Source organism: Anser cygnoides, chromosome 2, assembly GCF_040182565.1.
Source record: "Anser cygnoides isolate HZ-2024a breed goose chromosome 2, Taihu_goose_T2T_genome, whole genome shotgun sequence".
NCBI classification, from domain to species: Eukaryota; Metazoa; Chordata; class Aves; order Anseriformes; family Anatidae; genus Anser; species Anser cygnoides.
Window position 1 is genome coordinate 145,811,918 of NC_089874.1, and position 60,948 is coordinate 145,872,865.

General features: G+C 36.1%; 1 long non-coding RNA gene across 1 annotated transcript; it reads left to right on the forward strand.

Moving 5' to 3' along the window:
* The first annotated feature begins 31,020 nt into the window (after positions 1-31,020).
* Positions 31,021-44,955, forward strand: LOC106035268 (uncharacterized). The gene is made up of 3 exons (XR_001206667.3): positions 31,021-31,226; positions 42,749-42,814; positions 43,995-44,955. It is a non-coding gene; the product is annotated as an uncharacterized lncRNA (long non-coding RNA).
* Positions 44,956-60,948: the final 15,993 nt, after the last annotated feature.

The following is a 60,948-nucleotide window of genomic DNA, read 5'->3' on the forward strand; positions in this document are numbered from 1 at the left end:
TTAGTGGTGTCATCAAAGCTTTGGTATAACCTCTGGGTAAAATAACTTACTGAGATTGCCAGTCACGACGCAGAAATAATTAGTACAGATGTAAACACATATAAACCAGCCATGGAGAGCCACGTCTCAGTTCCAACATGTACTGCATCTTTCAGAGTAGTGTTCTGAGCAAAATCATCAGCTGTTAAAAATCTCCTGACTAGTGAGAGACTATGCTGCAATTGCAGAGAAGAGGATTTGTCTCACTGCAGTCTTTCGGGGGGGGGGGGGGGGGGGGGGGGAAACAGAGACTGAGGTGTGTGAGAAAGCAATACATGAAAGGTGGGGAGGCAGACTGTGGGATTTTTACTACCACCATGCTCTAAAGAAGACAGTCATTGGTAGTGTGGAGGAAACCTTCATAGCTATAAAGAAAGAACACTGTGACTACTGAAATTTCTGGATAACTCAAGTGAATGCAACAGAATTTTTATTTTAGTGATTTACTGAAGAGGAACAAAAAAATAACATAATTAAATTATATCCAAACAAATGGAATCTGTGTGCTTGTCAGTTAGCATATCTTGGTGAATTTGGAGAAGAAAGACCAAGTGATATTCTAAACTCCATTAATTAAGGTGTTAAAAAGGAGTAGTATTCCTCTAAAAATAAACCGACATTGGATGGTAAAACAAAAAATGTTGTTTTCTTACGACATCATGAGTCACTAGAAGCTCTCATTATCCTACCATTTTATATGGTTATGCAGGGCCTGTATTCTGTCTGCTCCAGGGAAATCCTGAGTTCACAAAGAGGAAAAGACTTATTAAAAACTGCAGCAGTGGTTTATTTCCTTCTAGTTGTCTTCTCTTCAAATGCAAAACAGTTTAAAGAGCTGACCCAAAGCTGAGGCTAATACAAGGTTCCTGAAAAGTGTTCAGCCTATTTTGGAAGACATCTGAGCTAGTTTTTTTGTTTAAAAAGAAATCGTGCTTATGCATCTTGTCACAAAATATTGCATGACCTGTCATCAGCTGTTCTTCAGCAAAGCAAACAAATATATAATCTGCCATCTATCTTTAAATCTCAGCACATAGTAATTATGTTTGAGTTTGCTCTGATGAACTTTGAGCTCTGCTCTTTTATAAAGTGGCAAGAGACATGAATTCAAAGTAATCCATCTGAACTGCAAGGCTTATTTTTATATCTGTATTTAATGACATTTTTTTCCTTAAGGACATCGATGTGAAATCCATTCTTGGTTGACTCTGAAGTTCTGACATTAAAATAGCTATACATTTCAGGATTTGCAGATTTATTTATTTATTTAAGAGAATGCAATAGAAGAAATGGTCCTGAGAAGTTGTAACTAATTCTGTGATTTTCTATATTTGTTTAAAATTGGTTACACCAGTTTCACTCATTCATGATAGTCATAAGCTGTAATGAAATACTTTGATTTTCATTTGTGCTCAGTGGGATAAAAGAATGTTTCTGGGTGAATATTACATCCATGAAAAATATACTTTGAATGCTTTATCTAAAAGAAGGGTTCCAGTCTCTGAAGTTGGTAAGGCAGATGTCTCAGGCTTTTAAAACCTGCAGATGTATTTTCTTACTATAATCCCTAACAGCAACTCATTGCTGGTAAAAAGGAATTAATGATAATGTTTCTCAAAAGATATTATAAAATCAGTAATAGAAGCCTGAAAGGATGCATTGAAAAGATTCATTCAAAAGAGTGAAAAAAGCACAAATTCACTTATTCTGAAATAGTATTCTGAAATAGTACAATATATAAATATAAAATTATCATGAATAGGTGCGTTTTCAAATATATTTTTCTTAAGCATAAGTCAATACTAATTTCAATATCCTGTACAGTTTTGAAAGCTGGAAGCATAAAATATGTTTTATGTTAGCAGAAGGTAGTAGAAATTACCAATCCAGATTACTGAGAAATTTCCCATATTTTCAGCAGATTTTATCCTAGCAGAGTGTTTGATTTCTGGAGCAGATTACTAGTGAGTTAGGTACATTTAATGAGTGAATTGAGGTATGAAACAGTCAGTCTTACCTTTTGTCTCAGGTTATATTGTGTCATACTGCAGCAAAATATTCAGCAGGAGTATGAGAGGTTTTTTGGTTGGTTGGTTGTTTTTTTTTTTTTCATTTAGCAGACACTGTAAAATGTGGTAGTCTACACAGAGGTGGAATGAATGGATTTGAATATGATCAAAATACAAGCAGAACCTGAACCCGTACAATGATAGCAACTTCCAGTGTGTTCCTAAACAGCTGGTGGTGTATTCTATGAAGACATCATCTTCCTCTGCCTGCACTGTAAAGGTAACTGTGGACTTTCTATTTTCCTATGAACCAATTTTTTCATATCCTTTGTGTGTGCTCTAGACACTTGGGGAATTTCTAGCATGTAGTGTAGAACCCATCCAGCTGTGGTTCTACATTAGGTTTGGCAGAAGATAATTAAGAAGCTGCTAAACCTCTCCAAACCACAAGTGCAGAAGGAGGAGATTTACAAACTACACAGAGCCTAGTTTCTGTAGCAGGAATGGCTGATAGTACAATTGCAGGATGGTAGCATAAATCCTGAGAGAAGTGGCATAGGAAAGTACCAGAGATCATTGGGGTATAAACACAAATCATAAAATAACACAAATCAGTCAGTTATTGACTCCTGAAGGACTGCAATCTCCAGAGGTGGGTGGAACCAGTATCCAATGTATCCTAAACATCCCATATATGGTGAAAACACATAAGAAATTATAAGATGTTATAAAAGATAGTTACATCCATAGAAGAATGAAAACAAAGGAAAAGCAAAGAAGAATTGCTCCATCATTGTATCCCTAGTTAAGGGTGCCATGTCTGGTCAGTGCTGTTACTTATCTACCGTGGGTCTTTTCTCCTTTTTGGTAGGAAAACTCTGCTTTTAATTTTATTTTTCATTTTTTCCTCCATTCAAAACATTCCCTTAGTACGTATCACTGCTGAGTTAAAAGATTTTAGCTTATATAATCAGGTAAAATACACTAGAATTTTGAAGAGCCATTTATCTGTCCTTGTATGTTTTCTAGAACAGCAGAACACTAATCTAGCAAAAAAAGTGACTCCACTCACCCAGGTATCAGATCAACTCCATGGGAAAGGATGAGAACGTCTTGTGGTGACATTGTGTGGAACGGGGGGGTGACTTAAACCAGTTTCAATGTCTATGAAAGTGTACAGGTGTCCCTCTGCAGTAATATTGAGTGATACAGAGTCAAGGTTACTGCATTCCTGTTCCACTCCATTCTATCACAATCTAGGAGTTTTAGCTTGCTAGTTGTCATGCTAGGAGCCTTGGGAACTGCACTAAACTGAGCTGTACTCTGTTTCTCAGACTTGTATCAAAAATCTGCAGGCAAAACACTTCTGAAGATTAAAAATTCTTAACCCATTGGAATTTCCTTTTTTTTTTTTTTTTTTTTTCTGTTAGAATTTCTGTTGTGAGGGATATTTTCTTCTGAACAGTTCTACATAGAAATTCCCTTGCATACCAACCGGAAATAAGTTCAACCAGCGTTCTGTTGTTTTACCATTTCAAAACCTGATGATAGCCAGAGTCAGGATGTACTCTCATTTCAGTGAATTATAAAGCAAGAAGATGTATTCAGTATAGTTAAACAATAAGAACAGTCTTGAATTAAATTATTAATAACCACAATATAAAAGTTTCACATTTTATCACTCGTGTCATATTTTGTCACAGATTTTCTAAATGTTACTTTTTTGATTCCTCATGCTCTCAGTTGTCACTTACATGAATACCCTAAACTAGATCTGATGAAATTTAGAAGCACTTGATATTGTTTGGGCCTAGAGCAGGGAAACAACCACAGACAGATTTGCTGGATTAAATTACTAACAAGTCCTGCAGCCAATTCTGTTCACATTTAGTTTCTGAAAGTTCTACAGTATGGGAAAAACATGGAACATATCAATTTAGCATAAAATATGTCAAAAGTCACTTAACAATGCATCACAGCATCTTGCACTAAACAAGAGGATTTACATAGTCAGGACCTGCTGTGGCAACAATGCCATGCTTCTGAATCCTGAGTAGGTATAGATTTTTGCTCTGTGGGCAGGTGCAATTATACGGAATTTATCAAGTATATTATTAACAAGTATAGGCATTCCAAAACAATTATATTCTTCTACAGTCTCAATAATTTCTCCTTAATAATTATTCTGTTCTATATTTGAAATATTTTACACTATTGAGAATGATCTACTACCACAACTGCATCTTTCTTTGGGCCACTGAATAACCAGAGAAAACAAAAATTCCACTCTTATAATGAAACAGAGTAAGCGTTTTGAAAAAAAAAAAAAAAAAGTTATTCTGGGACCAACTATTGAGGAAATTTCAGGAAATATTAAGTAAGCAATGTAATAATATAAATCAAGACCTACCAAACATAATTTGTCTCAGAACACAGACTGAGTACCATGACACATGTCAGCAGCATTCTCTATCATATGGAAATTGTAAGAATGATGGAAAAGAGAAGGACTTTTCTGTTTTCCATAGTTCTTATTAAGAATTTTTGATTTAATGTTCCCTCACAACAGTGGGTATCTCAGCATTCTGTAAACTTTTTTTTTTTTAATTGTTCTTAGTCAGTTACTTAGGTGACAGATATTATCCTAAATTCATTAAATGTGTAAAATCCTGATATGATCCTCTTAACAAAATCCACATTAATAAATGTGTTAAGTTTTTGTGTGGCATGGCACAGAGACATGACAGCACTGTAAACGATGAATAAATCACTACAGCAGTTAACTTCTTATAAAACAAACAAACAAATATTCCATAAGGAAAGATATGCTCAAAACCCAATCATTGTATCTTCAAATGTTTTACATGGCTGAACTATATATTGAAAATTGTATTTTAAGTATAATCAAGACCAGAGAAAACTATTCAGTAAAGCAAATCAAAATGCTTATAATGAAAAAAAAATCAAATTTTTGAAATTATGCTAATTTAAAGGTAGATAAATGAATGAGAGATCTTTTTGAAGTCCTTTCAGAAATCCTATGATTCCATTGAAATAAGAAAATTATTAACTAATGGAAACTAATAGATTCTCATTGTGAATGTGTGACTGGCTAGGAACAGATAAAGAACAAATGTATTTTAGAAGGAAATAAAAGCTTCAGGAATGAAAACTAGGAAACAGAGGTAATGTCATCAAGTTAATGAGGAGGTATATTTTTATGATGTCTGTAGGAGGAATGAACTCTTCTCCTGCTTCTTCACAAACTGATATCTGGTGGATATCTGAGGCTAATGAAGCTGGATATACCGAGGCTAATTCCAGACACTTTCACATAAAGATCATACAGTGACCTTCCAGTATTTTGAAGGGGTCCACTATTGCAAAGTTAGTGTTAATATTTCCATAATACACACAAAAAAACCAAAAAAAGTAACAATGAGGTGTCTCGTTCTAAAAACCTGACATATACAGCTTTGCAACCAGGTTCTTATCCAGTACAGAGAGAGGCAAGACCTATTCCTTTACCTGCGTCTGTACTATGGTATAGTTTTATTGCACCTACCATATCACAGGAGGTGATAAATGGCTAATAGGAAGTGTGCATGTGTCATCTTTGCTTCGTCAGTCTGTTCTGGAATCACCGGTAAAATCTGCTGGGTTTTGGTACATGCCAGTCATTATAATCCATTGTACAAGACCTTGACTTTCTTATTGTGAATCCATCCTTACTATGAGAACTCTTAGATTGTTCACTCTTCAGATGATGCCTGTCTGTTCTGTTGTCTGTTCTATTTTTGCATTCTGTTCCCAGAAACAGTGAATTGCTGAGACTTGTTATTAGTGTCACTGTTGCACAAACAGGAGAACATGAAATTGCTTAAGGCTTTTTTCTCTCAGTTGCACATGCAGTCTTGTGCTAAGACAATATGTAGAACAAAGAGCTCTACCATGTTACTTTTACCTGGGAAAGTTCTCCTTAACAGAAGGAGATTTCCACTGAAACAGTGGAAACACAATCTGTGTGATTTATTTTTTTTGGTTTCAAAAAAATGAAAAAGTACATTATATATTCATATATATATATACATATAGTATGTAAAGTTTTGGTCCACCTCTTTACTCACCGAGCTGTGGTATGGATGATCAACACTGATGCTTTTAATTACCTCCTTTAGAGATTTTTTTTTTTTTAATTTTCTGATATATCATGAATGTATTCTGTGTAATAGGTAGTGTGCTTTCCTCACTGAAGATGTTTCATACATATCTTTTCTCTGTTTGTATAGGCAAGCCTTTACAAGTTAGGTCTACAAAGTACAGACTTCATGATGTAATAAATATTTTAATTCTTTTATGTAATCTCCAGGGGTCAGATCTAGTGAGAGAACCCAATGGAACAGCATGCTCAAAAAGAAAAAAAAACTGTAATTACTCTTCTGCATATCATTCATGGGTCAGTGATAAAGAAAGGCTCCTAGGAATCTCTTCAGTGTGTACTCATGTTTATTGAGTGAAATGTTATCTTTAAACTAAACTTTTTCATGTAATCATTTTTTTAATTAATTCAGTATAATACTCATACTTGGAACATCTGAGCATTCTGCAGATCTTAAGGCTATATCTGTGGCCATTTGTGAGCAAATTTAAATGAAGTTGTCTAACCCTATTGTTGATGTTAATAGGTTTATAAATCCTGATTACATTCAGGATATCCACTCAGACACTAGGCACTTTGAACTTCTCTGCAATAGGTATTTGATGCTAATTTCCGTTTCTTCAATTAGATTACTAATGTTACACCAACAACCTTTTTTTATGTGTTGCCTAGCCAGCGTATAGCAAGTGAATATAACATTATTGCAAGTTAAAATGGCTCTCAATAGCTTTCTGTATGCTTATGTCACTATTATGGTATAGGAATTAATGTTATTAGATTTCACTGTCATGGCCTTATGAGTAAGACAGATGCTGGGATTTTACCCAGCTTTTGTACAAAGCTTTCAAATACGTCTAAAGATATCTTCTGGAAAAAACAAAGTCAGTAAGTAAAAAATGGATAATCCATTTCTTTCCTTGATAACTTTTTTTCAGACATAAATTTACTTAGAGGCTAGGGAGTTACCAGTAACCCTAGCCTGTCCCATGCAGCTTCAGTTAAGGAGTTTTGAATATCTGCATGCTTTATACCATTCACAGCAGGGTCCTGTGGCTCTATAGTTTCTTTCAGCAGTTAATCACCTTTTTAATTAAAAAGAAATAGCTGTGTTCTTACAGTTAAAATCAGCATGATAATTTTTGCAGTTCTAAAGACTTACACCGTGTTGTGCCACTGCATGAACTTTAACCCATAGTAAGCATGATGGGGAAGGAAAAATTATATCTGGAAAAATTATGCAGGAAACTATTTTCTACAGATGGAATTGCTAGTGGGAAGCTTTGATTTTTTTTTTTTATATAACGTAGACTATAGTCACAAAAATGTAAATGAAGCATGATGTCTCTGTTCATGCTTTTAACTCAGTACAATACACGTGCACACACGCACACAACCCACCACCACCAAACAAAAACAAAAAAAAAAAACAAAAAAAAAAACAACAGTTGCATCAAGCTTTAGAAACTGAGATTAGTCAAGGAATCTGGTAATAGACCTGATTTTTGTTTGTTTGTTTTTTTAGCAAAATGTATGGATCTAAAATAGAGTCTGTGCCTTTTTTTTTTTTTTTTTCCCCTCTCCCATTAAAGATTTCTTATGAGTGTAGCAAAATACAGATAATTGAACTGACCGGAAAGACAAAGATTTGTCTACTTCCATGTGGGCTGGTGAGTTCCCTATGGATTTCTAATCCTATGTAGAACAAACATTAACGACACTATGTGTTAAGATACATGCTATTTAGGTGTAATTTCTTGATGAGGTAATAAGTTCACTGTGAATAACTGTTAGACAAAATGGTGAAATGAATTTATAAAGCAAATATTATATTTTTGAATAAAGAGTATGTATGCATATAATGTATATTTAAAGATTTTCATTTTTAATGTTGCATCATCTGGCTGTCATTTGGTGATTGACAACTGATAAAACTGAACATGCATGCATATATATTTTTATATATATCAGCTAGGGAATTAGAGATCATGTTGATTGGAGAAGTTAGAAGACTGATGAAGCAAGGCAGTTTTAAACTTTAAAACTAGACTTACTAATTTAGGTGAATTTATTTTGATGCTTTTGTTTAGTGTTTTTGTGTTACTTGCCATCCTTCTAAAAGTGGGAGTTTTTGTTCCAAACATTCCTTATCTTACTTTGGTTCTTCTATTCATTGTTCTTGTGTTTTGCAGGATGTCTTATCTATTTGCTGCTCCTTGTTCTTATCTTGTCTTGCAACTTTCTATTACTTGGAGTCTCTTATGTCCGAATACATACAACTTTTCCCCTTGCTCGCATAATTATGCAAAACCTTTTATGTTGTGTCTGATATATCGTTACAAAATACTAGTGTATTTTTGTTGGCTATACCATCTCTAATCAAAGCACAGAGAATATTTGGAATGTTGTTCATCAGGTCTAAGGAATCTCTTTCAAGTGCCTGGGCTATGTAGGCATCTGAATGGCGCTATTACAAAGTTCATTTGTTATTTGCATCAGAGTAAGAGAGAGAAGTGTCTGGATCTGATGAATGAAGGTGAAAGGGCTGGAGATTCATCCAAATGGAATTTGAGTATATATATATTATATAAGAGTATTTGAAACCAATTTGGAGTTGTTGTTTTTTTTTTTTATTATTTTATTTTTCTTTAACAATGCTGGCACTAAGTAATGATATAATGTAACCCACTCTTTTATATGTAGATTGTAGAGACAGAGAAACTGGTATTTCTTCCTCTCAAAGGTGTGATGGTCAGAAATTCTTGTATTAAATTCAAATCTTCTTGTTTTAACCTGTATCTTCCTTCCTTAATAATTAACTATTCCATTCTACGGAAAGATTGGAAGTAATTCAACATTTACATTTTCTCTGGTTAACTGCAACTGTATTATGCCCATCTTTTAACAACTGTGTTAGCTTACTGAGTGCTTACAGTCGTTATTCAGGAGATAGGAGGATAGTTGCTGGAAACTTTGTAGTCTTGGAAGACTTAAAATGCATTAAAAAACTGACATTTTAATGTTATTTGGTAATGATATCTGGCAGAGTTAACTGAGCTTAGAGTTCTCCAATTGTCAATTGCCTGCCTGCAATCCAACTTTGTGATTGGGATGAAAGTATTTAGAGGAAATGAGTTTCATCCTGACCATGTTGAAATAAATATTCATTCTTTGACTTCAGGATTGCTCAGAGATGGCTCTAGTTGAGTTTGTTTAAACTATTATTATAAATATTATTATTTTAAAGCTTCATCCTTTTATGAAGTTAGGTTATGCAAACATACATATCTACTAAGATGAAATAGTACATAGATGATTTAGGCTTTACTTTTATTTATGGAAAATGAGTAAAAACATGCTGTATTTCTGATCAGTTAATCTGAAAAGTCTGTTGTACTAATAAGTAATGACTTTTTCAACTATTTTTCAGCTGCTAAGTTTTTTGAATTTTGATAAAAGAAAAAAGTCTCAGAAGAATCTAGAGTGATTTATTAGTATTTTGTATAGCTTAATGTATAATGTCTGTAAAAGAATTAGATTTTACTAGAATAACAAAATTATTATTACAGTTTTATTAGAGATATTAAAAATAGAATTATGTGCCTGTATTGCCATGTAAATGAAGTATCGGCATATTTTCCAATGTAATGTAGTCACTAATCTTTATAGAACTATAACAGTTTCTAACTGTTTTACTTCTACTGCTCTTCTTTTTCTTTAATATATTTATTAAAATGCTTCAACTATGGCAAAACTGCTGCTAGATGAATATATTATATGTACATATCTGATTTCAAATTTTGTCTAGACAGAATAGTGACCAGTTTAATTTAAATATTTAAACATCTTAATATGCAATAAATTTTAATGAATAGTTATCTGATATAAGTTTTCAGGTTTTGGAAACTGAGATTAACATATTTCAAAATAAATTCCCATTTATGGAACATCTATGCTAACAAAGACATGATTTCTTAACTCCCTCACCTCATGAGAAGTCCAGATAAAGGACCTAATCATCACAGCAAGACGTAAATTGTTATGTTTGGATTACACATTTTGAATGAACACCACATTAGAGATTTTCTTTTTCTTTCCAAATTATTACTATTTTTTTTAGTCATCTATAAATCACTAAACCTTTTCCTGTTCTGAAATATTTTATAGTCATCAAAAAACACTGAACATTTGATTAATGTGGATCAAACCCAAACTGGATAGAGTACAACAATGTTCTGCTGAAGGTACACCATGACAATATTCAGTACTGCTGACTTCTTGAGTACTTTTGAGGACTGTAGAGATTAGTGAAATAGGTTTGACCTGTGAGAAAGCAGTTAAGCATTTTCTGTAAATACACAGAGAATGCCCAGTTCTTAACACAGGAAAGGTGACTGAAGAAAGGAAGATAATAACAGATTTTACTGAGACTTTTGAGCTCAGAAGGGGTTTCCTAGTTGCAGTACCTTGATGATAGGTCTTCAGAAGGTCTATTTTGTTTGTGGGTATTTTTTGTTTTATTTTGTTTTGTTTGCCTGTTTTGTTTTGTTTTGGTTGGTTGCTTGTTAACCATGGATTAGAGAGCTAAATGCAAATAATAGAGTTGCTATGATGTTACATGAAAAAGATGGAAGGACTGAAAACTGTAGAAGGTGCTGAAAGAAATAAAAGGTTAGAAATGTGAAATAGAGATAAAATGTAATACCACAAGTTTTATGTTGCTTTTAGGGCTAAATTATATAAAACTAAACCCAAACACAACTTATTAAAGTAAAACCAGCTAGAAAAGAGGAGCTAAGGCAGGAAGATCAAAACAATTTGACTATATTAGTTAATCAGTTCAGTTAGGCACAGTGAAGCATTTCTGAAAAAAATACTGCTATAACATTAGGAGAAGTGTGCATATATACATATATATATTTAGACGTGGAATTGGAATAGGTACTGCTAAAAGAAACAAACAAACAAAAAACCTACTATAATACTGTATACAATTCTGGTTACCTTGCTACAAACTAAAATTGGAATAGACTCAGATAAGAACTCTTCCAGGTGATAGGAGAGTCAGTTTTATGAGAGAGGATTAAAATAATTTCCCTTGTGTAGCCAGCAAAATGAAGAATGAGAGGGGATCAGATTGTTCTCTATAAATACATCACAGAATTGAAAAAGAGGTAGAGAGAACAGTTATTTAAACTGAAGGACAATGTTGGCACAGGTGCAGCGGTTATAAATTGGCTACAAACTAGACAGGTTGTAAATTTAAAAGAAAGGTTCCTAATCATTAGAGAATAAGTGAGGAAGGAAAAATATCCAACTGCTTTTAAGATGTACCTTGACCATATTTGATTAAAATAATACGGATAAAAAAAAATAATTTTATATTGATTTTGTTGCTTTGAGTTTCAAACAATATATCTGTGAAATTAAATTCTCTTTCAAATTTATGTGCTGAACTACTGCTTTTATATGCTGGTGGGAATTAAACTGAGACAACAAAAATATAATGGACGCCCAAATATGATGAGCACTTTGTTCTATTAAAAAGTCCAAAAGCTTTCTAGGATCTCAGGAAGGGTCAGTGCTTCAGACTTATGATGACAGAGCTAATCACTATTTGAGGTTAGTCGTAATTTCCTAGCTGAGTTCTTGCTCCAGTTATTTCAGTTATAATTCCTCTTTAAATACTTTGGTGTGTTTAGGGGCTTTGCTACCTTGTTTGCTTTATCAGTCTAATTGAAACTATACCTAAGTAAGCATTTTAAAAATATAGACTTACAAATGATGTTTCTTGAATTGTTTTAAGGACCGTTTAGTTGTTTTAAAATTATTTTCTTCTAAAAAAGACCTGTAATCAAACTGATAAGTTAATTTGGCATCTTTTCTGATTTCGTCTTCATTCTCATCTCCAACAGTTAATGCAATTAAACTTTAAAACCAAAATTCCAGATAGCTTCCTCACTTTTCCCACTTATGGGCAATGGAAGTTTCTGAAAAAGCCCCTAAATTTTTGTACTTTAAAGTTGTCATAATTCAGGCTCATAGTATCCTGTAGGAATCCTTTTTCTTTCTCTCTTTTTTCCTCTCCCTCTTCTTTTCTCTTTTTCTCTCCTTCACTCTCATTTTAACTTTTATTTTTTTATCTTGAACTGTACTACATATGTATGCTTAAATAACATGCATGTAAAAGTCAAGCAAAGATGTTCCTTATTTTACTTAAAATCTTATTAGGCTTAGTATTTCTAGTGCTTGCATTTTTTTTTTATTTTTTTTTTTGGAAATTATTTGAGCAGAAACCAGTGTGCTCTTTCAAAATGAAAGATAGCACATCAATCCAAATCTTATAGAAAAGATTCTGCCAATTTATTTATTCTATCTTCATAAGCTAATATATTATGATAATTTAACATTATAATAGGGCCTGAATTTAGCTGCCTCTTTAAGAAACCATTATTGATATATATAAATTTTCCTATTCTTTCCTTTGGCAGAGTATCTATGACCAGTATAGTCTTCAAAAGAAATTGAACAGATTTGGTCTTAAAAGCTGGCAGATGGACTTAGAAAATTGCCATCAAAGGCTTTATTGGTTGCCTTCAAACACTATCAAGCCTTTAAGACTGCCAAATACTGTAACATGGCATATATTATTTGTAAATGAATGCTGATACATTGGCCGAGATGTTTGGAAAACAGAGATTTTTAGGCAATTAAAACTGGCCTTATTTTTTCAGTATTTGCTGTGATTCATCATTTCTATTCAGAGTGGTAGATCTAAAATTTTTTATCACAGATATGCTCTATGGTGGATGACTCCACTAGACAGTATCCCACTGCAATATGTAGTCCATGAATTTATGAAAAATAACAGTGTATGAATAAAAGAGCTCACAGTTTATGTTGAAAAAATACAGCACGTGAATAAGGGAAATAACTCTGAGTGAAGAAAAAGGAATTCACAAAATGTTACACATGGAACAAGCAGGTGATCATTAGCTGTTCATGCTACCAGCATGTTTGCCTGGATAAGTGCAGGGCAGATGTGCCCTTTTACTGGAAGCTTTGAACCTGGAACCCTATATGGCTCACACCAATGCATTTCCATCTTGTTGGATATGAATCTAACTCCTTAGCTGAATATTTTGGCAGGAATTATATTGGATGCAATTTAATAATGCATCAGGACTCAAGTCTGAGAGGCATTGGCATTGAATTACTTAGTGATTTTGGTTCCATCCCTCAGTTGCACAAGGTGAACTAAGATCTATCTATACATGTCAGTTCAGGCAAACATTTTAAACTTTTATTAAAGAGCTGCTTTCTGAGTTATTAAAAGGTAACATTTAAGTAGTAAGTTGAATAATGAGACTCATAAGACTGTTTGCTAATGAATGGATTCCAGTAGTTAATCTTCAGTTTTTTAAGGTATTAATGTATTAAGTGGGTGGCTGACAAATCTTGTTCATCGTGTAGGACTGATAAGACTTTTTCTTGAAAAATTAAATAGCTTTCACTTCAGAGATGTTCATTTCTAGCCCTCAGTATTCCAGAGCAAACCTAAAAGTCTGGGAGTCCAGAGAGGTCTCAGTTGACTGGAAGCTGGCAAATGTGATCCCAGTTTTCAAGAAAGGCAAGAAAGAAGATCCTGGAACTTACAGGCCTGGTAAAATTGTGGAGAAGATTATTCTGGGACATATTGAAAATCACCTAAACGACAGTGCAGTCACTGGCCAGAGCCAACATGGGCTCACTAGAGGAAGGTCATGCCTAACAAATTCAATTTCCTTTTACGACAAGATCACCCAGCTAGTTGGCCAAAGGAAGCCAGTCGATGTAATCTTTCCGTATTTCAGTAAGCTATTGATACTGTCTCTCACAGTATCCTTCCGGATAAAATGACCAGAATACAGTTAGATAAAAGCATAAGAGCATAGTAAGATGAGTGAACAATAGGCTGATGTGTTGGTCCCAGAGGGTTCTTGTAAATGGGGTTACAACAGGCTGGCGACCTGTCACTAGTGGGGTTCCCCAGGGCTCCATTTTAGGACCAGTCCTCTTCAATGTTTTCATAAACGATTTGGATGAAGGACTTAAAGGTTTTTTAAGCAAGTTCACAGGCTCCCCAGGGAAGTGGTAACAGCACCAAATCTGCTGGAGTTCAAGAAGATTTTGGACAAAGCTCTCAGACACATGGTCCGATATATATATATTTATTTGTGTGGTCCTTTGGGGACGCAGGAGTTGGACTTGATGATCCTTGTGGGTCCCTTTCAACTTGGATATTCTGTGATTCTATGATTTTAAGTCCATGTTTTCTTAAGACAGAAAATGAAGAGAAAAGAACCCAAAATGAATTGTTTAAAAAGAGAGAGCAGGGGAGAGAGAGAAAAGAAAAAAAAAAAAAGGAAAGAAATTGTACTTTACCTTAGCCTTTTCTTTTGTTTCAGAGGTTAGCACTGATGTTGTGACTTTGGAAAGTGTTGTACTGGGAGAAGTGGAATTCATTCATTATGCTCTTAAGTACCTTATGAATAAATCCTGCCTACCTCCATTGCTCATCTTTCTTATACTGGAGGCATCTACATCTAAACTATTTGTCTATGCAGTCATAGTCAATGTAGAATCATCAAAAGTGCAGTTCACCTTACTAAATGTAGGTATTGTAGAACATATGCAAGGAATTGTGTGATGAATTGCAACTTGCCGAATCCTCCTTGCCAGGGGAGGTTTAGGTTAGAAATTAGGAGACATTTCTTCTCAGAAAGAGTAGTCAGACATTGGAACAGGTTGCCCAGGGAAGTGGTGGAGTCACCATCCCTGGGGGTGTTCAAGGAAAGGTTGGATGTGGTGCTTCGGGACATGATTTAGTGGGTGACATTAGTAGTAGGGTGATGATTGGACTGGATGATTTTGAAGGTTTTTTCCAACCTTAAAGATTCTATGATTCTATGATTCTAACTTAACCTGTACTGACTAGTTTGTGATAAGTGATAAAGTAAATCAAGGTGTCTTGCTTAGGTCTAGATGCCTAATTAGATGATGATGATTATTATTATTTTCCATAGGAATCATTCCATTTACTTTAACAGGGCACTTTCTCATGTTCCATTTGCAGAGAACCAGTCTGGTCCTGTGAAAGTTAGTCAGAGCTTCCCTTGGACACTTCCTTTCTTGAACTGTGAAAATGTTATTATAGCTAATTTTTATAGGGTAGAACTCTGAATATTTATATATATAATATGCATATCTCATATATTTAACTACAAGTATTGTGCAAATTATTAACTTTAATATCTTTTTATTAATGTGTTCAGAACTCATATTCATCCATTATGGCTGGGAGGCTTCGTTGTGTAAGAAATAACTTGCGGCTTTATCTGAAAGCTTGATTATATGGAGTCAAAAACAGTGCAGACTCTAGCTGTACTTTTGTCTATTAGAATTGCAACAAACATATGTATACATAGAGCATCGTGACTGATGAGCATATGTATACATAGAGAACCTGACTCAGCCTTTCTCTCCAGATTTTTTTACTACCATTGAGTCATCATTTTTCTTCAGATTTATCTACTTATTTATTTATTTATCTATTTATTTTACTATCCTAAAACTCCTTTTGTTCTGTGTTGTTATGTCTCACGTTGCATGATGTTCATAATTATCAAGGATCAGTTATAAAATGTTGTATCTGTGTATAAGATCTATATCTTGGCTGTGATAATAAAAATATTCTGCAGTAGATACTGCAGTATCTAGTGCCATTCAGGTGACCAATTCAGACAATTCTGTTCATTTTTTCTGTAAGAGAATTTTAATTAAGCTAATCAAAGAAGAGCCTTTATTGTTTCTAAGCTTGGCTGCAGTTTGATCAGAGATGCTTTATCTTCTGCCAGTACAAATCATTCAGCTTCAGATGTAATATTGGTAGATGTGAAGTGCCATCATTTAACATCTAGTCCTCCTGCATCACAAGTCTCCTTTCATATTGTCTCTGCCTTTGACGAAAAGGTACATCCAGCCATGTTTGAAGTTTAAAATGCACACTTCCATTATTTTCAGTTTTAGAATGCTTCCTCATTGGAAATTTAAACCAGTACTTAAACAAGAATTAAACAGAAATGTTTAAAATTTTATACATGTTTACAGGGTATTCTGACAGCAGTACTGAAACCATGTGAGTATGGAGTATATTTATTAGTTTATGGGTCAAAGCAGCTTTTCAGTTACACAATAAGTGATTTGTCAGAAGACTGGCAATTTAAAGATGATCTCCCTTCAAGTTGTCTCTATAATTTAGAAAACTTCTGCACAGAAGCCCCAGTAGTTCCCTTGTTGTCATTCAAGAGTTTGTCATGCACATTCTTTGGTAGCTTCCTTAGCTCCCTGAAAGAAGTTACCTCAGTTTGCAGACTTTTCATCTTCTTCTGTCCTTGAAATATTTATTTATTTATTTATTTATTTATTTGTTTATTTATTTTTCTCAGCCCAAATTAAACCTCAGGGAAGATAAGAAATGTAATGTACAAGTTGTATCACCATGTAATGCTTCTTGGTTTTGAGGCATTTTTTCACGTCTGAGCTAGTAACTAGTGGTAGTGGCCAGCAACATTCTTGAAAGCTTCTTGAATGAAAAGTTAAAAACTGTATAAGAATATGCATTTCTAAATAGCAATAATCCTCTGTGTATATGTAATGTCTTAGTTTTACTCTGCTGAAAGCTCTTTTAAGACTTTTTTCTTCAGTTCCCAGAACAGAACCAACTGATATTATATATATATTATAGAATCATAGAATGTCTTGTTGGAAGGGATCTTAAAGATCATCTAATTCCAACCCTCCCTGCCATAGGCAGGCACTAGATCAGGTTGGCCAAGGCCCCATCCAGCCTGTCCTTGAACACCTCCAGGGATGGGGCATCCACAACTTCTCTTGGCAACCTGTGCTAGTGCCTCACTACCATCTGAGTGAAGAATTTATTCCTAATGTCTAATCTCTCCTCTTTTAGTTTAAGACTATTCCCCCTTGTACTTACTATCATTATCAACCTGAGTAAAGAGTTGCTCACAATCCTTTTTATAACCCCCCCTTAAGTATTGAAAGGCCACAATGAGGTCTCCCTGGAGCCTTCTCTTCTACAGGCTGAACAGCCCCAGCTCTCTCAGCCTTTCTTCATAGGAGACATGCTCCAGCCCTCTGATCATCTTTGTAGCCCTCCTCTAGACTTGCTCTAACAGGGCCACATCTTTCTTGTGTTGGGTGTCCCAAAACTGGATGCAGTACTCCAAGTGGAGCCTCATGAGGGCAGAGTAGAGGGGGAGAATCACCTGCCTTGACCTGCTGGTCATGCCTCTTTTGATGCAGCCCAGGATGCTGCAGTTGGTCTTTTGGGCTGCAAGTACGTACTGCTGGCTCATGTTGAGCCTTTCATCCAGCAGAACTCCCAAGTGCTTCTCTGCAGGGCTGCTCTCAATGAGTTCTTCTCCCAGTCTGTCCTTATGTCTGGGATTGCCCCAGCCCAGGTGCAGTACCTTGCACTTGGACTTGTTGAACCTCATGCGATTCACATGGGCACACTTCTCCAGCCTGTCTAGGTCCCTTTGAATGGCATATCCTCCTTCTTTAGAATCAACTGTATGACTCAGCTTGGTGTCATCTGCAAACTTGCCGAGGGTGCACTCAATCCCATTATCTATGTCATTCATGAAGATATTGAAAAACACTAGTCCCATGACAGACCCCTGAGGGACACTGCTTGTCACTGGCCTCCACTTGGGCATAGAACCATTGACTACCACTCTCTGGGTATGCCCATCAAGCCAATTCCTTATCCAATGAATGGTCCACCTTTCAAATCTATATCTTTCCAATTTAGAGATTAGGATGTTGTGTGGAACCATGTTAAAAGCCTTACAGAAGTCCAAGTAGATGACATCAGTCAGTATTCCCTTGTCAACTGATGCAGTCACTCCATCATAGAAGGCTACCAGATTGGTCAGGCAGGATTTGCCCTTGGTGAAGCCTTGCTGGCTGTCCCAGATCATCTCCTTGTCCTGCATGTGCCTCAACACTGCATTCAAGAGGATTCATTCCGTGATCTTGCCAAGCACAGAGATGAGTCTCACAGGTTTATATTTCCCTGGCTCTTCCATTCTACTCTTTTTAAAAATGGGAGTGATGTTTCTGGTTTTCCAGTCACTGGGGACTTCACCTGACTGCCATGGTTTTTCAAATATGATGGAGAGTGGCCTGGTAACTATGTCAGACAATTCCCTCAGGATCCTGGGATGCATGTCATCAGGCCCCATAGACTTGTTAAGTTGCGTCAGAAGGTCCCAAACTTGCTCTTTGCTTACGGGGGGAGGGACTCTGCTCCCCCAGCCCCTGCCTAGACGTTCATGGACTTGAGAGATGTGGGAAGCCTGACCACCAGTGAAGACTGAAGGAAGAAGTTGTTAAGCACCTCTGCCTTTTCCACATCTGTTGTTACCAGTTCTCCATCTTCATTGGTCAGAGGCAGTACGCTCTCCTTAGTGTTTTTTTTATTTTTATGTATTTATTTATTTATTTATTTGTGGCCAATGTACTTGTAGGACCCCTTCTTGTTCTTATTATTATTTGCATCCCAGAACAGGTTTAGTTCTGGCAGTGTCTTGGCTTTTCTGATCCCATCACTGCACATACAAACAACCTTTCTTTACTCTTCCCTGTCCTGTTTCCAACATCTTTGCATTTCCTTCTTTTGCCTAAGTTTGACCAACAGGTCCTTGTTCAGCCATGCCAGTTTGCCAGTTTCCTACCTTCCCTGCTTGATTTATTGGACATGGGAATAGAGAGCTCTTGTGCTCTAAGGAAAATATCCTTAAAGAGTTGCCAACTCTGATCAGATCCTCTGTCCCTAATGACTGTGTCCCATGAGCTTTCATCCACTAATTCTATGAATAGCTGGAAGTTTGCTTTTCTAAATTTCAGGGTCCTGACTTTGTTCTTTGCCAGGCCCCTGTCCCTCAAGATCACCAACTTAATGAGGGCATGGTAATTGCAACCCAGGCTTCCTCCAGTCTTAACCTCTTCAATGATCTCTTCCACATTGGTGAGCACCAGGTCCAGTAATACTTCTCCTCTGGTTGGTTTGTCTAATAGCTGGATGAGGAAGTTGTCCTCAGTGCACTCCAGAAGTCTCTTGAATTGCTTACTGCCTGCCACATGACTTTCCCAGCAAACATCTGAGTGGTTGAAATCCCCCAGGAGGATGAGAGCCTGTAAGTGTGATGCTTCCTGTAGTTGGAGCGAGAAAGGCTCCCCTTGATCAGACAGCCTGTAGTAGACACCAAGCACAAGGTGCCCTTTGTTGGTCTGGTTCTTTTTACCCATAGGCTCTCAGCCTGCTCTTGGCTGTTTCTTTGAGGGGACTGTTCACAACCTATCAGTTTCTTAACATAGAGGGGAACCTCCCCCCCACCCCCCCACCCCCCCTTTCCTTCTCTGCCTATCTCTCCATAAAGTTACCTTTACTGTGTAGTTACCCGCACCAGATCAGTATGTCCTGTTCCTTCTCCCTTTTCTTTCTAGCTGCCCATCTGGATTTCTCCCTCTCTGAGGGAAGCTATGCTTACAATTCAACCCAAGCTTGCATGTTTACAATATTGCATTTCATTTTAAACATCAAATCTATCTAGCCAAATGGGTGGGACACTGTACTTGGCCTGAAAGAGAGCTGTACAACAGTATTGAAGCAATGCAACTGTAGGAGGTAACATCTATGCACAAGACACACACTACTAGGTAGATTCACAAAATTACTTTGGGACAGCTCTAGAAGGTGACATTGTTTTGATGTAATGTGGTGTTCTTGTCTTAAAGCTCTGACTACTCCTTTAAATGTCTTGGTCATGCCATTCTGTTAGTTTTCTAATGTCAACAAATGGATCTCTGAAACATTGCTTTCACAAGTAATTAGTCAATTAGTGAGGGGTAGAAAGAGGTGGGATATATATATATTTTTAATACTCGCTTAGCTATTCTGATTCTTAGCCTCAAGACAGATAAAACACCAGGCTTAACTCATTTAATTTGCTGAGCTGAAGGTGTTTCGCCCTGGAACAGCTTACTGGGGAAGCAAGATTGCTTGCAATAATGCACTAAAATAAAGCAAAATAAAGCAAAACAAAACAACAACAAAATCATTAGTGATACAAATGTAAAATACACTTTAATTAGTTGTAACACAGTCTTTTTCATGCTTACCTGAGATATTTGTTTCCCCAGCTATGTTGAACAGCCAGATGATTCTTTCCAGGAGAGAGCTGTTGTGTTATTTTCTCCTTTTTGGCCAGGTAAGTCAGTGTTTCTCTGATGATTCTCCTTGTTGGAGTCAGTACTCCCCTGAGTGAGAACATGAGTACACTGAAGACTGGGAAAATGTGAAAAGTTGTGTCTACCCATGATAGCAAAACTTTGTGTTTGATGATTGTACATGCACTCAAAACAAAGCAAAACAAAACAAACAAACAAAAAATCAAACAATAAAACAAACAAACCAAAACAAAACAAATGATTCCAATAATTCATTCAGATGATTTGAAAAACACAGTTAGTTCAGACAGTTGAGAATGTATTGTTACAGTTGAAAAATCTCTAACTTTCCAATGTCAGACTAGTGATGGGAAAAATGAAACTTGCAGATGCATGAGAATAGTCAAATAGATGCATGGCTGAATAGTTAATGGCAACAAGAGTGAGGGAATGCATGCAGAGCAATTTGACTAGAAACTCTGGTCCTCCCAATATGCTACTTTTCTATTAGTTTTTCTCTTTATTCTGATACTGTAACAGTGCAGTTTCTGTCAGATTAGAAATGGTGTTAAAAAAAGCTAAGTTATGAAATATGAGTTTGCATGTAACTATGCTATGATACATTCAAAGTTTTGTTTGCAGGTGGAGTCTGTATACACCCGTGGCCTTAGGGTAATTTGGAGGATTTTGTGCTTTTCTAATACATTTCATATAATGTATATATAACATTTCTTCATAGTAAATGGTATACTGAAGATTTCCCAGATTCTAATATGTGGTTGCCAAGATACAAAACCATCAAGCAACTCTTGAATAGTTTTCTGAAGAGTAATTATGGGACCATAGCAAGGAAAATAGTACTTTTAAGGAAGAGTGAAAGTTAATAAATTCTTATATTAAGTTCAGATGCTGACATCTCCTTTCTCAGAACCTTAAAAATATACATGGAATAAGTCAATTTGTACAGAGTAGCAGAGCACCCCATTGCGCTAGGAACTGTTATGTATATAACAATATATAATAGTAACAGTTATGTATATAATGGTAACAGTAATGGTTTATCCTTTTGGTATAAAAACATTTAAAAGAAAACAAACAAACAAAAAAAAGGATAGCTAAAGCAAGTTAAAATCATGTATCTTCAGCCCATTCTCTTTGAATGTATATGGCTATATATATATATGACAAACAAGCAAACAAACTGTAATATCAGTCTATATCTAAGAGTAATCTTTATTCAAGGAAGTCTTTGTATTTAATCATCATTCACAGTCTTCAATATATTTTGAACTCAATCACTTTATAAAACATTTCAGATTCCTTTGACATCACACTAGCATTAGTTCAGTCCTGTTTTAGTATAACTTCATCAAAATTGTTTTTAATCAGGTGCTGATTTTTAAGGAGAAATAATATGTATATATATATTGGTCCTATTTGATCTGGAGGTTTTACTCTTTAATTTGTATTCTTTTTTTTCTTTGTTTTCCCATCAGTCTCTAGTTTCCTTCATAGTGACATAAGAGTTTTTATATAAAATATGGAAGAGGTTTTGTTTCTGGAAAGGTAGTTATTTCCTTTTCCCTCATATCAAAGATGAAGGGAAAAAAATGGCAAAAAAATGTCTTTCTCTCTGATCACCTCTTTGATCACCTCTTTGTCTTGCATGTGCCTTGAGGTTTTTTCCAGGAGGATCTTTTCCATGATCTTGCCAGGCACAGAGCTGAGGCTCATTGGTCTGTAGTTCCTTGGGTTCTCCTTTCTACCCTTTTTAAAAATGGGAGTGATTCTCTTTTTCCAGTCACCAGGGACTTTCCCTGACTGCCAGAACTTTTCAAATGTGATGGAGAGAGGCTTGGCAACTACATAAGCCAATTCCTTCAGGACCCTGGGATACAAGTCATCAGGTCCCACAGACTTTTAGTTTATTAGTTTATTTAGTGTCATCAGGTGGTCTCAGACCTGCTCTTTTTAAATCCTCATTTCTCTAAGATAAGACATAACGATTTTTTTTATTTTTATTTTATTTATTTATTTTTATGACAGTATGTAGTTCTGATGGGTGCTAGAAAAAGAGGCACGGTAGATTTCTAGATTGTTCACATTTCAAATTTTCACAGCTGCCACTCTCCACTGGCTGTCAGATTTATATATGTCTAACAGTCTTAGTTTCAGAAAAACAACTTTAGTTTGCTGGAAATAACATTGTTACAAGAATATCTGCCAGTACCAAAAGACATGCATGTGAATAATACTTTGCTATGTGTATCATGCCTTTAGGTATTCAAAATAACTTTTAAGCTATAAACCTAATTTAGGTTTTCTTAATAGGACACTTCATATGAAACTGCTTAGGAATAGCATATGTTCAACTTTGATAAGGTTCAGGTATAAATCTTGTAATTGTGTGTCAGTCCTTCTTGGTTACTAGGACTAAGGGAAAAAAAATAAATTTCCTTTTGTCTAGACTGTTTTTACTATCTTTGCATGGGAAGATGAAGCAGAAAAAATTGCTTTACCCTAAAGAAAGTGACACAGTCAAGCAGATACATTCGTTTTATACATAATAAAATAAAATATAGGACAGAGTAAATCTGAATAAAGGTTTTATTTATTTATTTATTTATTTTCCAGCATAAGCATGAGATGGTTACATCAGTCACAAGTGATGAACCCTTTAGTCAGCCTTGTAGGTCATCCTGTGCAGACAAACAAACAAACAAAACCTTACTCAGGCAGTTGTTATGTACTGTATGTGTTGCACATCGTCCTAGAGTCTTAATGCAGGTTAGTTAGAGTGCAGGTAGAATGAAGATCTTTTGAATGATAGAATATATTTTAATTAATGGTAAGTCAATATAGAAATTAGTAAGGCAATAAAGAAATGTGGGATTTATATTTTTGCCTGCTGCCTCTGCCAGTGATGCAAATAATAATTCCCAGATGGTCATGTAATTTTACTGCCACTAGAAGAAAGCCTAATGTTGTCTATTTTCTGTGGTATGAACTCAACCATGAATTTTGGTAAAATACATTTTTAGAAACTTCTGCTGACTAAGCAATAGGAGAATCTCTGGCATAGATGACTTAACTTGAAGAGATGCTGGTTTGCTTTTCCCCAGAAAACAAATGGGCAATTTTTTTTTTCCTACCTCTCATTAATATAGATATTGGACAGATCAACACTGAGAAGTTTGTAATTAATCTTTTACAGTATTTTGATGTTGTCTTTAAAAACTTGGATCAGATGTCTAATCCATTTTCTCTCAATCAATAAAAAATTTTTCTGTAACCTGAATTAAGGAAAAAAGAAACATCTGCTGGTAACCACAGAAATATTTGGATTTCCTAGGGCTATTTTAAAATCACCTATTCAACCAGTGTAACTGTCACATAGACTGAATATGTCTTCTACAAAACTAGACCAAAATGAATGAATAAATGAATAAATACATAAATAAATAAATATTAAAATAAATAATTTCCTTGGGGACAGAGAAAACAAAAGAGCTATCAGCTGCATAAGAAAGTGACTGACCAAAAGTAGCTCCAGAGCTGCTAGCAGAAACTGCCCAGGGAACTTGCTAACCAGTCAAATGGTACTGCTGGAAATGAAATCATTCCTGGCTTAGCAGCTGTGTTCTGTGATTCAAAGGAGCGGAGTGAAAAGGCTTCAGTCTGATGAGAAAAATGTTGTCTTTTCAAGGTACTTTATTTAATTATGAACAAAAATAGAAAAGCAGTCTGAACATATTGTTTAGGAAAGTAGTAGAGCATCAGTTTTCAAATAGCTATAGAAGTCTGTTTTTAGGGGTACAGAGTAAATCTGCTTTTTTCTCAGGTGACAGACATTGTAATAAAACATAGAAGCTGAGAGTGAAATGACATCCCATTGCTACTGGGAATTGATTCTATAAAAAGACATTTGAAAGCTATTATTTTTTTTGTTTGTAAACTGTCACTTTACCTCTTGATTTTGGGGTGATAAACATAGTGAAAACCTTTCCTTTCCAAACCTTTCAAGCCAAAGTGTTTTCATATCCTGACGTAAGCTATTGAACAATTCACAGTTCATGAAACAGTGTGACATGACTGATAACACTCAGTATAACCAGTCATCATTTCAAAAGCGCATGGCAAATAAAAAGAAGGAAGAAAAATATGGTTTACTTAAAACTGATGTTAAAGTTCTGTTTAAAAGGATTAGTTCACTGACCCTTAAGAATGTATATGGTAGACACCACATATAAAATACCGTATATAAGCTATCTTCATTAAGATTCACTAATCTATTCTGAGTTTAATTAATGAAAAATAAAACATAAAATACATTAAAAAAACATAAAAAATAAAAATAAAACATCAAGCCGAAAGATTGAATAGGCTTTTCTACACTGAGTTAGCAGCTTGAGACTAAAGGATGCCCCATACAGGCTCTAATGTGAATGTTTAATTAAAATTATCTCATTGAACAAGAAACATACATATATATTATTTAGGCATACTTAACTAGTAGCTGTCAATTCTCTATGAATTCTCAAAGTACTTCCTACAACCCCCCCCTGCTTTTTGGCTTTGGCAGGGGGATTGGACCCAATGATCTCTTGAAGTCCCTTCCAACCCCTATAATTCTGTGATTCTGTTATTCTGTGTGATTCCTAACAAGATAATAATTTTGGTGATTCCTTTTCCTGTTAAGTGCGCAGATCTTTGCCTCAGAAGGGGTAAAAAATCAGTTGAGAGATCATGGTTAAGAATCAAAGAAGAGACCAATACTGGTGATACTGTGGTATGTACTTGCTGCAAACTATCTGTTAAAGGTGAAGAATTTAGATGAAGCCGTTCAACTTCATGCTTGCAAACGGTCATTCACATAGGAAAATCCAAACACAATTATAACTGCTGGAATGGAAGAGTGGCAGTGCAAGCAATCTAGGAGATTTCTGAAAAGCACTGAGGACAGCTTCCTAATTCACTCGCTTTGTGTGAGGTGTGCTGGAGCTATTGCTCATGAATAGGAAAGAATTGATTGGTGATGTGCCTACTGGTGGCAACCTTGGCTGTAGCAACTATGACATAGAAGAGTGTGAGATCCTGAGAAAAAAATGAGAAAGGAAATTACAATTCTATATATGCAGAATTACAGCCATGAACTTCTGGAGAGCAGATTTCAGCTTATTTGGGGATCTTCTTGCTGTGATCCTGAAAAACAAAGGGCAATGGATAACTGGTTGATCTTCAAGGACAGCGTCCTAAAAACATTGAATGGTTCATTCTGACATGTTGAAAGCTGAGCAGGTGAGGCAGAAGGCCAGTACAGGTGAACAGGGAGCTCCTGACTGATTTCCACTGCGAAAAGGAAGTGCACAGAGGGTTAGAATCAGTGATGAGTCTCCTAGGTGGACAGCTGAGACATTTCTTATTTCTGCCACATTGGAGATCAGAAAGCCAAAGTTTAGATGGAGTTGGCATGTGCAAGAAATATAAAGTGAGAACTTCTGGAAGTACACTGGCAAAGGAAACACTAAGGCTGAGAGAATGGATCTTATTCAGTTTTAAATAACAAAGGCTAAGAGATATTTTGGTGTACTCGGTTACCAAATGTGAAAATAAAGATTGTTCTCAGAGATGCACAGTCATATTACAATGGACTCAAGCAGCTGTGGTGGTTTTACCATGCTGGGCAGCTGAACTCCACCACAACCGCTCTCTTACTCACCCTCCTTAGAAGAAGAAGGGAAGAAGAAAGTAAGATGGAAAGAAAACAAAACAAAACAAAACAAAACAACTCATGGGTTGAGATAAGGATAACCTAATGAAAGGGAAAAGGAAGATGGAAAACAAACAAACAAACAAAAAAAAAAAGCAAAGGCCACACAGAAACACAGAGAAAAGAAATTACTCTCTACTTCCCATCAATGAAAGATGTTTGGCCATGCACCAGGAAGCAGGGCCTCAATACACATAGTCATTGTTCGGGAGTACAGATGTCTTCATAATGAGACCCCCATCCCCCCGTCCCCTTACTTCCTTTTTTCCACCTTTTTTTGCTGAGTGTGACACCATATGGTAAGGAATATCCCCTTGGTTGGTTTAGGTCAGCTGCCCCGGTGATGTCGCCTGTCCACCTCTTACTCATCCCCAGCCTTCTGGCTCTTGGCAGGGTTTGGAGGGAGTCCTGATGCTGTGCCAGCGCTGCTCAGCAATAGACAAAATACTGGTGTTATACCAATGCTGTTCTAGCTACAAGTGCAGAGCACACCACTGTATGGGCCACTGCAGAAGTTAACTCCATCCCAGACAGATCCACTACAGTTTGTTCAGCCTTGAGATGAGGGAGATGTCATGATGGCCTACAGATTCCTCACAAGGGGAGTGGAGGGCCAGGCGTTGATAGGACCCAAGGGAACAAGATGAAGCTGCATCAGGAGAGGTTCAGGTTGGATGTCAGGAAAAGGCGCTTCACGAAGAATGTGTCTGAGCATTGGAACAGGATCCCCAGACAGTGGTCATGAAAGCAAGCCTGTTGGATTTCAAGAAGTGTTTGGACAATGCTCTCAGACATATAGTTTGGTTTTGGGGTGGTCTTGTGTGGAGACTTCTTCTGAAGACATATTCAAAAAACTCACGAGTTAGACTTAGACTCCTATGTTCATAGTAGTTGTTATCCTTTGCAACAGTAGTCTGCTTAAAATGAAGTCTGAGATTATTTCAAGTTGTGATACCTAAATGACCTCTTATTGCTGGTATGTGGTAAGTGGACAACAGTTATTCTGCCAGGGAATAAAGACAAGCAAGGATAACCTCATTTATTTTTTTCAGGTATGAATAGTATGTAGATCCACCCAGCATTTATCCAAGACATGCTTAATGTTAGGAAGGTTTCTGAAAAGTGAGAAAAAGTTCACCTAGTGTTCTACCAAAGTATTTCAAATATATGAGCTACAAAAGGTTTCCTATCAGCATATCCACTGTAGAAAGCAGCCACTGCAAATTTACATAGAAACAAAACCATCTTTAATTCCAAAATAAACTATTTTATGATTAATATTAATTATACATTTTATAGCTGCTAATAATATTTAAATACAGTTTGAAGAAAGATTGCTAATCCTTAAAATCTGAACATTATGCAACTGAAACCACTTAAGTAGGTGCCCCATATGATGCTCTGTTACTTTGTCAATAAGAGCTTTGTTTTTATCCTCCAACTTCCTGATTGTGGTTTTGACACACTGCTAGAGTTATTTACCCAGATGGATTGCTATCTGTCCTATGATTTATCCTTTTTATTTTTAAACTCATGGACAGTTTTTATTCTTTGTAGCTCATGATTTGATTAATGTTAAGGCTGCTTTAAACTGTATGGTCAAGACAAATTATCCCTGACTAATTATATATTTCTGAGCTTTTTTTGCTCCAGTAAAATGTAGTCACTTTACAGGGAAAAGAGTTCTATTCACAAAGACAGCAAGATGGACATATCTCTGTATCTGTTCTTGTCAAAAATAAGGATATAAGACTAAATTAAATGTGTTATTTATTTGTTTATTTCATTTTTCCTCCAGACAGAGGCAGGAACAATTAATAGAATCATAGAATCATCAATTTGTTTGGGTTAGAAGGCAGCCTTAAGGATCTGGGGGTGCTGGTTGATGCTTGCCTGAACATGAGCTGGCAGTGTGCTCAGGTGGCCAAGAAGGCCATCGTCAGCCGGGCTTGTATCAGGAATAGTGTAGCCAGCAGGACTGAGAAGGTGATCGTTCCCCTGTACTCTGCTCTGGTGAGGCCGCACCTCAAGTACTGTGTTCAGCTTTGGACCCCTCAGTACAAGAAGGACATCGAAGCCCTGGAACATGCCCAGAGAAGGACTACGAAGCTGGTGAAGGGTCTGGAACACAAGTCATATGAGGAGCAGCTGAGGGAACTGGGGTTGTTTAGTCTGGAGAAGAGGAGGCTCAGGGGAGACCTTATTGCTCTCTACAACTAACTGAAGGGAAGTTATGGGGAGCTGGGGATCGGTCTTTTCTCACAGGTAGCTTGTGATAGGACTAGAGGAAATGGCCTCAAGTTGTACCAGGGAGGTTTAGGTTAGAAATTAGGAGATGTTTCTTCTCAGAACAGTCAGGCATTGGAACAGGTTGTCCAGGGAAGTGATGGCGTCACCATCCCTGGGGGTGTTCAAGGAAAAGTTAGATGTAGTGCTTAGGAACATGGTTTGTGGGTGACATTGGTAGTACGGTGATTGTTGGACCAGATGATCTTGAAGGTCTTTTCCAACCTTAAAGATTCTATGATTCTCTGATTTTATGACTTGGTTCCACCCCCCCCTGCCATGGGCAGTGACACCTCCCAGTAGGCCAGGTTGCTCAAAGCCCCATCCAACCTGGCTTTCCAGGGATGGGGCATCCACAACTTTTCTGGGCAACATGTTCTATTGCCTCACCACCCTCATAGTGGAAATTTTCTTTATATTTAACTAAATCTACCCTTTTTTAGTTTAATGTCATTACCCCTTTTCCTATCGCTACACTCTCTAATAAAGAGTTCCTCTCCAGCTTTTTCATATGACCCCTTCAGGTACTGGAAGGATGTTTTAAGGTCTCCCCAGAGCCTTCTCTTCTCCAGGCTGAATATTCCCAACTCCTTCAGCCTGTCTTCATAGGAGAGGTGTTCCAGCCCCCTGAACATCCTCGTGCCCCTCCTCTGGACTTGCTCTAATAATTCCATGTCCTTCTTCTGCTGGGGGTCCCAGAGCTGAATGTGGTATTACAAATGGGTTCTCACAAGGGCAGAGCAAAGGGGGAGAATCACCTCCCTCCATATGCTGGTTATGCTTCTTTTGATGCAGCCCAGAATACGGTTGGCTTTCTGGACTGTAAGTACATGCTGCTGGTTCATGTTGAGCTTCTCACCAACCAACACCCCAAGGTCCTTCTCCTCAAAGCTGCTCTCAATCCATTCTCTACGCAGCCTGTATTTGTGCTTGGGATTGCCCCAGCACAGATGCAGGACCGTGCACTTGGCTTTGTTGAACTTCATGAGATTTGCACAGGCTGACCTCTCTCTAGCTTATCAAAGTCCCCCCATTCCCTCCAACATGTCCACTGCACCACACACTTTGGTGACATTGGCAAACTTGCTGAGGATGCACTCAGTCTCACCGTCCATGTTACTGACAAAGATGTTAAATAGTAACAGCCCCAACATTGACCCCTAGGAACACCACTCATTTCTTTTCTCCACTTGGACACTGAGCTGTTGACCACAACTCTTTGAGCACAACCATCCAGCCAATTCTTTACCCACCATTTCATGGTGGGCATTTGATGGTCCATCCATCAAAGATGTGTTCTCTCCAATTTAAAGACAAGGATATCATGTGGGAACGTGTAAAATGTTTTGTACAAGCCTAGGTAGATGACTTCAGTTGTTCTTCTCCTATCTACCAGTGCTGTAATGCCGGCCTTCAGGCATAATTTGCCCTTAGTCAGGCCACATTGGCTGTTACCCATCACCTCCTAATTTTCCAAATTCCTTAGCATAGTTTCCAGGAGGACCTGCGCAATGATCTCGCTGGGCACAGAAGTGACACTGACTGGCCTGTAGTTCCACAAGCCTTTGTTTTTTTCCCTTTAAAAAAATGGGAGTTACGTTTCCCCTCTTCCAGTCAGTTGGAACTTCACTGAACTGCCATAACTTCTCAAATATAATGGGCAGTGGCTTAGCAACTTCATCTGTCAGTTACCTCAGGATCAATGGATGCATCTCATCAGTTCCCATGGACTTGTGCACCTTTATGTTTCTTACATGGTGTTGAACTCAATCTTCCCTACAGTGGGTGGTTCTTCATTTTCCAGTCCCTGCCTTTGCCTTCTGGGACTTGGACTATGTGGCTAGAGATCTTTCTGATGAAGACTGAGGTAAAAAGGTCATTGAATACCCCAGCCTTTTCTGTATATTGTATAACCAGGTCTCCTGTTTCCTTCCAGAGAGGGCCCACAATTTCCCTAGTCTTCCTTTTATCACTGATATACATATATAAGCATTTCTTGTTGCCCTTGATGTCCTTGCAAAATTTAATGCTAACAGGGCTTTAGCTTTCCTAACCAATCCCTAGCTGCTCAGACAATTTCTCTGTATTCCCCCCAGACTACCTGTCCTTGCTTCCACTCTCTGCAGGCTTCTTTTTTTGTGTTTGATTTTGGCCAGAAGCTCCTTGTTCATCCATGCAGGCCTCCTGGCATTTTTGCCTGACTACTTGTTTGTCAGGATGCATCGATCTTGAGCTTGGAGGAAGTGAACCTTGAATATTAACCAGCTTTCTTGGGCCCCTCTTCTCTCCAGGGCTTTGTCCCTTGGTACTCTACCAAGCAGATCCTTGAAAAGGCCAAAGTCTGCTCCCCCAAGGTCTAGGGTAGCAAGCTTGCTGTACTCTGTTATTACATTCCAGGAACATTCCAGGAACTTCCTGGATTACCTGTGCCCTATTGTGATGTCCCTCCAACAGATATTGGGGTGGTTGAAGTCCCCCATGAGGACCAGGACTTGTGAACTTTAGGGTGCTCTTATCTGCAGAGGGTCTCATCCACTCATCCACTCATTCTTCCTGGCATTGCCACCACCACTTTATGTGGTCATTTTGCCACTTTGTCACCTCTCTCATCTGTTTTACTTTTTCCTGCTTCATCTTGACAAGTCACTTGAGGGGGTCCATATCTCTGGAGGTACATAAGCTTTGCATTACAATCCTCTGGATAAACTTGTAAGGACTGTGCTTGGTCATTCTGATTGATGTAACTGTCACCATACAGATGTAGTTTGCATTTAGGAAACCATACAACCTTCTTTCTGACCTGCATTTAGGTATTATGATACTTAATGTTTAATAAATTTATCTTCTATGGCCATTGAATAGATTAAAATTCAGAATAATTATTACACTTTATTTTATTCCTTATTTTTCCTTCATGCTGTCACTGAAAGGAAAAAAATAAGATTGCTGGAAGTGTTTTATCCATGTGTTGTGTTATTTTTTATTTATTTTTCATTAGTTTGTTTTAATTTTACTACTGATTTACTTTGGCTTTATATGGTCAGTTTTAAGGATGATTACAATATTATTTGTATTTTGGAATTCTTAGATGAATTTCTGTTTCAGCTCTTTTTAGAGTGATGCTTTAGAAATATGAAGCTGCCATGATCAATTGAGGAGGACTTTGACAAAAAGAACAGAACACAGATTTCTCTGAAGACATGTTTAAGGGCTTTTGTCTGTAGCTGTTATGCTATCTGCCATGTGATTCTTGTGTTTCACATTCACAGAGCTTGTTTGGGTTAAGAACATTTTGATTATGCCAATCTAGTGGTCATTGTCATGCATTTTTACATGAGATCTATTTAAGGAAGAAGGAGTAAACAACCTCTGGTATTTCATTTGCGGCTATACTGAAGTGAGATATATAACCAGTTTATGAATATTATTCCACTTTAATAATTCTAAACAGAAAAATTTGTTCCTCATTTCATAACACGCTCCTGTTTTGGGAAACACTGGTATTTTCTGTCCTAAAAACACAACCAAACCTTTGCAACTTCATAATGAAATCAGGCTGTTTAGCAAAGAGTAAGGGCTTTAGAAATCTTTTCAGATAGGGATTTTTTAAGACTGACCATAAGAGTAACATCAGAGGAATGCTTAAATGAACACATCAAGGTTCTCAAGTAGTGAAATACTGAAATAATTGTAAATTTAAAATGTACAAATATATTTTAAGAGCCAAAATTTGAAAACTATGTTGGGAAAAATATAGGCCTTATTCCTATTGCCATGTGCAAGTGATTCAATGACAACCTTGAGACCCAGTTTCCTGAGCACTGGATAAAAACTTCTTATGAATATATTCACTGCATTTAAAAGGGTCACTGACCTCAAGCTTGCAAAACTTCCACATATTGTTAAGTGGGCTTTAAACTAAAGATAAAACAGGGAAAAGAACTGTCACATAGCACAAAGTAACTAACATGATCTCCCAACCCACAAAATAAGCAAATGCTGAATAAATTAACTAACTTTTATTTCAGAACAAAACAGTGAATATTAACATTATAAAATATCTAGATGAAGAGAAAAACAAGATCAAGAGACTGCATTATATGATGGGCCTGTTCTAGCATGAATAACAACTTTGTGATAGTCATAAATAAATATATCGTCACTATGTGGATATAATAATATTTCTATAAAACATTATAAAATAAACTATATTATAAAGATGACATATCAGAAATGGGTAACAAATCAAAACTATGCAATATGATTGGATTTTTTTTTTGTTTGTTAATACAAAACAAACAAAGAGCAATAGAACTGGGGGAGGGCATTTTTTTCTCCAGCTAACCTGAAATTAATTGTATACAATGTGACTGATTATCTGCTACCAAAGAGATTCAGGCAAACAAAGAAATGTTTCTGAATAGATGTTGTTTTCAGATTCTAAACATACCCTCATGAATAACAGGAGTGAGACAATTATTGTATTCTTAAAAGATAATGCAAAACATCAAACTGGTATAAAAATGCTTTTAAATACAATCAGTTGTTTCTATCAGAATAACCTTGGTAAAGTTCTGGGAAAAATGATGATTCATTATCATAGAAATTATCTTTAAAAAATTGCATATTGTAACCTCATAAGAACCATTAGCTATTGGCTTTAATTGAAAAAATGGATACGCATGCCAAAAGAAATATAATTGAGGTCAAATATATATATATATATATATATATATATATATATAAAACAACCTTGAACAGAATTATATAAAAAGCAACCTTATTCTGATAGCTTTCTGCACAAGCACTGAACTCAGTCCCAATAGATTTAAGCTATAGAGAGGGAAAATTTATCTTCAGTTTTAAAGAAAATCTTTATTCTTAATTACTTCAACCGTATGTGCATGTCTGTGTGTGTGTGTGTGTACAGGTATGTGTGTGTTTATACATGCAAATATGTGCTCATTGTGGTAGCAATATAGCATTCTCATCTTAAATATGTTTTTATAAAATGACTTGTCCTCAGACAGGTTAAAAAAGAGCTGTGACTTTCAACTCCATGACACTATCATAATTGGTCACAGAAGACATTCAGAGAGTCGTCTGTCTATCAGTATTTCCAGTTTACCTGTCACTGAAATAAGTAAACACTAATTACAAGGATTAGGAGAAGCATCTATGCTATCCCAATAGAATTATCTTGACTGTCCATCTTAATAACAAGTTATGTTTCTATACATCATTCAAGTGTCATATTATTTACATCTATTTTTAATTAGCTATTTTTCCTTTAATATTTTTGTTTTGTTAGCAGCTGATGAAGAGATATTCTACTGACATTTTCAAATCCATGGTATCAGTATACATATTTGGATAAGATATTTTTCTAGCTGCTGTAACATCCTTCAGCATGTCAAATCTAGACAGGAGAGTTTGTTCAAGGTCATTTACGTTTGACAGAATCTGTCATGTTGCAGTTCAATACCTGACCTCAATGAGTGACACTGATAAAGCCTGATACCAGGTATCTCTTATGTGTGGCAGCTTTTACTGCTTTATTTTTATTTTAGTGTATCTCTTTGTTAATTATCACCTCTATTTAGGCACAAAAAATGAATGGAAAATGAGACTGCTAAGACAGCCTAGGACTCTAATACAAGGCTGACCTTATTTAGACCTATCATGTCTTTTTATAATCTTTACTTATGATAGAAGCCAATATTTTATTATTTTTTGGCATACAAAAACTGCTACAACAAGTTGATTCTTAGGACAGCTACTAAAATTAAGCAGCAACCATCATTTTCATTGGGAATTGAAAATGTAGTCCTGCAGCTGATATACTTATTTTAATTTATATGCTAGCTGACTACAATATATTTCCTTAAGATATGATCTCGGTATACAATTAAGCAAACTGCTGTATGTCTGCCATGAAGGCTGATTCAGAATTTTGATTTATTTCGGCTTTGGGTTTTGAATTCCTGAGCTTTGCTATATTGTGTAGATGATAAAATATTTAAAATTGATTTCAATATTCATCAAATTATGTTACTTGCACTGGTGAAAAAATGTTAACTACATCTGTGTAAAAACTTATGTTCTTTTGCCTAAGATGACTCAAAAGCAGGTATTTTCTGTCTGGTTTGATAGAGAGGAAATGAACTGGAAAAGATGGGTGTCTTCAGTTACAGTTTATCTAAGTGGTTTCATTAAACTGCAGACACCATGATTCTGTAGAGAGAGAATATTTCTGGTGTCACATAAAACCAATGGGATAGCCATTGCTGATTTGAAAGGAAGCAAAACTCTGCCCCTGGGGTACATCAGTCGTTCCTGAGGCTGGGTTCCCTGTGGAGAGGGATGAACTGAACCAGCCACCCATTATGTGTTGCTCAATAGTAAGGTATTCATGTGTTAAGGGTTTCATTTAACTGGAGTGTTGTTCCTTTTCATTTCATAACTTATTACTCAGTTTTGATGTCATTAAGAATACTCATTCTTGATGACATCTCCTTCAAATATGGTGAGACCTTGAGATCATTTAACATGTGACTCCATATTCTGCCATGATGATGTGTATAATGCCCCTATGTAGTCCTAAAATATTTAAAGATGAAGAATTTTTTTTTTTTTTCAGAGGATCTAATAATGTATTGCTATTGTGTATTTGAGGGTGATGATATGGGGGACAAAGCTTACAGAGGTAAAATAAATATGATATAAGAGGGGACCAGTATAGTATTTTCATTTCTCCAGTCAGTCCTGAGATCAGCAAAATTTCATCCAAGCTGGTCACCAGGAGGTTTATAAAACACTTTTTTAGAAAACATAAATTGGATTCTGGAATTTATTCATCTGATAATACTCATCAGAGTGAAAGCGAGCTGACATATCATAGAATCATTCAGTTTGGAAGAGACCTCTAAGATTATCTAGTCCAACCTTTAAGATGCATGCTGTGACTGGCAGTTCTGTTTATTGTTAGAGATATATGGGGGTACTTCTGCGTTTAAATCTTATTTTAAATTTCTGCAGATATGCACAGGCTTCAAAGTGAACTAGATGACTTTTTCAGGAATTATTCCAACCCTACAGAGTTAAAAACTTGAATTTCTCTGTAGTGCTCTCTCTGTACCTTTTCATTCACAAGGCTGATTAAGGATTCTTGGCAGTTCAAGTAACTTAAAACTTGCAGCCTATTGAGAATCCAGAGCAGAGCATTTCAACCACTGTATGGGGGAAGGTAGAGTGAGGGAAGAGAAAGAGGACTGAGTTGACTTGTTGCTTCTGCAGTAAGGGTTGCAGTAGAAGTACAGTAGATACTGCTTTGAAGAACGACACTGCTTAGCTCTCCCTTAGCAACAACAAACCAGACTATCTCTCTCTCCCATACCATGCAGAAGAGCCATGAATATTTTGTTTCCCTCAATAGCCTCCTGCCCTTGGCAAATGTACATTTTGTCTCTACATAAAGCTTACTGTTTCAATGCTTCTTGAAAATAAATTTAACACTACTGAAGGTTTGTTACAAATATGTGACATATACATTTGCACTGCTCAATGCTAGGTTTGAAGAACTACTGGACATGCGTTCTTTCCAATTCCTGCTCTCTTCTGATTTGGTGTCATTGCTCATAAACCAAGGATCACGAACAATGCTGTGTGAGATATTTCTGATCAACTCATCATAATACCAGTGTTTGGATCAAGGCACTCTGAAAATCCATTTCTGTATGCTTTCCTTATTTGCAGAAAATATTTTTCCTTTCCTTCTTCCCTTCCCTTCCCTTCCCTTCCCTTCCCTTCCCTTCCCTTCCCTTCCCTTCCCCCTTCCCTTCCCTTCCCTTCCCTTCCCTTCCCTTCCCTTCCCTTCCCTTCCCTTCCCTTCCCTTCCCTTCCCTTCCCTTCCCTTCCCTTCCCTTCCCTTCCCTTCCCTTCCCTTCCCTTCCCTTCCCTTCCCTTCCCTTCCCTTCCCTTCCCTTCCCTTCCCTTCCCTTCCCTTCCCTTCCCTTCCCTTCCCTTCCCTTCCCTTCCCTTCCCTTCCCTGCCCTGCCCTGCCCTGCCCTGCCCTGCCCTGCCCTGCCCTGCCCTGCCCTGCCCTGCCCTGCCCTGCCCTGCCCTGCCCTGCCCTGCCCTGCCCTGCCCTGCCCTGCCCACCTGCCCTCACCTGCCCTCACCTGCCCTCACCTGCCCTGCTGCCTTGCCCTCACCTTTCCTTTCCCTTCCCCTTTCCCTGCCCTTCCCCTTCCCGTTCCTTACCCTTTCCCTGCCCTTTCCCACCTGTCCTGCCTGTCCTTTCCCATCCCTTCCTTTCTTTTCCTTTTTCCCTTTTTCCTTTTTCTTTTTCCCCTTTTTCTTTTTCCTTTTTTTTTCTTTTTCCTTTTTCTTTTTCCTTTTACCTTTTTCTTTTTCTTTTTCCTTTTTCTTTTTCTTTTTTTTTTCTTTTTCCTTTTTCTTTTTCTTTTTCCTTTCCTTTTGCCTTTGTCCTTTCCCATCCCTTCCTTTTTCTTTTTCTTTTTTTTTTCTTTTTCTTTTTCTTTTTCTTTTTCTTTTTCTTTTTCTTTTTCTTTTTCTTTTTCTTTTTCTTTTTCTTTTTCTTTTTTTTCTTTTTCTTTTTCTTTTTCTTTTTCTTTTTCTTTTTCTTTTTCTTTTTCTTTTTCTTTTTCTTTTTCTTTTTCTTTTTCTTTTTCTTTTTCTTTTTCTTTTTCTTTTTCTTTTTCTTTTTCTTTTTCTTTTTCTTTTTCTTTTTTTTCTTTTTCTTTTTCTTTTTCTTTTTCTTTTTCCTTTTTCTTTTTCTTTTTCTTTTTCTTTTTCTTTTTCTTTTTCTTTTTCTTTTTCTTTTTCTTTTTTCTTTTTCTTTTTCTTTTTCTTTTTCTTTTTCTTTTTCTTTTTCTTTTTTTTTTCTTTTTCTTTTTCTTTTTTTTCTTTTTCTTTTTCTTTTTCTTTTTCTTTTTCTTTTTCTTTTTCTTTTTCTTTTTCTTTTTCTTTTTCTTTTTCTTTTTCTTTTTCTTTTTCTTTTTCTTTTTCTTTTTCTTTTTCTTTTTCTTTTTCTTTTTTTTTCTTTTTCTTTTTCTTTTTCTTTTTCTTTTTCTTTTTCTTTTTCTTTTTCTTTTTCTTTTTCTTTTTCTTTTTCTTTTTCTTTTTCTTTCTCTTTTCATTGAATGGAAGCTTTATAATCCTCTTACAGTGATATTTATTCTCAAATATTTTCTGAAACTTTTCTCCGTTTCTTAGAACAAAGAGTCCTCTTTGAATGTGTTCAACATACTTTGGTGCAACAGGGCCTAGATAAAAGACATTGACCTAACTCCAGAAATGTGGGCTCCGCACAGTCCCAAGCACATTCCAGGAAGGACAACTCGTCTGTTTAATGTAAGACAGAGCAACTAGAGCTACAAAGGCAATAGACAGGTCAGCTGCAGCAATGTTCTTATTACAGAACAGAACCAAAGCAAAACAGTGCACAATTTAGAAGCCCTCACACAGCTGAATGTACAGCTGAACTTGTTACAGACTTTCAAATAGAAGAAAAGCATATGCATTTTATCTCCAGTTGTAGGAAAGGTGTTTTCTAGAAAGTGGTTATTGATTTTACCACAGCATAATCATTCCATCATATGTAGATACAGTATCCTCTGTAGGTCTGACTTTTCCTAGTAAGAAATATAGCAAAGGAAACTTACTTCACTACATATTGTTCTGGATGTAGTGGTTTAGACAAATCACACAGTCAACACATTATTTACATTCCTGCTGTTAAAAAAGCAAGTTTATTTCCTAAATTGCTTCTCGGGTTTGCAGGTATTTACACATGTAGATGTGTCAGAACACTATATCTATGATGATATTAACATATATTTTTCTTAATCCAGTACAATAAAACACAAGCAGAATATGCAGTAACTTTACATCTATGTTCAAGCATTCAGCCTGGGACTTAAATTACAGCCTTGCTATTAAATCGCTGATGACATCAACTGTATTATTTGATTTGATCTTGAATGATTTACAACACAGGCATGGTTTTACACCCTAGTCTTAAATTATATATTGGTGATCATCTGGAACTGAACAAGTTTACAAGGATCAATCCTTTCCAAATCTGACTACGGAGATGGCTTTACACCATGTGACAGAAACTTGACTGACACCAGCTGCCACGCTGGATTTGATGGAAGGGATAAAGGTTAAAACTACCTCCAACATCTCAATAAATTGACAGTTCTGCTCTGTCCACTATCCTCATTTTTGTTAAATTTCTCACAGTTCTCCCATATTGTTCAAATCTCTCACGAGGAAATTTACTTTTACTCTTCTCACTCCTCCATAAAGCTTATTGAAGCCTGGGGAGGATTACAACACAAGTAAGCTCCAAGTGATATATATATATCAGTTTGAAATGAGGCCAAGTACAAATCTTACTGGTGCTCTTCTAGCTGCAGGCAGTACAAGAACCTCAGGTGATCTAAAATTCCATTTTTACATTCCCTGTGCCATTTCTTTAGCCTCAGAAGTTTTCATTGCACAGATGAAGTCCTAACATTTTTTTAATTATGTGAACTTACCTCTACTTTTACACTTTACTTATTTTTTATGATTTTTCTGCCTTTGCAGATGCGACAAAGTAGCCTGAAAAATAAATTTGTTGAGGTTTTGCAGTTTACCAGCATACAGAAATAGTCAGAATGGGTTCCCTCCTCCATACTATCTTCAACCTTGTTCTTTCAAATCCCTTCTGTTTAATATGCAATATTTTCCTTTTTTGGAAAAAAACTTAGTTTCTTTCAATGTGGCTTCTCCTTCTTCTGGAATTCTTTGAAATTTTAAATTTAGAGACATTATACTTAATGTTGTGTTATTAAACTGCATAGAGGTGCTATATTAGGCAACATTTTGAAGTGCTCTTTAAAATTTTCTTCTAACTATTCTTGACAGTAACACATTGAAATACAATTCACAGTAAACAAACAAACAAAAAAGTTTTATTACTTTTAAAATCAGAATCAATCTACAAAAATCTGAGTCTTATGCTGAGTTTGGGCAATACCTCAATGTGTTATGGGACTACATATTTGTGTGTGTTCCCTCTGAATATATTTTTTCCTTGTCTTCACTTAAATTCTCACTGAATATGAGATTCACATAGTTTTGTTTATTTTTTTGAGCTCCATTGGTGTGCTTACCACTATTCAAAACATAGACAAAGAACCAGTGACTGTCCTGAATTGTTTTACAGCATAGATTACATGAGTAAAGAATGATTTGTGCTTGCATTCCTTTGACATTTATTTTTCATTTATGGAATTTTCAACATTCCCTTCAGAAATCTTCTTAGGCCACCAACCATGAACTACATCTGTTAATGCTTTGTGTGAGGGATGGCTGTTGCTGAGCACACACATCAGGAGGAAGAGCTTTGGATTTTTTGTTTGTTTTGCATGACTATGTGCAGGCTAGATGATAAGGTTTGGGTTAGATCAGCATAGTTCTACTGACTTCAGAGTCCTACAGTAGCTTGTACTTGTTCAATTGAAATTCATTTTTATATTAACTTCAAAGTATATCATGTCTGGTTAAACACAGATCTGGTAACCAAGGATATAAAAATGTTTGCTCTAATGAAAGAAAACAAAATATGTCATAGACTTACTGCCTTGCTTGTTGGGGACTCTGATTTGAAATCCCCTAAAAATTGTCAGGTGAGGTGGCTGATTGCCACTTTCTTGTTATTGAATATTTCTCTGGGGCCCCAGCACAGCTGATGCACCTAGAGACTGCAACATCCACCATCTGCTTTCAGTGTTGAAAATGGATGTTACAGATATTATTTTTTTATTTTTATTTTTCCTGTTATGAAGGTGTTGCATAAAAAATATTAGTATTGTGAGAGACAGTTGTAGGTTGGACATTATTTCCATTATTTTTTCCATTATTTCCATTTATTTCCATTATTTATTTCCATTATTTATCGGCAGTCCTGGCTATCAGGGGAGGTCCCAGTCGACTGGCAGCTAGCAAATGTGACGCCCATCTACAAGAAGGGCCAGAGGGTAGACCCGGGGAACTATAGGCCTGTTAGTTTGACCTCAGTGCCAGGGAAGCTCATGGAGCAGATTATCTTGAGTGTCATCACACGGCACTTGCAGGGCAACCAGGCGATCAGGCCCAGTCAGCATGGGTTTATGAAAGGTAGGTCCTGCTTGACGAACCTGATCTCCTTCTATGACCAAGTGATGCGCTTGGTGGATGAGGGGAAGGCTGTGGATGTGATCTACCTTGACTTCAGTAAGGCTTCTGATTCCATTTCCCACAACATTCTCCTCAAGAGACTGGCTGCTCGTGGCTTGGACCGGCGTACGCTTTGTTGGGTTAAAAACTGGCTGGATGGCCGGGCCCAAAGAGTTGTGGTGAATGGAGCCAAATCCAGTTGGAGGCCGGTTACTAGTGGAGTCCCCCAGGGCTCAGTGCTGGGGCCGGTCCTCTTTAATATCTTTACCGATGACCTGGATGAGGGGATCGAGTGCACCTCAGTAAGTTTGCAGATGACACCAAGTTAGGTGCGTGTGTCGATCTGCTCGAGGGAAGGAAGGCTCTGCAGGAGGATCTGGATAGGCTGGAGTGATGGGCTGAAGCCAACTGTATGAAGTTCAGCAAGGCCAAGTGCCGGATCCTGCACCTGGGAAAATTTTCTCACTGCACACACTTAGTGCCTTAGTCTTTTGTAAGGCTTAAGGTGTTTTCTTTTATAACTGTCTTTGCACTTGTCATGGCATTGCTCTGTGATGAGTTAAGGATATGTGAGCAATGTTTCTGAGGAAGATAATGTCAGTTCATCTAATAGAAAATATTGTTGGAGTTGGGAACAGGCAACCTTCCAGGCAAACAAACTGTTCTTTTATGTGTTCAAGAGTTTGTTCTTGTTTCTCCAGTATAGCAGTTGCTATAATGACAGATTACATCTTCCTGCAAATCTCACCTCCTTCAGATCATTCCCCAGTGGAAAAAAAGCTTTTCAGGTGATTTCATAGTAACGGTTTTAGGTTTTTATTCTTTCCGTTTGTTTATTTATTTATTTATTTCTAAGTTCTGATCATTATTTTTAGTAATTGAAATATATTTCAAGCATCCTCTTTCATTAATTGCATGGTACTTCCTAGCTACTCAACATACTGTTACTGTAGTATGTGGTATGTTATTGGTTGAGATAAGAGACAGGCATATATATTTATGTATATTTTTAAATGTTTGCATTCAAGGCATGAAAATGTTTTATAAAATGTATCTAGGGCAGCATTTACTTAGCCTGACTGAGGCATGGAATTTACATTTAAAATGGTAAGTGCTTAATGACAAAAACTCTTAAACTTCAGCTCTTGTATAGAAAATTAACCTGCTTTCAGAAATATTGCCAGGTAGCCCAAATTAAATTTGAAAGTACCTTTCAAATTTAAAAAGCCAAAAACATTTCAAGAAATATTCAGTTCATCAACAAAGAAGAGGGTCCAATTTATTACAAGTACACTGAATAAAGTAGCCAGAAAAAATGTTCATTTATTTTAAAGTAACATTTAATGAAAATATTATGTAGTTGGGTTTAGAATAATAAGCATGATATTGACAGAAATCAGTAGAGTCATCCCAATTTGTACCAGCTTAGAACTTCATTCATTGTATATTGTGCAAAAAATGAATGTGCTATGTACACACATGATGGATGAATTTAATAGTAATATCTTTTAGTGTAAAAAAATAGGCAATATGTTATTAAATATAAAAGATTTATGCAATACTGAGTGGTGGTTTTTTTTTTTTTTGTGTGTATGAAAAAAAAGTCTAACTGTAATTATTACCAGTTTTATTAAAACTTATTTATTTATTTATTTATGGTTTAAGTATGTTACTATTACAATTACAATTTTCTATAGTATATTACTGAGTCCAGTTTTATCTACTGTACTATTAGGAGATAATGTCAGTATTTGTTTTCCATTGGGGAAAAATACTATTAAGCTTTTCTATCTATGTAAGATAAAACATTAAATGCTTAAAACATTAAGTATGTAAAAATATGTAGCTGCTACAGAGAAACCTGCTGCTAGTACAAAATAATCTTAAGAAATCCTAGACAAAGTTTTAGGACATAACAGCAAAAGTTGATCAAATATTTTATGATAGAATATAATTTTTCAGGCAAGGCAGGACCAAGAAGGATGAATTAAGAAGGTCAATGAAACTGACCCTGGACCCAAATGAAAGGTGAAATTAAGAAGAGTCTTGATTAGAGCATTTCATTGCTCTTTACTAATTTTATCTCTAATACATTTATAACATGATTCGTACAAGACATTAAAATAATGTATTGGGAAGGATACAATGCAGGATAATGTTGATAATGTGAAATGTTGATAATGTTGAAAGTTTAATTAAATGATGCAACTATAGGTCACAGATTTTGTTTCAGTAATGTCTTTCTAATAGCTGGCAATGCTTATTAAGGTATTGTACAGTTGTTATTAGGAACAAATTGGTATTTCCAGATGATTTAAATCACTTTCCTGCCAGGGTAGTACTGAGGACAAAACCAAATAAATAAATGTCTGTGAAAACAGAATTAGTTTACCAAGCATTACTGCTGAGTTGCTATGGTTTTATTGCTAAGCCATGGCTGAACACACTGTTATGTAAACAATCATAAAACGTTTTAAAAAGCTTTGTGAATTTCAAGGTTTTCTACAGATGCAGATCCACAGCCTTACTGCAGACTTTCTATGACTTTTTCTTAATATTATTTATTTATTTATTTATTCCTGATATGGTAAAGAGGTTGTCTTTATATGTTGTCTCAAATATGAGCTTGTCGTTCTTCTCCCTGTAAGTGGCTGAACTGTAGTGTGAAAATCAAGTCAGTTCTGCCCTGACTTCCCTGGTCAAGATTTTCCAGGGAAAGGATGGGCGGATTTACCTACCAACAGGAGATAACTGGAGATAATTTTAATTTGCTTATTAGTTCAAAGAAAAAACCCTGAGGATACATGAAGATGGGTGTTTGTTTTTTGTTTTTTTTTTTTTTTTTTTTTGGAGTGCTAGTGCTCTTGCCCTTTTGTCTTATGCTTGTACAGCTAAATACAGTTACAGTTAACCAGGAGGCTCAGTCTGTTACAAGCAGGGAAGTGTCCAGAGTCCAGAAAAAAATCTCTTCGGCAATTTCTGCTGTGTCTCCCAACCAAGATGTTAATGTTAAAAGTCCCAATTCTACTACTTTAGCTATGATAGATTATCAAGAAAAGTATTTTCTCACTTTTTGAATAAATTTTGAATAAATTACTGGAAATATATGCTCTCTGTTCTCTGTACAGATAACTTATTGATAATATTTAAATATAACAAAGTCTGCATATTTTAGGATGCTCTGACAGTTTGTTTTTCTCTTCTACAGATTTACATGTGTTTTCCTGACAAACAAAGACAATCTTATGTGATTTCTGCTCCAGAGGATGTGAGAGAAGGTTCATATTGCTGCCATTGGGAAAATATATGAAGATTAGTTTCCAGTTTGATTTGCTTATATGGTGTGCCAAATCCTTGTGAACTCCTACACTGGCTGTTTTTATAGTTACCAAAGCAGTGGCATCCTTATTGTTTTTATTACTAAGAAGAAAATTTGTTTTTACAAATACATTACCAGTCTATGTGTATGTTTCTGTAATGCACTTCTGAACATACAATTGTAACAAATTTTAACAAACCTAGTTATATACCAATATATAAGAAATATGGATTGCAATACAGATATATGAGCATGATATTTTTCCATTTACATAGGTTGTACACATTTGTCAGTCTGGCTTTTTTTTTTTTTTCCCCATCAGATTTTTAATCAGATATTCCTGATTTGCTACTTAAATTCTTGCTCAAAAAGTTAATTGAATAGATCTATTTATTTATCTATTTATTTATTTCCTGATAACATTTTAGGATACTAATGTAACTGTTATAACCACAAATGAATTTAGTTGTATCTCTGGAAAGATTTGTTTCTTGGAATGGTTTCAATTAACATCTCTGTACTTCCTGCCTCCTGTACTTTCCCCTTTATTGAGAGATGCTATCTCATCTTTACGCCTACCAGTGAGAAAAAGGTAAGTATTTGATTTTAAGTTTTAAATGAACCTAAGTAATTGGTCACAGTAGATTTATCTTAAAGACATTTTTCAGTTCAATTGAAATATTGACTTTTGTGAAGCGAAAAGCTCATTTTGCATACCTGAGATCTCAGCAAGTTTTTAAAAGTCTCTAGACAGGTATTAACTGCAGGATAGAGACATGTTGCTTCTATATACACAATAAAGTGACATACACAGAATTTTTCACTATATTTTGGTCTCGTACGTATGACTTACATCTGAGATACCCATGAAGCACATACTGAAGACAGGTCGATGGGGTATAAAATAAATATAAGTGAATTAAGTTATTCCAAAAAGTCTCTTTTCACTGCCATATTTATTGCTCACCTTTCTTACATCTAAATGCACAGTTTAAACCCAAAGAAAAGCTGCAGATTAACTTTTTTTTTTTTTTTTTTTTTCCATTGAATACTAATCTAGAAGCCTCAACACCTTATTAAACATTGGCCTTTTCGGGAGTTAGTGGTGTCACACTAAGTGAGCATACATTATAAAACCTCATCAACATTTTGTCCTGTGTTTCAGCATGAAGAGTATGACCTATAATTATTTGAAAACAAGGAAATGTCATTGAAGAGTAAAGCAGAATAGTGAATTATTTGGTTGCCTGATTTTTTTTGTTTTGTTTTTGTTTGTTTGTTTTTTAACGAAAAGACTTAAATTTAATTGATTTGAATGATAATGTGAATTTTAAATTTAGTCATACTTTCTGTCTGAACAAATAACAAGTAACAGGTACAACTAAAACAATCTCACATTTTTGGGCTTAAAGATAGCTATTTTCAGTTACTGCTACTTCAAATTTATGGATGTAGATACATATATTAAGGCATTTTTATTAATGATTCATTGAGAAAGAAAATGCAGCAATCATTTGCTCTCATGTGTCCATTTTAGTTATCTGATTAAAATGTTCGGTTCATTTATTTATTTATTTAAAAAAATAAATTTGAAAAAAAAATGTTTAATGTAAAACAAAGTAGACAAATTATTATAAAGCATTTTTCTTAAATGTTAGAAGGTACTGAGGCACTGTAAATATATCTTCCAAAATGTTGAGAAATCTGCATGATCTATCTTTGCAGGTCAGAGATGAAAATAAGCATTGAATGGCTTTGAACTTCTTCTGTGGGTCAAGCCAAAGATCATTCAGGCCTTATGCCCCCTCTTTCAAGCTGCATTTGAAGTTTATGGAAAAGTACAATAGCAGATTATGTAAAGATTAAACCTTTCCTCATTTTCTTGAAGGTTTCACCAGTAATAGGCTCTTCCTGTATAACAGCAACAGACAAACCAAACAGTTTTCCCATAAACTTTTGATTGATTTTGGAACACATACTTTTGATCTCCAGAGAACTCCATAATTTAATGCCGTGTCTTGTGGAAAATGTCTCCTCTTGAGTCAGTCTGCTGCTGATTTCCCTGGCTGTCCCACAGCTCTTGAATTGGGAAAAACAGTGGTTCGTGTCTGCCTATTCTTTTCCTGATTATGTGGACCTCTTCATACCCTCTTCTCCTTATTTTTACCAAAGTATAAAAAACTAGACTAAGCTATCTTCACATGAAAACAATTGCATGCTTTCTTGTCCTTCTCCAAACTTTCCTTAATTCTCAAGACTATAGGATATAGATTACTCCAATAAGTAAATAAATACATAAATAATCATATTTACCATTTCTGTGCATTAAATTGATGGTTTTGGAAAAAATGTTTTCAAGATTTGTTTTCTGAATGGGAATATTTTAATTTGAGTCCTTCTCTGTGGATATGTAAGTTGTATTTTATGAAATCCCTTGCATAGTTATTTAGTGTAATCTCTTATTCATTATTTTTAATTTAATTTAATTTAATTTAAAGATTTGCAAAGTGATGTTGAGATACATTTTTATTTTTTTTATTATTATTATTTAGTTTTATATTTCCTGCAGCTTTTGTAACTGGGGCAAAATCTCAGGCATGTTATTTTCAGCTGAAGAGCATTCAAAAATTTGGAGAAGGTAGGCAAATTTTTACAAAACGCCAAATCTTTATAAGATTTATAAGATTTTACAAGATATTAGATATTACAAGATGTTCTTGTATGCAAATTAAACAGGTGGTGCAAAAGATGCAAAATGTTTTAAGAAAAAAAATGCTTGAGGAAGAATATTTATTAATGAATTGTAAAATATTTAGGGAAACAGATGGATATAAATCAATAGATTTAAATTATGAACTATAAGCTGTAGTATTTCATGTTGAATTAGTTGAAAATATTTGTACATATTCATTTGACATTTATCCCTGTTGTACACAAACTTTTTGGATAACCACGGGTCAGGAATCAGGACATGCATTTAATATACCTTGGCATAGCAAGCTGAGACAGTTTTGTTGTATTAACTTATTTTCATTGTGAATATGATGAATATTTAAAATAGAATAGAATATTTTTAAAACATGTTGCAAAATAATATCATTGTTACTTGGTTCTGCTTTACAGTAATTTGCCTAGAAAAGTGATCTTTGTGATCACTAAGGCAGATATTTATCCTCAGAACCTACAGTACGTGTAGAGATAGATAAAACCAGTGCAGTCTTAAGGTACTACTGCAGCCATTTGCTTTTCCAAAGAAGAAAATACTCTGTGTTTCTAACATTAAGGTAGGATAGAAGCAATATTGAATTACCCCTACTTGGGGAATGGAAGATGAATACAGAGATATATGTATATATAGGTGTATGAAAAATATTCTAGAAAATGTAAAGACAACATGTTATGACTGGAGAAGATTTATCATGACATACATTTTGGATAGTCCTCTGCTAGTGAAATGCTGCCCTTTGCCTGTCTGCAATGCTACACATGCTCTAAGAGCCATCCACAAGCAGCGTTGTGCTGTGTAGAAGCAGCACAGGGGAAATCAGAATGGTGGAACAGCTTTTCCTTGCACTCTTTCTTTGGGTGTGAAACATAAGTAGGTTACTTCAGAAAATGTCTGCTTAACTGACTTTCTACATGCTACAGGTATGATTTGCAGTCATCACAGAGACTAATTAATGAGAAAAAGTGCAGATAAGGCTAGGCAATGCAATAGTACTGGCTGAGTTGACCAGTCTTCTTAGTATCATGAATATGGAATAAACATTCATGCGGTGTCAAAACTTGAAAATTCAGTCATTCTATTTGCCTGGAGCTTCTGATACTATTTTTTTAAAGGAAGCAAATCTTCAAAGCATTTAAGGGGTACAATCATGTGATCTATAAAGATTCAGGAACTTCACCTATAAAACTTCAGGATTTTCAAATATGCTATGCTCTAGATAACTTCTCAATTTTTTGATTGGTAACTGTTATTTGTTTGGTATATTTTCCCCCAGTTGTGCATTTTCCAGTGCCTAGCTACAAGTAGCAGCCCTAAAATATTTAGTATCTCATCTCAGTCACATTCTTAAAAAAACCTTCAGTTCCAAACTAATTTGTTACAAGTAATGTACCCTGCATCATTAGCATCATTCCTCATTCTTTGTGGGACAGTGTAGGGCTTTAAAAATTTACTACTAAACATCCAAATGATAAGTTTGCTTTCTTAAGGCATCAAAACTACTGTTATGCTGGTTCTAGGTAATCTTTTGTTTCATAGAAAGTACATCTATTCACACCATTTTCAAAAATTTCTCTGTCCAGGAAATGTACACACACATATGCATATGTATGTGTTACATGCATTAACACTGATTATTTCTTCTACAGTTCAAATTCCCCAAACCAAATATGCCTGAATTTCAATGGGATATGGCTCAGGTATTTACATTTCAATAAGTGTGTTTGGTATGAGTGACTTTTTATGCAATTAGAGATTATTTCAATTTTCAACCCTTAAAGTTCTTTCAGATAATGATTTCCTCCTCCTCTGTATTTTGGTATACGAACTCCATATGCAAATATCATATGGATAATTAGTTCTTTCTGTGTTCTAAATTGGCTAATTACTGAGTAGCTTAATTACTATATTACGATAAATTAGTGAGTGTAAAGGGATTTTGGACTGCAGGGTGCGGAACCATTGAAAAGACGAAGAATAATCTTACTGAAGATGGAGTAAATCACCTAGTTGTTGGAACAACCCTGCAGAGAAAAGAAGGAGGAAAATATGTAAGTTATTTGTTTACTGTTCTCCTTCAGATTATTTTTTTTTAGTGATTTTTTGCTGCCTTAGGTAGACTGTAAACACATAATATTTTTATCTTTATTATAACAATGATCTCAATTATTTTACTATATATCTGACAGCTGTTTTGATGTTATTGTTCACATTATGTAAGAGAAGGTATGTTTCATTTTATACATGGGAATTCTCATGTACTAATAAATTAGATGTGCAAAGTCATTGAAATGTCTCATCTGCTGAACAAAGCCTTGAAATGAGATTGTTTCTTTTTTCTTTTTTTTTTTTTTTTTGTTAATTGAACGTTTTCTTGGTAAATTGCTCTTTATTATTGTAGTAAAAAGAAAGTATATGTGATTTGACTATTAAAATAACTTTATCATTTTTAAAAGGCAGGAAGTCTAGTCACTTTTATTTACATTTAGAAAAACTGAAAGATGCCTTTTGTACAAAATGTAAGAATAATAGTTCTATTTTTAAATACTTTCTTCATTGATACATGCTTCACTTTCTTAAAAATATCCTGTAAATGTGATATATATTCAGAAAAAAAAAGACATATAAATGATCACTGTAAAATTGTATATGTTAAATGTTAAATATGTTAACTTGGTGTTAACCAACTGATGAGCCACCTTTTAAAGGATATGGTTTATTTATTTATTATTAAGGCAGCTAGGTCCTATTTTACATATCTATATACTGGACCCCTGTATCTACATCTGTAGTTAGGAATCCTTTTTATAATCTCTAAATTTACTCAGAGCCCAATTAAAAGAAAAAAAACAATGAAGTAATATGTTCAGAATTGTATGTCTTGGTACATTCCCTTGTTCACTGCACAATGTGTTGAGAAATTTAATTGGATTAAGCTATATGAATTGTCTTTACTTTAATAAAGATGTTGGCAGAAATCTTCCTATTGCTCTTTTTAATCCTTTTAGCAATTCCCACCAGAATTGCACACTCATATTATAAATAGTAGATTTCTGTGAAAAACAGATAAGTAACTTATTCCCCTGTGTCAAATAACTTTACTTTCAGACACGTAAGACCTTGTAGGGTATAAGGGTATACTTTATGCATGTATCCTAAACACATGTGAACAAACAAGGTAGTCCACAGATATGTTTAATTGGAGTAAAGCACAGTTATTTTATCTGGGAATTAAAACAATTCTTAGGACATAAGTCACCATTCTGCCCTCAACTGTTTTCCCCTAGTGAAGAGTTAGTTGTTACATGTCACCCAAGCTTACCTCGGAAGTGAGCGTTTAAATGATAATTACCTGAACATGAAGTATTGGAGCTTAAAACTAGATGGAATAGTTTTTGTTTAGTTTTCCATCTAGAGGATAGGAAAATTCCCCATCCTCTTTAATATCTTTTTTGATTATTTGGATGAGGGAATTGCACCCTCAGTAAGTTTGCAGATGACACCAAGTTGGGGCGAAGTGACAATCTACCGGAGGGTAAAAAGGCCCTGCAGATGGACCTGGACAGGTTGGATTGATGGGCAGAGGCCAATGGGATGAGGTTCAACATGGCTAAGTGCCGGGTCCTGCGCTTGGGGCACAACAACCCTATGCAATGCTACAGGCTTGGGGCAGAGTGGCTGGAAAGCTGTGCAGAGGGAAAGGATCTGGGGGTGTTGATTGATGCTCGCCTGAACATGAGCCAGCAGTGTGCCCAGGTGGACAAGAAGGCCAACAGCATCTTGGCTTGTATCAGAAATAGTGTAGCCAGCAGGACCAGGGAGGTGATTGTCCCTTTGTACTCTGCTCTGGTGAGGCCGCACCTCAAGTACTGTGTTCAGCTTTGGGCCCCTCAGTACAAGAAGGACATCGAGGCCCTGGAACATGTCCAGAGAAGGGCTACGAAGCTGGTGAAGGACCTGGAACACAAGTCCTATGAGAAGCAGCTGAGGGAGCTGGGGATGTTTAGTTTGGAAAGAGGATGTTCAGGGGAGACCTTATTGATCTCTACAGCTACCTGAAAGGAAGCTTTGGGGAGCTAGGGGCTGGCCTCTTCTTGCAGATAACTGGTGTTAGGACTAGAGGGAATGGCCTCAAGTTGTGCCAGAGGAGGCTCAGCTTGGAAATTAGGAGACATTTCTTCTCAGAAAGAGCAGTCAGGCATTGGAACAGGTTGTCTAGGGAAGTGATGGAGTCACTGTCCCTGGGGATGTTTAAGGAAAAGTTGGATGTGGTCCTTAGGGCCACGGTTTAGTGGGTGATATTGGTAGTAGGTGGCCAGTTAGACTAGATGATCTTGGAGGTCTTTTCCAACCTTAATAATTCTATGATTCTATGAATATTTAATATAATAGCGTAACAGGTAAACTAAAACATGAGAGCAGAAAAGATCTTGTAACGGTGACAAAGGGATCTGCATGTCTTACACAGACTGTTCACCACTGAAGTCTGTAAATAAGTGGTCTAAAAAGTAATGTTTCAGGTTTTACTGCATTTTGTCCAAAGGTTCTTAAGGACCAGTTGTCCTATCAATCATAGTTTTATATTAATCTTTATACTTAGGTAAATTGCTTGGGAAATTCTTTTCTCTGCCTCCACAATACATGTGGGTTTTTAAAAGAAATAAGTGAGATTTATTCCTAAAACTAAATGTAGGAATAAGGGTACAAAACTCTTGATCTGATTATGCTAAGGAACTAAAGCTATCAAAATGTTGCTTCTATTGTTTCTTCTGGTGGCCAGAATTGAGAGATGATCTACTGTCCTCAAATCTGGATAAAAAAATGGGGGCAGAGAGAGAGAGAGAGAGAGGGACAGAGAGAGACATGGGATGGAATGCAGGGACTGAAGCAAGATCATGCTTCCAGTGCTCTTCTCAAAGCATACTTATTTCACAGTTAATACTTACAGGCTCCTTCTCCTGAAACAGGAAAATTTGATTTTGCTTGAAGCAAAAGGTGTAGCTATAGTTTTGTGCAAATAGTTTTGCACAATCATACAATCATAGAATCATAGAATATCCTGAGTTGGAAGGGATCCACAAGGAGTCCAGTGCTTTGCTCCACAAAGGACCACCAGAAATCAAACCATATATCTGAGAGCATTGTCCAAATGTTTCTTGAACTCTAATAGGTGTGCTGCCATGACCACTGACCTGGAGAGCCTGTTCCAGTGCCCAACCACCCTCATCATGAAGAACTTTACCTTAATATCCAACTGAATCTCTCCTGATGTGGCTTCAAGTCATTCCCTCACGTTCTGTAATTGTCACCAGAGTGCAGAGATCAGTGCCTGCATCTCTGCTCCGCTTGTGAGGAAGTTGTAGGCCAAAACGAGGTCTCCCCGCATCTCTAGGCTGAACAAGCCAAGTGACTTCAGCTGGACCATATATGTCCTATCCTCTAGACCCTTTGCTATCTTTGTAGCCCTCTTTGGGCACTCTGTAATAGTTTTAAGTCCTTATGTTGTTAGCATCCAAAACTGTACACAGTACTTGAGGTGAGGCCGCAACTCCACAAAGTAGAGTGGGACAAACACTTCCATCAACCGGATAGCTATGCTGTGCTTGATATACCCTAGGTTGGCTCTTTTGTCTGCCAGGGCACACTGATGACTTATATTCAACTTTCATTGACCAGAACCCCCAGATCCTTTTCCACAGGGCTACTCTCCAGCCTCTTGTTCCCCAATCTGTATGTATATCCAGGGTTGCACTGTCCCAGGTGCAGAACCCAGCACTTGCTCTTGTTAAACATCATGCGGTTGGTTATTGCCCAGCTCTCTCATTTGTCAAGATCTCTCTGCAATTCCTCTCTGATCTTGAGGAAGCTGACATCTCCTCCCAGTTTAGTCCTGCATCCAAGTAATTTATGAATGCAGTAAAGAGAACTGACCCTAAAATAGAACCCTGCAGAACACCATTAGTGACTGGCCGCCAGCCTGTTGTAACCCCATTTACTATAACCCTTTGAGTCCAACCTTCTGCCAATCGTTCACCTGTCATATTATGTACTTGTCTAGCTGTATGCTAGACATTTTGTCCAGAAGGATACTGTGAGAAACAGTATTGAAAGTTTTGCTGAAATCCAAAAAGATCATATCAAGTGGTGTTACTGGGTCAACTAGGTGGGTGACCTTGTCATAAAAGGAAGTTAAGTTTGTTAAACAGGACTTTCCCCTTGTGAACCTGTGTTGACTGTGGCTAATGACTGCATTGTCTTTCAGGTGTTTTTCAATAAATCCTATAATAGTCCTCTCCATAATTTTACCATGCACTGACTAAAAGCTAACGAAATAAACCTTGATACTCTCAATTGCAAATATGGGAGAAGATATGAATACAATGTGGTATATTTTAGGTGGTCCTTGAATATATTCAGATTGTATAATATGAATTATATAATAACAAAAAATATAATAATAAGTTTTCTAGCCACTTTGCTAGATCTTATCGGGTGAATTTCTCATCTGTTGATTAACACACAAGGTAAAATAGGGCATTGGTAAAGAGTACTGCCTCCAGTTGCTCTGTATACAGAACTCCGCATATTGTAGCTATTAATTAATTCACTGATTATTTCACATCACCTAGCATTAATAGTTTAGTAGTAGTAATAGTAGTAGTTGTAGTAATAGTAGTGTTTTCATTCTACTTCTCAAACATATATCTTCCAAGGAAGTGTTCTTCCTTAGAAAATTATCCTTTGGAAAAAAGGCATAATCATATAAATACTATCATTACCTTCAACTTGTATGCATTGAAATCAAGATGGAGTAACTTCAAAGAAGGCAGAATCAAAGTCCATCCATACCTAAGGTGATTTAATTTATATTGTTGTTGAAATAATTTTGTATTGCATCAGTGGACCTCTTCTGTAATGATAACTACATATTTGGAATATCTTCTCTTACATCAGTTACTTGAAATTAATTTCAAGCAATGTACAAATATATTTTCATTTTTAGAAATGTAAAATGCTACAGAACTGAGGACCATTTTTCCTTTCTGAAAAAAAATAAAAAAATAATTTAACAGTAACATTGTCCTGAAACAATTTATTTTTCCAGATTGCTGCATTTAGATAATGTTGCAAACTACATTACTTATTATCTGTTTTAATGAACTTGATCCTGAAATTCTTACTTTCTTACTCATGATTTCTTTTAAATTTATTATTATTATTATTATTATTATTATTATTATTATTATTGTCTGTTTGTTTTGTTTTGTTTGTTTTCCCCCAGGGAATCTGTCTTCATGAGTAAGATCTATGGATGTTGAAGATGTAACTTAGTTCTTGTAGGAGTTGGTGGAAAGACTCACATCAACCTTCAAGAAGGTTGAATCAGCCTTTTACTGTTATGATAAGTACATATAGTCTCCGTTCATATTGCAAAGATTGTCTCTTTAGAAGTTGTCTGCCCACACCCTAAATTAATGCTACGGTCATCTGGTGTCTGCTGTATCTAATGCAGTATCAACATCTCTACTGCAAGGGACGAAAGACATGGATGACCTTTAAGAACAATAATCTTTCTGCATCATATCTTTCTCAATGATATATGTCACATAAGTCAAGCCCTAGCAGAGATATACACTTCAAAGGATTTAGCGGATGCAGAGGTGTGATAGTTTTGGCAAGGATAGAGTTAATTTTCTTTGTAGAGGCTCACGCAATGTTGTGGCTTTAACTTTTGATGAAAACAGTGGTGAAAACATATCAGTGTTTTAGTTGCTGCAGAGCGGTGCTTACAAGAATGAAGGACTTTTCAGCTTCTCATGTTGCCCTGCTAGCGAGGATGCTGGGGGTGCACCAGGACCTGAGAGGGGACACCGCCAGGATAGGTGACCCAGGGGTGTCCCATGCCATATGGCATCATGCTGAGCAGTAAAACTGAGTAAAGAAGGTGGAAGGGGGGGACATTCTGAGTAATAGTACTTTCCTTCCCAAGAAAACATTATATGTGATAAACTCTGCTTTCCTGGAAGTGGCTGAACACCTGCCTACTGATGGGAAGGAGTGAATGAAGGAGATTGTTTTGCTTTGCTTGCATGCCTAGATTCTGCTTTACCTAGTAAACTACCCTCCTCTCAACCCAAAAGTTCCTGCACTTGCTATTAACCACAGATCTAAAATTAAAAATAAATAAATAAATAAAAATTTACCCTCTAATTCCTCTCACTTCAATATTTTTTTTTTCCAAAGAGTATAGTATCTTCACAGCACAAGGTGAAAATTACATTTGAAAAGTCTTTAAAAAATAAAAAATGAAAAAATCTTATAGCATATGCTATAATGCTGGTTTGCATGAGGTGTTGTTGAAATGAAAAGGTGACTGGACTATGATTATGCCCTAAATCTAAGCTTTGAACTGCTGCTGGAAGTCATATTTATGATTTTGCCTCTTCCAGATAGAAATAATTGTGGGCAGGACATGCTACTGCAACCTGATATTCTGAGATGAGTTTGAATCTACAGCTTCAATAAATGTGCTTTCCATTTTGAAATGTACTTGAATGTTGACTGAATATGAATACAGTGCATTTCATCATCAGTACTTTCCTTCTACAGCGTGTCCTTGGGTATAGGTTTTCCTTTCCAAGCAGAGGAACAGTTCTGCAATTTATACCTTTGGCAATTAAATGCATTCCTCATTCTCAGGATACTGTGAGGTGTAGGTTATAAATGATGTAAAACACATACTATGACATTGTATCAGTATCTTCAGTAATTGTCTCCTCATATTTCCAAGAGGTTTACATTAAATCTTGTAACCGACCTTTGCCAATTCTGCCAGGCAACAAACTTAAATGTTGGTTCCAGATTGCACTGTATAGTATTTAACATGAGGTCCGGCTGCCATCTAAAGTGATTTATTACTGTTGTCAAGAACACAATTCTTGAGCAGGAGAGTTTGACTGTGTTTTGGAACTAAGGATAAATGTTTATTCTAACCATTTGTTTGCTTGATGCCCTGACATAAGGCTCAACATATTTTAAGATATTTTCTTTTAAATGTTTCTTTCTAAATATATGCTTCTTTAGCAATATTTCTACCTATAAATATGCAGTTGCAGTATATAGGTAGGAGGTTTGAATTTCTTCGGGACTCAAAATGCAGTGTCTTCATTCCAGGAAGAAATACAAGAAATACTTACTCTTTAGTAAGAAGAACTGGATAGATTCTGGTTTCCTACAGGTGTTAGTGGGCTTCCATGCTAGTGGGCTTCTTTTCCACTGATTCTTTCTTTCTTTCTTTTTCTTTTTTTTTTTTTTTTTAATTTCTTTTCCACTCAAAAGAAGATTGGCAAATAAAAAAACAAAGTTACTTATTCTGCAATCAGAGTGTTACATACCCCATACTTTGTTCATAGCAACATACATAGAATATTTACACAGACTAGGAAGTAAAAGATAAACACATCAGTATTATTCAGTCTTTTTTTTTTTTTTCAGTGATACATTACTTTCTAAAAGTACAAATATATGATTAAAATCTGCATCAGAATTCTGAGAATTCACTTCTGTTCTTCTCAAGTTTTTCAAGTGTGCCTTTTCCTGGTCCTTTTCAATGGGAGTATATATGTATTTAATTAAAATTTAACAGATCAAGGTTCCCTTGATGTCTGCCTAAATCTATTTTACTAGAAATTTATTATTTCCCTAGCAGTGTTATGATTTAGAGTTCTATAAAACAACAACAACCACAACAAAAACACAAATTAACTGTCTTGATTACAATGTAGCTTTTTAACACACTAATTGCAGTCACTGTACAGATCATATTTCATGCATCAAAATGGTGCATCAAAATGGTCCTTCAGCATTTCTTCAAGATCAGACCAATCTTTATTGCCATGATTAACTAGGCTTTATGACCATTTTCAGTGTCACTTTTTCAAAATCAAGTTCACAGTCTGGAGGACTGGCCTATATTTTTTGTCCTTATGTGTTGGATTTCTATTTTGTTTTATTGAAGGACAACTTGTGGAAAGATTGAAAACGATTTGGATTACGCCAAATACTATCCCTGAAAGTCAAAGTAAAATACCTTTTTATAGATTATAATTTTAGAATATACCACAGGATATGGAATACAGTAACCTGCACAAATTTGAAAAAAGTTAAATTCATTGATATATCCTAAAAATTTGGGGATCTTCTTTAAATCTTTGTTTCAAATTACATTTTTTTTCTATACTATTGAGAAATATTTTGTTTGATATTGTGTTGATGGAACATCCTTGCAAAGCATTCCTAGTGGTGACCTAGTTAAGCTTCTTTTATCACTGTGTAACCCAGAGTATTTTATATACTAATAGTAGTATTTTCCCCAGAAGTATCTAAAGGACCAGAAAGGTTTGATATTGCAACCCAAATCATGAAGACTGACTGATTAGAAAGACTAGATTGGTTATCTGATGCTTAAGAGATTTTTCAATTCTTATTTAGGTGTTGATGTATAAGGGAGAAAATTGTCAGTACCTTCCATAATGTCTAAACTTCTTATGATGTCCATGTTTAGAAATAGTCTGAGGACTTGTAGAGTCCATTTCTCATAGCCTTTGTTCTCCTCCTTGTCTGCTGACTTCATTCATTACTAGCTGCAAATAGCTTGATCTTCAGGACTTTCTGAAGTTTAAGCCAGCCTAAACATGGATAAAAACAAGCTTTTGGATAGAAGCCAGATGTATTTCCAAAAATAACTAGTTATCTTCCCAGGAAAATTTCAGGATTGTTAACTCAGTAATGAGTTAAATAATGAATTAAGTTTTTAAATGATTATGCAGACCCAGGAAGAAGGTGAACTGGATTAAGTTATGGGACCATGGGGTTTTTAGACACACACACATCTTAATAAATATTACAGGTAAGATTTGTCTGCTTCCTAGATCCCAATGATTATAGAATGAAGGATATACTAAATGAGAAGAATAAATTCAGTAAGTTCATTTAGACTTCATCTTGTTTTTCTTTGTGACATAAGGTCAGAATCCCAATTATGTCATTATCTAATTCTAACAAATGAAATTGCTTAGAATGCACAAACCCACATGAAAAATAATGTAATAGAATACACAGAGATTTTGCAGCTATTTTCAACAGGTAGAGTTACATAATTTATCTGATAACTATTGGTCTTTGGTTTTGATATCCTGATAATTATAGCACTTATGGACTGTAAGTGGCCTTTAACAAGCACACAATATTGGCTCCTAGACTAGGTGATTTTTCTGGAAGAATAAAGAAGGGCTTCTGATTCACATATAAGTAGTGTAAAATAAGATATACATTCTTCATGGTGGGTTAAGTAAGCCTTCTTGTTTGTCTTGAAGGCTCCCAGGTCAGCTAAAAATGTTCCATCACATGAACAATATACTTCTTGCAAATATTTAAGAGATGACAAGAAAAGCATGATGAGAAGACTGGAAGCTAAGTCTACTGATTGCCTGAGATTCACATTTCCACAGAGTAAGGACAGATTTATGTATGCAACAAAAATCTGATTAAAGGGATATCATTGGATACTGCAAAATTATTACAGTGTGAAGAAGACAGACAAGAATTCTGATATTGCAAGTGGAAAAAAAAAATAGGAAAAAATGATGACCAGGTATGCTTTTGGAAGTTAAAAATTAAGAATCAAACCAACTAGAAACAAACAAAATCCAAGCTGTTTGATTTTGGAATTTGTTCCCCTTTGGAGAAGGAAAGTGTTGAAATGCAGTGACTTCCTTACAGATAATTTATTATTTCTGAAGTCATACAGCTTTACTACTATACTCCTCACAAACCATTGTGAGTGTACAGTGTGATACCCAGATGTTTATTCATAGGGTAAACAGTTCTCAGAGAGAGGCATCCATAGGGTGGAGCTGTTCATAGGCAGAGCAGAGGTAAGGCTAGAATGACATTCTGAGTAAACACACTCCTCTCAGTGACACTCCATAGTGTAGCGTGTGCAATGGCCACGTTGCTCTACAGTCTTGTGAGCCTTTGGCAGTCAGTAGGACATGGAAAATGGTCTGCAAAGCAACTGTAGAAAATGCGCATGTGAGAAACAAGTGACAATTACAGCATTGAACAAATATGTAAAGATTAGTCTTGACTGAAGCTTTTCAACACAAGATGATTTATGGATTTTCTTCAAAAGGATTTAAAAAAATCTCAGGAATAAAATGGCTGAGAGCTCTGCAATGTAGCATTTGTATAGCAGCCCAGACTATACAGAAAGATTTTGGTGCAAGTTTACAGCATCCTGGAAATGGAAACCTGAAAACAGATACCTAAAACCTCTTCCAGGACATGCAGATTAGAATGTCTTGAGATCAGTTTTGTTGGTAGCCTAACTTTAGAATTAACGTAATTTATGTATATAGCTGTTGTGGTTTAACCTGGCCGGCAGCTAAGCACCACACAGCCGTTTGCTCACCCTCCCTCCTCCCTCTCTGGGATGTGGGAGAGAATCAGGAAAATGAAGCCTGTGGGTTGAGACAGAGACGGTTTATTAAGACAGAAAAAAAAATAATAATGATAATAGTACTATTACTAATAATGTGTTCGAAACAAGTGATGCACAATGCAATTGCTCACCACCCGCTGACCGATGCCCATCCTATCCCAGAGTAGCTGGCCCCCCCACCCCAGCCAGCCACCCCTATATATTGTTTAGCATGACGTCAGATGGTATGGAATACCCCTTTGGCCAGTTTGGGTCAGCTGTCCTGGGTCTGTCCCCTACCAGCTCCTGTTTCATCCCTAGCCTACCCGCTGGCAGGACAGAGCAAGAGGCTGAAAAGTCCTTGGCTTAGTGTAAGCACTGCTCTGCAACAATTAAAACATCAGTGTGTTATCAACATTCTTCTCATCCTAATCCAGAACATAGCACCCTACCAGCTACTAGGAGGAAAATTAACTCTATCCTAGCTGAAACCAGGACAATACTGCTTTCCTTACACTCAACAGGAATTAGAACATTTGTGTAGTGAATTGGCAAGGAAGAGTTGCCAATTGCCTCACTGAATTGCCTTAATTTAACATTCCTATCATTTAAGAATCAACCTTTGCTGAATTTCTACCAAAATATCTCTTCATCTTCTTCAATGTGCTTTGTATTCTGTTGTGCGCCTGCTAGTGGTGTCAGAAGGGAGAGGCTGTCCCAAGGAGACCAACAGGAATTTTCATAAACTAAGGTCATGCTAGAGGTTAAAAAGTACTAATACCTATGACCAATTATTTATAGCTTATCAATGGATGATATACTAGCTGCTTGTTCTTTAGTTCAAATAATCCACTCCCCTTTCCCCTACACAAATGACTGTGCTGAACTCTTTTTACAGCATTTTGCATCATCACAGATTATCAACAGCAGAAGGCAGTTTCATTTATTGCTCTATATACCTTGACAGAATTCACAAATTATTTTGAAAAATAAAACTTGGTGTCTCCTTTGAGAAATATTTGTTTCCCTAGTCTCCCTCTTTTCTCTCTCTCCTCCTCTCCCCTCCACCCCCCCATCACATTCCCTTTTCTCTCCCTCTCCCTCTCCCTCTCCCTCTCCCTCTCCCTCTCCCTCTCCCTCTCCCTCTCCCTCTCCCTCTCCCTCTCCCTCTCCCTCTCCCTCTCCCTCTCCCTCTCCCTCTCCCTCTCCCTCTCCCTCTCCCTCTCCCTCTCCTTCACACTCTCTCTTAATTTCAATAGCAATGCATGGGTATATTCAATTCCTATTCACAGACACTCTATATCACGCTGAAAAACAAGTGACTCAAACGTGTATTTTCAGATCTTTCCTTGTCTCTTCCCTGGTAAAATTTTAAATGATCACAAGCTTTCAAAATGTCTAACAGGGTGGAAGTAACTCTCACAGTAAATGTGGTACCTCAGGTCACTACGTTCCTGTGTGTTATTTCTAGAAAGTAAACATGTATGGCCATCTGCATCCCACAAGCTAACTCATACATTACGCATGAACTGGCCAAGAATAAACTTCATGCATTTCATTAATCTGAACTTTTGTGGTTTTGGTGCTGAAATGATTTACCAAACCATTGGTTTGAAAAAGAGAATGCATAACAAGTT